At 34.2% G+C, this 72,089-nt stretch overlaps 1 non-coding gene and 1 pseudogene across 1 annotated transcript; one reads left to right on the plus strand and one right to left on the minus strand.

The window, feature by feature from the left end:
- The first annotated feature begins 8,598 nt into the window (after positions 1-8,598).
- LOC121440181 lies at positions 8,599-8,722 on the plus strand. Its single transcript, XR_005973334.1, has one exon. It is a non-coding gene; the product is annotated as a U6atac minor spliceosomal RNA (small nuclear RNA).
- Positions 8,723-41,526: 32,804 nt separating this feature from the next.
- LOC121440177 lies at positions 41,527-41,619 on the minus strand (annotated as a pseudogene).
- Between the last annotated feature and the right edge of the window lie 30,470 nt (positions 41,620-72,089).

Raw genomic sequence — 72,089 nt, forward strand, 5'->3', positions numbered from 1 at the left:
TTTTTTTCTTTTCAATCTAGCGAGAGTAACTTTACCTTAATGCAGTGATTAGAAAGTCAATGATGTTAAAGATTTTAAATCACACTCCAATATCAAGTCACTTTCCTTTTTATCATTTTAAGATTATATTACTTTATAGATACCTAATAGACTTTACAGGCTGAGGAAGACAAAGCTATATATATAAAGGCAGCATGTTTTTACTTGTTCAGTGTACTGTGACAACATTTTATGAATTTAGAATGGGTAGGTATTTAATTTGGAACCTAAAATTATATGTATTTTAAACACATATGTAATTATTTAATTAACTCATTTTTATTGATTTCATTGAGCTCTACATTTTTCTTTGCTCCCCTCCCTGCCTCTCCCCTCCCTTTAACCTTCCCCATGGTCCCCATGCTCCCAATTTACTCAGGACATCTTATCTTTTTCTATTTCCCATGTAGATTAGATCCATGTATACCTTTCTTAGGGTCCTCATTGTTTCCTGGGTTCTTTGGGATTTTGATTTCTATGCTGGTTTTCTTTGTTTTAAAAATCACTTATGAGTGAGTACATATGATAATTGTCTTTCTGGGTCTGCTTTACCTCACTCAATATGATGTTTCCTAGCTCCATCCATTTGCCTACAAAATTCAAAATGTTATTTTTTTTCTGTCGTATAGTACTCCATCACGTAAATGTACCACATTTTCCTTATCCATTCTTCAGTCAAGGAGCAGTTAGGTTCTTTCCAGGTTCTGGCTATGACAAACAATGCTTCTATGAACATGATTGAGCACATATCCTTGTGGCACAATTGAACATCCTTTGGATATATACCCCAAAGTGGTATTGATAGTTCTTGAGGATAGTTGCTTCTTAATTTTTTGAGACATCACCATACTGATATCCAAAGGGGCTGTAGCAGCTTGCATTCCCATCAGCAATGCAGAAGTGTTCCCTTTACCCTACCACCTCTCCAACATAAGTTGTCATCAGTGTTTTTAACTTGACTATTATTACAGTTGTAAGATGGAATCTCAGAGTTGTTTTAATTTACATTTCTCTGGTGACTAAGGATGTTGAGCGTTTTCTTAAGTGTCATTCAGTCATGTTAGATTCCTCTGTTGAGAATTCTCTGTTTAGGTCTGTAATCTAATTTTTATTGTATTATTTGTACTTCTGATGACTAATTTCTTGAGTTATTTGTATATTTGGAGATCAGACCTCTGTCTGATTTGGGGTTGGTGAAGATTTTTTTTTCTCATTCTATTGTCATTTTGTCTTCTTGGCCATGTCCTTTGGTTTACAGAAGCTTTAAGTTTCAGGAGGTCCCATTTATTAATTGTTTCTCTCAGTGTCTGTGCTACTGGTATATTTAGGAAGTGATCTTCTTGCCAATGCATTCAAGTGTATTTCCCACTTTCTCTTCTATGAGGTTAAAGTGTGGTTGGCTTTATGTTGAGGCCTTTGATCCATTTGGACTTGAGTTTTCTGCATGGTGATAGATATGGATCTATTTTCATTCTTCTACATGTTGATATCCAGTTATGCCATCACCATTTGTTAAATATGCTTTCTTTTTGCATTTTCTATTTTTTGCTTCTTTGTCAAAAACAAGGTGTTCAAATGTGTGTGAATTAATATCCAGGTCTTCAATTTGGTTCCATTGGCCCTCCTGTCTGTTTTGATGCCAATACCAGACTGTTTTCAGTACTGTCGCTCTGCAGTAAAGTTTTAAGTCCAGGACTGCAATGCCTCCAGAAGTATGTACAGTAAATGCTACAGTATATGCTAGAGAAAAAAATCAATTCTTTTGTTCTCCAAATACATTGCAATAAACTTTGTGAAAAATGCAGGTTATTTCAGCTTTATAGTTCTTGTATGTGTGTGTGTGTGTGTGTTTATGCATAGTGTAGGAAATATCTTTTTAGAAGTAATTTTATTTAAAATATTTTCAACAATGTGTCCTATATCTTAAGTTTTTATTTAAACAAGTATCACAAATAAACTGTATTTCCTAATCTTCTGCATTCATGCTTTAAATTCTGGACCCCATTTTTTTCCAGGCAGTTTGACAATAACTGCTGAAGCAAGGTCTAACTTGCTAAAGTCTAGAAGGATCAGGGGAATGTGAGGAGAATGCTATGTCAAGGTGAGATGGATGAAGAAATCAGAAGTATACGGGCAAATAATTACCTCACTGAGCTTGTACTACAAAGTAATGCTACCTAAAGCCACTTAATTAATTATTTGCCTTATGCCACATAGAAATAATAGCAAAAACTGTTTGGCAAATTTTAAAATGGATGTATGAGAAGTTATTTTTTTTTACCAGAAATAACAATCATTCCACACAAGACTTGCCCTTTGGCTTTGTTTATAATACAGAATTAATAAAATTTGTATTTAAAAACTTTAAAAATTATAACCAAGAAGCCTTACTTCAGATCTTTACCCCTCTTTTAATTTTCTACATCCAACCCCACAGTCTTATCTACACCTCTGAAGCAAAACACCTGTGACAGCCTTCTCTGCCCTCTCCCTTATCTCCTGTGGCTCCTACAGATATTTCCCTTCCAACCTTCCTTTGACACTTCTTGACTTGTCCTAGTCCCCAAACCTCTTGGTAACTCAGTGGCCACTCCTGCCTTTACATCTCTTTCTGCTCATCCTGATCTAATACCCCTACCTTCTCTGCAGCACAGTACCTGCCATATTTTCCCTTTCCTCTCTGACCCCATCATGAATTGATCACAAGATTTCCTCCTCCAACCCTTCTTCCTCCAACCCATCCCATTATACAAGCCTGCAATACCAGCAGGTATGTCCTGGGAGGCACCAACTTAGCTGCTCAGAGAAAAACATCTGGAAAAAAATCTCATACTAGACAACACATAACCCTCACATTTCCCTAAAATCCAGGGAGAAAGCAGAAACCAAGAAACAAAACACCCACCCAACAGACACAAAATGAGATATCTGCACTTAGACCTATAATCATCCCAGTTACAGATGTCAAGATGCTAGTGTAAAAACATAATCAAAAGAGCTAGGGAAATATGTCTCCATTGAAGCCCAGAAACCCCATCACACAGTAGGCCCTGAATATCTCAACATATTTGAAGACCTAGGGAAAAAACATTAAACAGTCCATATGAAGATGACAGAGATTCTTAGATAGAAAATTAATAAATCAGTCAAGGAAACATTAAAGAGCAAACAAACTGACAGTAGAAGGATATGAACAAAACTGCTCAAGATCTGAAAATGAAATAGAATCAATAAAGAAAACACAAACTGTGAGGATTCCGGAAATGGAAAATTTAGGAATTTGAACAGGAATTACAGAGGCAAGTTTCAAAAACAGAATACTGGAGATGGAGGAGAGAATCTCAGGCACTGAAGACATGATAGAAGAAGGGAATACATTAATCAAAGAAATGTTAAATCTAAAGAATTTCTGAAATAAAACACCCAGGAAAATTGAGAAACTATGAAAAGACCTAACCTAAGTGTAATAGGAATAAAAGAAGGAGAAGAATTCCAAGTCAATGTCCCAGAAAATATTTTCAAAGAAATAATAGGGAAATATTTTCTTTCTATTTTTGTAGAAAATTAATAAGATGAAAAATCCTTGTCCAAATTAACTAAAAGGCAAAGAGAGAATATCCAGAGTAGCAAAATCAGAAATGAAGAGGGGTGGTGGTGGAATAATAATAGACACCAAGAAATTCAGAGAATTGTAAAGACATACTTTAAAAACCTGTATTCCACCAAATTCTAAAATATAAAAGAAATGGTTACTACTTACCAAAATTAAATCAAGATCAAATAAACAACTAGGTAGACTTAAAATCCCATGTAAAATAGAAGCAGTCATTAATAGTCTCCTAACAACAAAACCAACCAAACAAAAAAAAAAAAAAAAACAGGACCAGATGGTTTTATCACAGAGTTCTATCACACTTAATGTCACTACTCTTTAAATTATTCCAGAAAATAGAAATAGAAATAATATTGTCCAATTCATTTTTAAGGCCATAATTATCCTGATAACAAAACTGCATAAATACCCAACAAAGAAAGAGAATTTCAGACCAATTTCCTTATGTACGCAGACCCAAAAGTACTAAATAAAATACTTGCAAACCAAATCCAAGAATACATAAAAAGGTCATACACCATGCTCATGTATGCTTCACCCTAGAGATGCAGGGATGGTTCAAAAATCAATAAATGTAATTCAGCTTATAAACAAACTGAAAGGAAAAGAACACTTGATCATTTCAGTAGATAAAGAAAAGGCCTTTGAAAAAATCCAATATCCTTCATAATAAAAGTCCAGAAAAGTTAGTGATACAAAAATAATAAAGACAATTTACACTGAGCCTATAACCAACATCAAATTTAATAGAGAGAAAAATCAATGAAATTTCACTAAAATAAAGAATAAGAACAGGCCGTCTACTGTTTCTATACCTATACAGTTTAGAACATGGAATTTTAGCTCGAGCAATAAGACAACTGAAAGAAATCAAGTGGATACAAACTGAAAAGGAAAAAGTCAAAGTATCTTTATTAGTAGATGATATAATAGTAGATATGAATTACAGGAAAAATTCCACACAGAAGAATTACAACTGATAAGCACTTTCAGCAAAGTAATTGGATACAAGATAAACTTACAAATATAATTTAAAAAATAACCATCATATATACAATGTCAAATGAACTGAGAAAGAAATCAAGGAAACAACACCTTTCACAACAGCCTCAAAAATCTTGGGGAAACTCTAACCAAGCAAGAGAAAAATATGTACAGTGAAAAAATGTTAAGTGTTTCAGGAAAGGAATTGAAGAAGATATCAGAATGTGAAAAGATCTCCCATACTCACAGATTGGTAGGCTTAACATAGTAGAAGTGGTCAAAAGCAATCTACAGATTCAAAGCAATTCCCATCAAATTCCAACAATTTTTCACAGACCTTTAAAGGACAATTCTCAACTTCATATGGAAAAACAAAATCTCAATACAGTTCAAACAACCATGAACAATTAAAGAACTGCTGGAGGCCTCACTATTCTCAATTTCTAGTTATAATGCAGTGCTATAGTAATAAAAATGGTATAGTATTGATACAAATACAGATTGATAAATGGAATCAAACTGAAGACTCAGACATAAATTTATTTACCTATGGACACCTGATAATGATAATGACACTGGATTTTGATTCTACTGCATGTACTGGCTTTTGGGGAGCCTAGTCTGTTTGGATGCACACCTTCCTAGACCTGGAGGAGGGGGGCCTTCGACTTCCCACAAGGCAGGGCACCCTGACTTTTCTTAGGACTGGAGAGTGAGGGGGAGGAATAATGGGGGGAGTGGGAGGGAAATGGGAGGATGGGAGGAGGTGGAAATTAAAAAAAAATCCCTCAAGATTTTCTCTAAAACAACTCTTTTCAGGTCTAGTAGTACTTAGTACCATGTTCTGGATCCATTGATATTACTTACTCACTTGGCCAAAAATATACTGGTGCTTTCTCTCTTGAAGTGTTTAACAATTGAAGATTAATTGCAAAGTAAAATACAAATTACTTTATTCCAAATCCCATGTATTAATTAAAAATACGGTTCACATTTTAGAATGACTGGTTAAACAAGTTGCATGGACATTTTTTCCATATTAGTGCCTTGAACAAATTCTAATCATTTAGGTTAAAGTCCAGAAATATTACAGGCAATTAATTTATTATGTCAAGATGTTTGTGGTTATGGGAGAAAACAAATTCCCACTAATCATAGTTTTCAATCCCTCGGTTGGTTGTAGGTTCTGCCTTTCTTTCATTTAGCATCCCTCAGATTGCAGGTCAGTCTGTAGGAAAGTTGATATTATTCATGAATTTTCAGAGATGGGGTAGTTAGTTGACTAAAAAGGAAATGTCTTGTGCCACCAAATTCTTCTCATATACTTTGAAACCTCATAATATTTCAAATAATATTTACTTATTCAACAAACAAAACTTAATAAATGAATTATTTCTAGTATTATTACAATTAATATGAGTAAACCTTTTAAAGTAAGTTTCTATATATGATATGAGTTTTTATTACAATAGCTTTCTTGTCAGGATATAGTAAAAAAGATATTATAAATGTTGTGGCATATTAGTTAAAGATGTGTTACATTATTTTATGCTGTGGAATATTTGTTTAATGATGGAAAGATGTGCTGCATTTCTCATGTTGCTTTTGTTTAACTTTGTAAAGCTGTGTTATTTTGAATGCCTAAAACACCTGACTGGTCTAATAAAGATCCAAATGACCAATATAGAATAAATAAAGATAAAAGCCCAGAGGTAAAGGCAGATGGGATAATTTAAGAAAAGTTGGCTAGAAACAAGTCAAGTTAAGGTCGGGCCTTGATAAGTAAGAATAAGTCTCTGTGTATTTATCTGGGAACTGGGTGACAGACCTCCAAAAAGTAAAAAATACATCTACAAATAAAAATTTTAGGTGTTGGTAAATTATACATCAAAAACGTTAGAGAAATTTTCATCATTATTGAGGAGTGTGGGCATGTGTTCTGCTTCTTAATGAATGTAGTTATATGTTTTACATTTTTAAATCATTGTATTCTCACTTTCCTGCTTTTTCTTCGTTTCTGTGTGTCCTTATCTTGGATTCTGGTTTTCTTCCTATTAATTTTATAAATACTTCATATGATATTACTATTATTTGGTGGTCTTACCACTTCTTTATTTTCTTCTATATTATTCTGCCTATCTCAAACAAATAAAAATGGAAATGGTTCAGAAATTGGAACTGTAAAACTCAGTAGACAACTTTATTTATTTTATCTAAATTATTTATTTCTGCAGATGTATGAGTGAAGGAAATAGCTGTATTTTTCAAGAGAATTTACTCTGTGCAGAACCATTTTCATATACCAGAAGTGCAGAAAACTTGTCCAAACCTGATTTACCCTATGAAATTAAGAATTAAAAACACCACCAAAAAGCATTTTCTCTGAACATTTGTAACATTGTGCAATTACATTTCTATGAGTGCAGGCCTAGGGAATACTGAAGACTTTTTAAATAAAAAAAAAACATTATTTAGCGGAGTTTGTCTGGCTTAAGAAAAACTGTGTAGGAGTAATGCATTTCCCACTGGGCATGAGTCAGTCAGTGCACTTTTTTTTACCCCATGGAGGTCTGAGAAATGACAAAAGAACTTGGGATATCATCCACAATTTTGATAACAGTTAATGCTTTAGCTGAACAGTTGCTTATTCTCTGGAGGCAGAAAATACTTCTTCAATACTAAATTATATTTGTTACTTATTGTTTAATTTAATATTAATAGCTGTATTTTCAGTTCCTTAGAAACAAATATCAGAAAGTCAGGTTGTTTTTAATGAAAATAAGAATATACTGTTTATGGTCAAAGAATTTTGTTGTTTGTAGGTGGTGATGCATATATAATAGAGATGGGTTAAGTTAAGATGTAAGAGTTAGCCAGAAATATGCTTAATCTGTTGCCCAAACAGTATTTCACAATTTAGTTTCTGTGTGATTATTTCGGGTCTGAGCAGCCAGGCAGTTGGTGAATGAACAAGCAGCCTCCTACAACATGTATATCTTGCATATATAGCTATAAATTAGTAATTTTGAAGTAAAACAATTTTAAAAAGTCTCATTTTTTTAGTTTAAATGCATGCATTAATCACCAATTACACCTACAAACAGCAAAATTGAATGAAGTAAGAAAAATTAGCACATACAACTCAGTCCACAAAGATAGAAACAGAGATTATTTGCCTCATAGTCATTACCAGTATCTAGGCATGAGCTAGTGACGTAGTTTCAGATTTTCAAAATTTCTTTAGTGGGTAGATGTGTTGGGTATCCTTATACCCAAATGATGCAGACACATACCTCAAGGACATTTGGTCAACTATGCTCATAGCAGCATTATTTGTAATAGCCAGAACCTGGAAACAACCTAGATGCCCCTCAACTGAAAAATGGATATAAAAAATGTGGTTCATTTACACAATGGAGTACCACTCAGTGGTAAAAAAAAAAAAAATGACATCTTCAAATTTGCTGGCAAATGGATGAAACTGGGAAATATAAAGAACCATCTTGAATGAAATAACCCAGAACGAGAAAGACAAACGTGGTATGTACTCACTTATAAATGATTATAAACATAAAGCCAAGGATAACCAACCTACAGTTCTTTTTATTTTTAATGTGACTAGTCCTTGAATTTTTTACAATTGTTTAATGGGTGCTTAAATATTTCTAGGTATTTTTGATTTTAGTCTTTCATTTTTTTCTTTTGAATTTCCATAGAATTTAAGAGATACCACCTGAAGTTTCTTGTTTTGCATTCTTTTAATAAATTTGTATTTTATCAGTGAATCTTATTTCTTTCAAGGTTGTAAAACCTATATTTAAGCTAAAATAAATGCAGATATCTATTCTATGGTATAACTTATTAGGATGAAATAACTCATTTTTTTAAAAACATGCCTATATATGTATATATTATACATATATATATATATATTAAATAAGACACTTAAGATGATGAAATCAGTATTGTATTAAAAGACAGAGGTTAGCACTCCCCTTAACAAAAATGGAAGAGGCCCTTGGGCTAAAAACACACATAAGGTTAAGGCATTGTCAACTGCTTCGTGACATTCAACCACTGTTTTTAGTTGACCAGTTAGTGGTGTCACACACCTTTACTCTCAGCACTCAGGAGGCAGAGGCAGGTAGTTCTCTGTGAGTTCCAGGCCAAGCTGGTCTACAAAGTGAGTTTCAGTACAGCCAGGACTATTAGGACTGTTATGCAGAGAAACCCTGTCTTGAAAAACAAAAACAACCAAAACAAACAAATAAAAAGATGGCAAGATCAAATATTGATAGATAGGCAAGCAATTTCCCATCAGAAGACTCCATTTTTTTAAAGATACAAGAACTTAATTGATAATAAAATTCATAATAAAATCAGGTTTCTAGTAAAAGGAACCTGAGCCAGTTTTACAATAAGGAAACTGTTGACTTATTGAATCCTTATTAAGAAAGAAATCACGTTACCAGGCAAGAAACTTAGGCAGGCAGGAGGTGGGGTGGCATTCAGCCACATGATGTATATCTATGGAAGGAAGATTGCAAGTGGTATCTGTCTTGTTCCAATTACGACTTATCATAAAAGGGGCTTGAGGCAATAGTGGAAATGCAGAATCATGCTTGTTTAACTTTTGAAAAACATGGTTGTCGTTACTTTGATTTGGAAGTCAGTTAATTTTACAAACCAAGAAAGAGAAAAAGATTACTCATAAGTTCAGTCTGTCTCTGAAGTGCTGGGTCCAAAAGTAATTAAAAGTCTAAACTGTGAAGTAGGGAAGGAATTGCCAATAGGACAGATGTTATCCTTGAATGCCCTCCTCTCTGATTTTGAATAGCATATTCATGCTTATAAAGTAATGAAAAATATAACAATAATATGCATAGTCTTCACAAATTAAGTATACACACAAACTAATATGCATGGAATACAAACAAGTATTCAAAGCCTTTGTATGCATAGTTAACATATGTGGTATAATAACTACTAGAAAAAAGAATAATGCTGTTTGTATGTAGATACCATGATAAAATTCATTGCTTTGTATATTACCTTAAACTTTTAATAAAATTAACAACATAAATAGTACAAACTCACTGCAGTGTGTTCTATTTTCATGGGCATTGTAGTTTACAAAAATTTATTTCTTAAATAAAAATTGCATAGTATAAATTATGTGGTCTTTGTGTTCAGGAATATCTAAATTTGGATTCACAAATCTCCTTAGCTATGAAAGTGAAGAAGTGTATTTAGACATTTAATCAATAGGAAAAATAAGTAAGCCTGAGAAATTTTTCAATAACTAACAGCCAATGTGATACCTTAAGTTTTCATTTTATAGATACATTTTTAAACTTACAACCCTTAAAAATTTATCCAGAGACCAATTAAATAAGTATTAAAAGGTTTATTATGATACCAAGTGCTTACTCCAACAATAAACGTTGTACATATGTGACAATAAAAGTTTATTTGTGGTCTTAGATGACAAGAGCATGGAAATATATAGACAGGAAATGTAGCATATGCCTGTTCCACCTGGATATTGTGAGGTGGCACCTTAGACACCCTCCTAATTTCATTACTGAACATGAAATTGGAAGACATATGGTATTTTCTACTTTAGTTGTACTTTTCCATCCTAGATTCTATCGATGGCTATCTTCTATTAATCTTCTTACAGTTGTAAAATTGTTCTGTTCAGCAGGATAGTCTTTGGCATTAAGCATGACCTTCTTTTACTGGAATCAACTTTTATCAGGGATTTTATAATCTATGGCTTGTTTTCCCTTTAGAGAAAATCTGATTAGAATAATTATTAGGGTTTTTTTTTAGTATGAATGAAACTTTTTTTAAAAAAAGTGATTTGATTCTGCAAACATGGTCCATGCATGATTATACTGAAAGTCCTTTTTACAACCGTTTTATTCCAATGTAGACCTTTTATAAAACTTTCAGAAAATGTCATGTTGTTTTATTTGGAAAAGTTCCAGGGATCTTTGGATGTATTAAGAGCTAGCTTAAGGGGACAACAACATGATTATCAGGTTAATCAGGCTAAGGTATTCTTCCCAAGGTTGATTTCCAAGTCCTATATGGTTAGATGGCTAGATGAGAAAAGTTTTTATCTGATCTCCATATGCATGTTGCCTGGTGGCTTGTACACACACCACCACCAACAACAACAACAATACCATCCCAAGACCTTCTTAAACTTCAGTATCCATTTCAGTCAGCAGCAGTACATGAGAAGGAAAGGAACACATTAGATTGGCCATGTTTTCTGAAGGGGCTCAGCATTAACAAGTAAAAGTGGCAAATCCTCTCTTTCTTATTTAATTGCTAGAGTCAGGGAATACAATTTTCTGTTTCCAGCAGTTTGATTGGGAGTCTAATGACAATGGGACAGAGGGTGAAGACTTAAAGGGGAAAGAAGGGAAAAGGACCAGATTAGAAAATCCAAGCATTCCTGGGACATAGAAAGGCAAGCACTCCTGATAAGTTTCCCTTCCCACTTACAATCAAAACTGTAGAATTTAGCCGAGGGCTTCAAATGGCCCCAGGACCAGGCTGATGCAACTAATAATGAAGAAGGCAGGCTTACTTCTGATTTCTGAAACATGAGTTGTGTTTATTTTAGTTTATTTTAGTGTAGTGTATTTTAGTTTTCCTTGAGGCAGGAAATTACTATGTAATTCAATGAGGCTTGAAGCTCAGTTTTCTGTTCTTTAAAACTTCAAATACTAGGATTCCAGAATGTGCTACACTGCCAATTAACAATTCTTATTAGCACTTCCTGAGTATGAGAAACTAACAGTCGTTACATCCAAACAACTTTCTGATACAGAATTTAATTCAGATATACTATTTGGATATAGACACTTTTATATATGTGGTTATTTATTAAATACAACAGATTTCTAAAAAAAGATTAAATTCATTTTGAGTGACAGATTAGTGGTTTGTATCTGATCATTCCCAACTTAAGTTTCAGATGAGTCTAAGATCAGCCGACATAAAACCTTATGAAAATGGAAGAAATGTTTTTCCATTTTTGTTGTTGTTGGAGGTATTTCTTGGGACAGAATGACATTCTGAAAATAAAAGTGCAGTTTCTGAAAATAAAAATTGTAGAAGATAAAAAAAAAGACCATGTAAAAGAAATAACTGCAGACCTTAGCTAACAAAACCTCCATCAAATGAAATCTTGACAATTGTTTCTGGAGAAACAACCTTTATTTATCCACTTGAATCAATGAGAGTTCAGGCAAAATAAAGCACAACAGCAATTTGAATAAGGAAAATTTAATATAAAAATATTTTTGCTAGTGAAAAGTGGTTATTTAATTAAGTAAAAAAACAATAACACTTCAAATGCTAAACAGGGTAGTGGGAGAAATTCACAGCAAATTCACAGTATGGTAGCTTTTAATAAGTTACTGAGAAACCAAATGTTGGAGTTTGAATAGATATGCCCTAGAAGAGGACCCATATGCTGGAGGATTAATGTCCAGATGGGGGCACTGCTGAGTAGTGGTTGGTATGTGAATTTGCTAACCTCATTAATGAGTTCATATTTTATAAGATACTAGGATCTGAGGTCTACTTGGAGAAAGCGCTTGGGGGGATTTTTGAAGTTTACCTTTTGTCTCTGACCCTTTCCTGAGTCGATTAGCTTCCAGATGAATAAGAAGTGAGGAATTTTGCTCTACCACAACCTTCCATTATATCTCCCTCCTACAAAGCAGACAAGATAGCTCTCTAGAGATTGAAACATCTTCAAATGTTATGTTACCAAAGATCAACTCATGTTCTTTGATGTGGTTTATTCTATAATTTTGTAAAAGCAATGACAAACTGAATGAAAAGTCCTATATCAAAAGACAATGTAATTGCTATGAAAGAATATCACTGATAATTCACAGATATGAATGAGGACTGCCCATTTCTTCAGGATCATTAAGAGACCCTTCCAACCACATTGGAAAGGAGCAGAGAAAAAAAGAGAAAGAAAAAGATGTGCACTCAGATCCCGACTCTCCCGGATATCCTTGAAGAAGAAGCTTACCAAGAGTAACCAGGCTAAGGGAAATAGATGGGATCTAAGAGTTGAAAACATAAACTTCTGGGCTAAGGAGGAAAGGAAAATCCTAACTGATAAATGGAGTGTGACAAGCGTAAGTTGCTTTAAATGAAAACAATGATTTAGAGTGTATTATTGTCTCTACTTGGTTGGTGATTGGTACAATGCTATATTGCTCTGTAAAATTTGTTCTTCCAGTTTTCTCATAATTTAACCCATTACACATTCTGGTGTGCTAGATATATGTATGTATGTATACATACATACACACACGCGGAGACATATATATATATATATGCGTATATATATATATATATATATATATATTTGATGTGGAATACCCCTTTATATGCTATGAATATCTTTTATTAACATTGGCTATTTAAGAAGCTGTGTTTTGGCCAATGGCTTAGTAAAGCAAAACCAGGCAGGGAATCCAAACAGAGATATAGAGAGAAAGTACGCAGAGTCAGGGAGACACCATGTAGTTGCTGAAGGAGACAGATGCCCCAGAACATTTACCAGTAGGACACAGCCTCGTGGTGATACACAGATTAACAGAAATGGGTTAATTTAAGATGTGAGAGTTAGTTAATAAGAAGCTTGAGCTAATAGGCAAAAAAGTGTTCCATTTAATATAGTTTCTGTGTAATTATTCAGGTTTGGGCAGCTGGGAAATGAATGAACTGTCTCTGCCTACATGTGTGTGTGTGTGTCAGCTAAATTCAGATAGAAAACTTCAAAAATATTTCCTACAATTCAATTCTCAAAATTAGGGCACAATCATCCCAATGACTATATTAGTAACCATGGTACTTCTATCATAAGGATGTTAATATTATCATGGCACATCTACCATAGGAATGTTACTATTATGGTGTTTGCACAACAACAATTGTGATGATTTGAATGACAAATGTCCTCCATAGATTCAGGCATTTGAACATTAGTTCCCTAGATGGTAGTACCTTTGGGGAGGTTTAAGTGATACAACATTAATAGAGAAAGTATACCACTAGGGATACAATTCAAGAGTTCATAATCTCAACCCACTTCCAATTTTTTTCCCTCTGCTTCTTACTTGAGTTTGAAGATGTGACTCCACTCCCTGATCATAGCACCACACTTGTGCTTGTTTAAAGGTCTCCCTGCTATGATGGGTGTTGGGGGAGATTCAATCTGTTCAATCATTCTTGGCTGCCCTGACCCGAAATTATCACACAGAAATTATACTATTTAAATCACTGTTTGGACAATCATTTAAGCATATTGCCAGCTAGCTCTTATATGTTTGGTTAACTCATTTCTATTATTTTATATTTTACCACGATACTCATGGCCTACCATCAAGGTTCCAGCTGGCAGCTTGTGTCTTTCCCCTCTGGTGGCTACATGGCATCTCACTGATTCTGCCCTCTTTCTCCCAGCATTCACTTTAATTTTCTCCACCTAGCTCTATTCTGCCCTATCACAAGCAGCTTCTTTATTCATTAACCAATAAAAGCAACACATGTACAGAAAGACTGGCCACACCATTTATACAGAAGGACTTCCCACACCAGATGGACTCTGTCCCTCTGGAAATATAAGCCCAAACAAAGTCTTGTATAAATTGTTTTGTTCTTTTATCACAACAGAACAGTAATTATCAAAGGAATGCGTTGTTTAATGTTTTACTCTTTTGGCTTTTTGAGGAGCCACCACCCAGCTCTCAAATCACACATGGAGGCTTACTCTTAGTTATGAATGCCCATCCTTAGCTTGGCTTGTTGCTGGCCGTTTCTTACATTCAATTATCTCAACTACCTTTTGCCTCTGGTCTTTTATCTTTCTCTATTTCTGTATACTGTTCTTTACTTCTTTCTTCATAGTTTTCTGTTTAGCTGAATGGCTGGCCTCTAGTATCCTTTCTTTTTGTTTGTTTGCTCCTCCTTTTATTCATATTCTTTGCCTGCCTTCCCTGCCTGCTTTGCTCCTGTCTTATTATTGGCCAGTCAGCTCTTAATTAGGACCATCAGGTGTTTTAAACAGGCAAAAAAAATCACAGCTTCACAGTTAATCAAATCAACATAAACAAAAGCAACACACCTTATAATAATATTTTCCAACAGGGATTTTACTATTATCATGGTACTTTAGATGCCAGTAAGATTCCTCAAACTCAATTTGTCCTAAATAGTTGAAATTTTAGAACAATTGTAGACAATCCAGTCCCTGTGAAGCAGAATGTTCAGCTACTAGAATTCTTACTTCTACAATGCACAGACCAAGGGAGCAATCTTATCACTATGAATTCTCAGACTGCATCTCAAACTGAATCATCAGAATGCATCCAATCTCTATGAATCATCAGACTGCCTTGAGCTTCTTTCTCCTCCCACCTTACATTCCTCTCTCTGCCCAGCCCAGCCATATCACTCTTATTTCTACCTCCCTTGTGTTGGGATTAAAGACATATTAGGATTCTAAGTGCTGGGATCACTTTTGTGTGAGTTTTATTTCCTTTTAGACACATTCAATCTCATATAGCCCAGGGTGGCCTTGAATTCACAGAGATCCATCTGCCTCTGTCTCTTGAGTGGTGGAATTAAAGGTGTGTACCACCACTGCCTGGTCTCTTTGGCTAACTAGTGGCTTAGTTCTGAACTGTGATCTTCAGGCAAGCTTTATATTTGTTAGATCACAATTAAACTGTCACTACAGACTTAAGAGCTGTAAAACAGGAGGGAAATGATGCCTGAAACCTAACCAATTTCTCAGGGAGACTATGTCCATAGTGAAAGTGTTTTCGAGCACGATAGTATCTTAGCAACCAGGAGCAAAGAAATACCACAAAGTCACAAAACACAATAAACCTCACACAAGAAGTTTATTTGTCGGCAATGGCAGGAAGGATGGATATGGGGGCAGGAAGGATGGATATGGGAGCAGGGAAGAAGATATCTTAATTAAGGGAGCAATTTTGGGGTTGGTAAGAGGCTTGGTTCTAGAGGGGTTCCCAGGTGTTCACGGGTATGTCCCCAGCTAGGACTCTGGGCAGTGGAGGAGAGATTTATAGGTAAACATTAACTGGAGGCGAACATGCCCCCTAAGGGGCGGGACTTATCCCTACATCTTCCCCTTTTGTCTAAATAAGACAGAACTAAACCAAATACAACTATATACAATAATACCAAATAATAAATATAACAAACAATATTGAGAACAAAAGTTTTGCTAAACATTCTATCTCAAGAAGTCTAAATAATGTGGAGAGTAACTACAATTATATAATCTTCAACTCCGTCAAAGATCTGAGAAGGGAATAAATATTACTTAACAAACGAGATATATCCAAAATGTGCAACAATTGACAGAGACAACTGACTACCTAGGCAATCACCCAAAGTCTCGTTTGCAATGTTGAGCCAACCAATTTTGGCTAAGGCCTAACATAACTGACATACCATTATTAAAGGCAAAGAACTTTTCAAAACTATCTTACCCTGTCTTGGCAGGATATGACAGTCCTGTTTTATCCATTGATGCACACTCTGTATCTCTGTCAGTGGTTGAGGTATGGACATTTCTTTGCCCAAAGGCCAGTTCTGCCAAAAAGAAAGGCTCCAGGTGGAGTGTCTTTGGTGCTCAACATTCTCTTGGGAATAGAGCGGTGTTGCCAGGAGCAATTGTGTGTCACTATCACGAAACTCTGTTTTAGATTAAAGGCCATTTTCTACAGCTCTTTGAAGAGGTTGAAGATTATCTATCTATACCGAGTATAATCTCTATATATCTAGAGAACCTGATCAGTCTAATTATAAATGACAAACTTAGATGACTATTTATCTATATAATTCTCAATATCTATCTAACTTAAAGACTAAGACAATAAACAACTGTGTAACAAATGAGGATAATGACCTCCAAATATAAACACTGTACAAATTTACATTGCAATATGGTAAATATATATCAATACACAAACATTATATAAGTATCTTAATCAGAGGTAGAAATGTATACTGCAATATGGTAAATATATATATATATATATATCAATACAATATATGTCAATACATAAAAATGTTTTAAACAGAGATAGAAACATGCATGCATACAATAGTCAATATAATTTAACTGAACTGGCCTTGGCCCGTAGTCAGACTGATGACTATCTTGAATATCACCAATATCACCATTTGTCCGGCGACAGATGGAGATAGAGACAGAGACACACATTGGAGCACTGGATTGAGCTCCCAAGGTCCAGTTGAAGAGCAGAAGGAGGAAGAACATGAGCAAGGAAGTCAGGACCACGAGGGGTTGGTTGGTCCACCCAAAGAGACAGTGTGCCTGAGCTAATGGGAGCTCACCAAATCCAGCTGGACTGGGACTGAATGAGCATGGGATCAAACTGGACCCTGAATGTGGCTGACAATTGGGGCAGACTGAGAAGCCAACGATAATGGCCCTGGGATTTGTCTCTACTGCATGTACTGGCTTTTTGGGATCCTATTCTATTTGGATGCATACCTTCCTAAGCCTGGATGGAGTGGGGGAGGGCCTTGGACTTCCCACAGGGCAGGGTACCCTGCCCTCTCTTAGGACTGAAGGGAGATGGGGAGTGTGAGAGAAGTGGGAGGAGGGGAGAAAGTGGAAATTGTGATTGGTATTATTAAAATTTATTAAAAAATGATTAGAGTACTGCTCAGCTCTAAAGAGAAAATAAAGTTAAAAGTTTTATGAAAAGGAAAAAAAAAGAAATTTATTTGTAAGAAACACAGAATGCCAACTGCCTCTGAATAGGAACAAAGGCAGAAGCCAACTGGGAGGAGAGAGCAAGCATTATTGGGTTTTTGAAGCATGTGCAGGGAGCTAGTGGAAAAGTATAGTGGGGTCAGAAGTATTGCTTAGTCTTTCATCTAGAGTCATGTGGTTCGGGGATAGACCAGGGTCAGGGTGATTTCCTAGTGAACTGTTACCCTGCTCATAAATCTTAGAAGAGAAGCTCCTATTGCCACTTTACTAGGCCTGTATAACTAGCAACTGCATTTTAAAACATTTCCTTATACTCTAGGACAACTGGAGCACCCACCTCTCATCAAAAGAGTTTTCTCTTTGCAACAGATGGAGACCATTTGTTGTTTTGCATGTTCCTCTGAATTGTTACATTTTCCTGAAATTGAAATATTTCCTCCAGGAGGGAGGAGAAGGTTAGGAGCCTTTGTGGTTAAACAGGAGGTAAATAAAAGGTCACAAGTCTAAGAGAACAAAATCTTGGAAAGTTCTTGCAAGTCCTACCAACAGTATAAAAAAGTAATATTTGCTGGGAATAGAGATTCTGGTGAGTCACATTGCAAGCAAGAGGGATGTTTAGACTCTGGAGCTGCTTGAAAGTTGTACACAGAGCTACAGTGTTACAGTTTTCAGGAGTCATCATTCATGTGCCACTGGGTTTTCTCATGATGGAGCTTCTTTTTATTTATCCCTGTTCCTTGTAAGTAACTCCTTATTCATGCTATTATTAGTAACTGCAAAACAAACAAACAAAAACTCTCAATGTTTTATCAAATTGAACATTGGTGTAATTGTTATATAGGTTTGTCCTGGAATCCTTCACTGGAGGGAGTTGAGGTGTGTATATGTCATCTATGAAATATTTCATTTATGACAAAAATCTGTGATAAAACAATATTACAGAAACAATATTATAATATTGTCAAAATGCAGAGATCAAATGACACACTTACACCACAAATACTTTATATAATGTCCTCAAAACATGACAATACAACTGACAGAAACATTGTAAGAACCAGAGGACAAAAAAAAATCTGCTGTGATATTGTGTCTCCTAGAAATGACACGGGTGATTTCATGATACCTTAATAAATGATTGCATAAATAATGCCTGAATGATAACACGCTCAATAGACATGCTAGCACAGAAAGGGAAAGTCTCACAGGGCCTTACCCCTAGACAAAGAACTATAAGTAAGGACTGTGGAGAGGAGAATTAGTCTTTCCCTGGGATGAGCTCCCTAATTAGTTACCCAATGCCAGGTGGTCAATCCTAAAATCTTATACACACAAGCAACACTAAATGTACTCAGCAGGCTTCATTTATGTATTTGTGTGTGTGTGTGCGTGTGTGTGTTAATAATCAAAGAAAAAGAGGCCATGAATATGAGAAGGAGTAAGAGAGAAATATGAGAAAAATTCAAGGGGAAGAACTTAGGAAAGCTGAGAAAAAAAAGCAATAGGGGAATAATATAATTATATTTGGGGGGAAAAGAGGTCTTTTGACATAGATTTTTTCCCCATTCACTCAGGCATTATTTGATAGCTTTCCATTCTCAAAATTTCTACAGAAAATAGTGGTTTCTTCTTATTTTGAAATTTCACTATATTTTTCATTCTACTGGTCTTCTTCTATAAATATTTCCTATCTGCATAATCAGCATTGTAAAGACCAAGGTATGGGCATCAGGTTTGGACAAGTACATACAGATTTCCTTCAGTAAGAGAAATGGAGGTAATCACCTAAAATAAGAAGTGGTTATTTATTAACTGTACAAGAAAACTGAAAACGTTTAAATTAATATGTCCTAATCAACATTATATATAATATATTCTCTAAACTTCATTATCATCAAGCATATCTATAAACTAGACAACTTTTTCTTGAAATGAATTTAAGTTGCCATTTACTTAACATGTTTTTTCAAAGTATATGAGCATTCCTCCACTTAATTTGAATTAATTTGTGATAATAAATCTAGTACAATGCATGTATATATACCATTCAGTACTTTCAGATATAATAAATGTCAGTTAAGTAGTTAATATTGACACCTACATAACTAAGACATGTACTATCTCGGTCATTCAAGAATATCTCCATATGAAGAAATTTAAAATAAAATTGTTTCCTTGCTTTATACTGGATAAAATGAAGGACTATTCATTCCCACAAATATTGCTAAACACCCACTACATTTGTGTTTTCACATTTTTTCTTAAGACTGCAGAATGATTAATGTAGAAACATAAGAGGATTACAGTAAGTGATGACTCAGAGGAAGGACTAGGGGTGCTACGAAAAGCTAAATGAAAAATAGAGCACATATATTTACACACTGGTTCCTATGGAAAGTGTAGGGAAAAGAAGGGAAGTAATTTTGGCCAAGTCAATCTTCAAACATGGAGGTTCCAATGAGAAGCTTACATGTACCGTTATCATTCATAGAAAGGAGAGAAAATGCGATGCTTTTTCTGAGCCTGCATGAAGCATTAGAAGTGTGGGAAGATGAGCCAATGTTTTTTGCAAAATAATAATAACAATTATTATTATTATTAATAATACAATTCTGACATCATGTAACATGTCTTAATAGAAGAATACAGAATAACTTTCTGCAGATGTTATCAACTAATCCAAGAGACATGGGAAGTATAATAGAAATATTCTGTATTCCTACCACCATTCTCAGAGGTATCTTACACATATTGAGGAACTACTTATGAAAGAAAAATGAACATAAAATGGTTTCTGAGAAATTTTCTGCTCATGGCCACATCTTTTGAGATCACCAGCACAGCTGATGTGTGCTTTCTATCACAAACTGTACAGACATGTTTCAGCTCAGACTGCCAAAACTCATTTTTCCTAACTTCATACTAAATCCCAATTTTTAATGGGGTTAGCATAGTCAGAGGAGCTGAGCCTACTTTTTTTTTTTTACTTGTACCTGTGTGGTATCCAGAGATGGAAAGTCTGATCTGGATTGGACCTTGTTAACGAGCTCTGTATTTGGTTCTTCCCTCTCATGAGCAGCTCCAGCCCTGGCCACACTTCAAAGTCAAGCATCAACCATAAAGTTTGGCCTTTAACTCCTGACTCTTCTGTCTTTTCAAACTGCTCTTCTGTTTTCCCCGTACACTGTATCACAACATCCCTTTGCCCCTCCTTCATTCTACCATCTTTTCAGGAGAATAAAAAAAGTGAACTTTATGAAATTGTGTTTGCTCCAACATGGGATGAATAATCTTATAACTATTTCTACACTTTGTATTTTCAGTGCTTTTGTCATTATCCTTAATATGCTTTTACTTTCTAATGTTTCCCATCAAAACTGTGGAGAGCTTTAAAAACTCAGTTCTGTTATCCATTTTGGCATTCTCAATGAAACTGTGGTTCCTTTGACAAAATCTTTTTACATGCAAAATATTATGAGTTGAAATTTAATGTAACTGAATAATCTTTCAAACCATTCTTTAGTAATGTCAAAACTGTCCCAGAACTCTGCACTTTTTATACAACTATTTGACATGGAGACATTTATTCCCTTGTTAAATGGCAACAATTTTCCTTAGCTTACTAATATAATGTTTTAATGCACTATTATAATTGATTTAATCTACTTATTATTTTTATATTTTGTAAGACCAGGAACTGTCCAGGAACTGAAGAATAAACACAGCCAGAGTCTTGAGTGCTCTTTGCTGTACAGCAGCCAAAGACCTGTGACTACACGCTGGCTTGATACAATCTCAATTCCTTTATCTACAAGTCAGATATGGATGTGATCCCTGGGAGTCTTGTCTGAAACTGAAGCAGAATATATGTAAACATGTTATTTAAAATACATGATATGAATTTAGGCAGCATTTCTTGATTTGCAACTAAATACTCTAAAACAGCATAAATATACTAGCAAAATGTCTCAAAATGATGTCATAAAAAGAGAATCTATTTATTTGTTTGTCTTTTTGTGTCACTTTTTATCATATTAGTAAAATGTAGACAATAATTTTATTCTGAATTTTTTATATGCAAATATTGACTATTCTAACAATTTATGCTTACAGAATACTTAAATAGCATTTCTAAGTAAATTTTCTTTATTACTACAATCAAGTTTATTTAGTTTTTAAATGTTTTTGTCCATTCAAAATTTTCTGATAGAGATGATCTGGATTATTTTAAACTAAGCTTCTATTATTTGTGTTTCTTTTAAGTTCCTGGAAAATACAATAATGATGTTACAACAATCAGGTGGCTGAACCAGACAGCAGCTAATAGGCGGAGGCCTTTGAGTCACTAATGAATAAGAGTCAGCAGGAAGCCAAAATTTGAGATATTTATCTGCAGTAGAATATCATATATTCTTTCATGTACTTTAAGTGCATATATAAACAAACATTGCTATACTGATAAAAATATTTTATTTTTAACTATGTGAGGGAGTTCAGGGATGTACATGTGTGCATGTATATGTGTTTTTTTGCATTTGAGTGCGGTACCTTTAGAGACTGAGGAGGTGTCTAATTCCAGGAATTGGAGTTACAGGCAATGCTGATTTCGCCTGATGTGGGTCCTGGGAAATGAACTCAGGTCCTCTGAAGGAGCAGAATGTGTTATTTAACACTGATCCACCTCACCAGCATCTGTTTAAAAATCTTTGATAATTATGTCCACGTTGCTTACTCTGGCTGATAGAGATAGAAAAGACAAGCACAGGCTACCATGGAAATATGAGAACAATTTTTGCTGGCATGTACCAAAATAAAAAGCTTTGCTGTTAGGAGCAGTAGAATTATGTCTCACCAAATGACCTCATTGCCAATTATACGATGTAGCATGGGAGATGGAATATGAAGTGACGCTTTTATGACTTATAGCTGAATTTCTGATAAAAGCTGCAGGGAGTCATTATGCAATCCCATTCCTAAAGTGTGTTTATAGCAGAAATGAGTTTCCAAGCCTCTTTCTGTATAGACAATTCTCTGGAGACAACTCGACAGTTTATTTGTTCCATCAGTGTAGCATTTTTAGTAGAATTTCCTAGTTTAAACAATTGTTTCCTTGTATAGTCACTGGAGATCATTACAGTGCACAAAGAATTCAGTAGATCTGCTTACTTGGAGAAATTTCTAAAGACTTCATGAATTTCTCCCAAGACCAGGAACAGTCGATTTATAATTCTCTGAATGAGGCTGTTTGTGATAAGAACACTTTCCTTTTTTGGAAAATATTAGGATTGCCTGAATTTTAAATAACAATAAATATTCAATTACAGTTTAGCAGGCACTTGAGTGTATTACTGGTGTGCAAAAGTCATTAGTTTGTCATTTTCAATGTATTTTTCTCAGTTTGTCATAAAATGAATTGATTAGACTGTTGTTTTTCAAATTATCCTTTTACCTTTAAGCATACAGTAGGCATATGGAGTTTTCATAAATGACAATCTATGTATTTTTCATGGAGGGAAGAAAATAGAGTTGATTAAAAGTAAGACAGAAGTGTTTCTTCATGAACATCCAAATGAGAAAAAAAAATCTCATCATTAGCTGGAACTCTTCCCTAAAGAGCTGTTTCTGCTTTTATCGTATCTTTATTTCCTTGTTTTAATTATGAATTTCTGCGAAGATAAGGACGTATTCAAATTAAAGAAACAGTTGATTAAAAGACACATTTCCCTACTACCATGTGTGCTTGCATATTTTTTTTACCTTAGTTCTCATACAGACATGATGAGTAAATTCATTTCTCTCTATTGCAGTTTTGCATACAGTTTTTATATATGGATGTGTCCATAAATAGTACTCACATAAAGGTTATGTCATCACCTGACTTTTCCTTAGATTGTTCTTCAATCCTTTGAAATTTTGTATTTGTTAATTGTTTTTGATATAACATATCATTCACTTAATTTGGTTTAGTCTCTTTTTTTAAATATAATAAATAGTCTATTTACAGAGACAGATCAAGATGTTTTCACACACAGCTTATTAATAATAAATTCTTATTAGGAATCTTTGTGGAGTTCAAAGACATGAATATGGTATGCATTAAATTATTACAGATTTATTTGGACAAACATAATCACTGTTTCTAAATACAATGATTAACAACAATTTTAAATTTGCAATTTTTTTCTATTCCATTACAAATAAATAAATAAATAATCATTCTTATTATTAACGAGAGAGTGATATTAGAGAGTCTAATTGAAAGCACTGTACCATACGATCACCATGATTACTTCTTCTGTAAGGTATCCTTTTCTGATTTGTGAACAAATAAAAGGCAGTGAGACTTTTTGAAAAGTAATTAATCCAGCCTGGAAGCTGGATAATGACAATTTCATTGCCATTAAAAATATCAAAGCTTCTAATATTCTGTAACACGCACCTCTTATAAGAGATAAGCAGTGTAGTAAATAATCTTACAGAAATGCTTCACTGGCACCAGCTCATGTATGCAAAATTAAAAATCATGGAAAAGGAAATTGCCATTTCTAATACTTCTAGTGTTTTCACTAATGAGAAAACATCTGGGTCTTTTTTTGGGTTTCAAGAAGTTTCAGTTTTAAGATACTCATGTAAGTTATATTTAATATATACAATGAGTAATATTGTAAGCTAAAATATTTTCAAATATAAAAATTAGGTAAGTGATAACAAAATTAAATGTTTTTGAATTGATAAACCTATCCTACCCTCTCTCAAAAAAACATATACTTGGTTATCATATCATTTATTTAACCAACTATATATAGAAACTATTTTAAAATAATTTCATGATTTCTACATGTATAGGTAACCTTTTCTTCTCATTATTTTCTAAATAATGGAGCAATTGTTAGAGAACATTCACATTGCATCAGCTATTGTAAGCAAGTTAAGTGTGTGGAAGGATATCCGTAGGCTACATGGCAATTCCCATACAAAATACACTCTAAGGAAATTGACCATTTTCTATTTTGGTATCAATGAATGGTCTGAAAACTATCCCTCATAGGTAACAGAGAGCAGTTTGATTCTAAAGCTATGATCAATTTAACATCCCCTTTGCCTATTTGTATGTATTGTCATCATAGCCATTATTGAAAGTGTTGAGGAGGGAATATATGAGCAAGGAAAAATTCTACAAGACAACTGAACCTAGTTTGTGGAAACTCAGAAGCATTTGACTGAGAGCTGTGGAGCCTCCATGATACCAAACTAGGAGACTGATGTGGGAAGTCCTTCCGTATATGTGTTGCCTTTATTGGTTAATGAATAAATTAACTTTTTTTTGGTCAATGCTGATTCTCCATGGGAGCCCTTAGTCATTGGGAGGAGTGGATAGGAGGATGGATTGGGGGAACTGGGGGGCATCAGTAATTGGGGGTGGAAACTATGGGTGGAAGATAAAATGAAATTACAAAATAAATTAAAATAAAAAAGGGAATAATGGGGAACTATGAATACATTTTAAAAAATATTTATTTGTTTATTTTACATCCTGACCAGTTTCCCTTCCTGCCTTTCCTCCCAGCCCATCCCCACCCCCTCTGCATTCTCCCCAATCCACTCCTCCTTCATTTCTATTCAAAAAAGGGCGGGCCACCAATGGATATCAACAAAACATAGCATATCAAGTTGCAGTAAGACTAAGCACCTCCTGTTAAGGCTGAGTAAAGCTAGCCAGCATGAAGAATTGGGCCCTAAAAGCCAGCAAAATAGGCATGGGCAGCTCCTACTACACAGTTAGGACTCCCATGATAATACCAAAGCTATTCAACTATTCCACATATTCAGAGGGCCAGGGTTGGTACAATGCAGCCCCCCCTGGTTGTCAGTTCAGTTTCCATGAGCTCCTATGAACCCAGGGATGTTGATTCCATAGCTTTTATTGTGATGTCCTTGTCTCTTCTGGCTCCTACATTTCTCCCCTCTCTTCAGCAAGAATCCCCAAAGGATGCTCAATCATATTACAAAGACACTTGCTCAACTCTATTTATAGCAGTTTTATTCATAACAGCCAGAACCTGGAAATGACCTACATGCCCCATGACTGAAGAATGGATAAAGAAAATGTGGTACATTTACATTACGGAGTATTACTCAGCTATTAAAAACAAGAACACCGTGAAATTTGAAGGAAAATGGATGTAACTAGAAATGAAATCATCTTGAGTGAGGTAACCCAACCAAGAAAGACAAACATGGCATGCATTATCTATAAAGTAAAGGATAACCTTGTCATGGCTCACTGTTCCAGAGAGGTTAGGTAACAAGGAGGGCTCAAGGGAGGACACTAGGATCTCCCTGGGAAGGGGAAATAGAAGAAATTTTGTGATTTTTTTGGAGGGACTAATATCAGGTAGGGTTGGGAACATGAGGGATAAGGTGAGGAGGTGGAGGGAGAGAGTACTGAAAGAGAAGACTGGACAGCGGGGCATTTCAGAGTCAGATAGAAACCTGGTGCAAGGGAAACTCCAAGAAATATACAAGATTAACCCCAGTTTCTTTATATTCTTAATCAGAGTCATATAAAAATTAGAATCTGATAATTCCAACATTGTGATCACTGGGTTGATTTTTTCACTGATTACTATTCTGTGTATAGATCTGTTCGTGATGCTCATGTGATTTGTGTATATCATACCTACATTACCAAATGCAATATATTGTACCCACTGAACCCCAAACCATAACAAACACAATCAAATCATAAAGAGAGAAACACTTTTTCCTACATCAGGCAATAAAACCAGAGGAGTATGCTTCTAAAATAAAAAAGACATGGGGACTTTATTCAAGAATTCTAAACACAGGAGTTTTTTTTTTTTTTTTTTTTTTTTTTTTTGAGGTAGGGACATTTTTTAGCATGTTTGTCTCAATATATTTCTGAGTAAGCCCAGTTTAAGGCACAGGAAAAAGATGAGACATAATTTGAAACAAGAGTTGGCATGTGAAGTTGCCAGCCTATGGTACTGGCTGGCACATATGTTGCCATGTTTCATATGCATAGTTTTTGTTTTGAATTATATAATTAGTATTTCTATTGACACATTTGAAGACTGAAGAAACTTACTTTATTATGAAGGAAATTCTTAAAATTTTTATTTAAGTGTCTAGAGAGATGGCTCAGAGGTTAAAAGCATAGGCCACTCTTCCAGGTGTCCTGAGTTCAAGTCCCAGCAACCACATGGTGGCTTACAGTCATTTATAATAAGGTCTGGTACCTCTTCCTAGAATGCAGGCATACATGGTGGCAGAATATTGTATACATAATAAATGAATAAATCTTTAAAAATTTATTTAAATTCTGAATAAATAGACAGGGTGCAGCCTGTGAAGCCTCAGTCCTACACAAAGACTACAGGCAGCTATTTAAAGCAGAGAGTGAGAGAAATATTTTTTTCCTAGGGAATTGCACACCAACTTAATTTTTTAAAATTTCTATCTGATTTCTAAATATCCTTTACAGAACACCCTGGAGCTGAACCTCATTCTCACTTCCGTAAAGATTCAGATTTTCTGCATGTTGGATTTTATCCACATTAAACAGGAGATATATGAAGAAACCTTGATTTTCTACTAAGCAGGAAGCCTTCTACTAAATTAAAAAATTATATTTATTAAACAGATAATTTTAGCTATTGTCTTTCACTTCTCACATCTCTTGTAACCAAGTTCTAAGAGAGAAGAAAATATAGTTGCTAATAAACAAGTAAAAATTTCAGCTCTTTACAGGAATATTATGTGTTTGAAATTACTAATTAATATTACCTCGGTCGTGGTTATGTCAATCCCTATTCAGTCTCTCAAACACTGAGAGTGTACAGACTCTCCAATCTGTAATTATAAAGTCAAAGTATAGTTTTAACCTGATCTTGAAAACTCTAATATACAGATACTTACTCAATTCTGCTTTACTGAAGAATCCCTGGCTGATTTCAGTGACTAGAACAATGCTCTTAGAATGTACCGGGATTCAAGGTTGAGGTTGAGCTTGAGACACTATTGGTTATTTATAGCACAAATAATAAAAACCTAGAGACAGATATTGGGGTTCAACATGAAGATCAGGAAAGCAAAACAGTGACATCACTAGAGAGCTCTTCAGACTTGAAAAGAGCAAGTTCCTGTCTCATTCCATTTTACATTCCTCTCTAGTGCTGGGATTAAAGGCATGAACCGCCAGCACCCAGTATCTATGGCTATCAACTGCTGCTGCTGGAATTAAGGCGTGTGCCACCACTACCTGGCCTGTATGACTGACTAGTGTGGCTGCTTTGCATTCTGATCTTCAGGCAAGCTTTATTTATTAAAATACAAATGAAATTTCACTACAGTTATTGCCTTCACTGCAAGTATTATGGACTTAATACTTGTGCATCTCCAAATTGAGTAAGATAAAACCCCAAACAAATAATGTTGAAGGACACTTTTATGCATTAAAACAACAGACCAATCCTCAATTAAATTATGATTTACTGATATAAACTACTGTTATTTTTTCCATCCTACCACTTCTCAGTTATTTCCCAGCCAGTTTGATATGTAGAATTAGCAGTAAAATCACTTATGAAAATTTAAGCTTATTTCAGATATTTTATATTTTCTCTATCTTGCTATTGTTAATGCTTCAATCAAGTGTTCATTAACCAGTTTGAATGTATCTCCTTTACTAAGGATTATTTTCCCTCTGATTGCTTTGATGTGTAAATAACAGGAACACATCATACTGTTGCAAAAAAAAAATTTAAAAGATAAAGGTATTAATGTACTTTGAACAATATGTAATCTATGAAACTTTATTTCCTTTTGAGTATATTGAATGTTAACTATTTCTATTAGATTATTATTGTTATTTACTCACCTAAATGGTTATGTCATTGTTCATATTTATCAAAATTGCATTTATGTTGATAAATTTGTCCTTCAGAAAATGCAGGTAAGGTACTATGTACTGTGTAATAATTTCGACCTTTGTAATGTAGTCATGTTAATTGCTAGTTAATGAAAACCATTTATTTTGCCTAAATAAGCTCCTCAGCAGGAACTTTACTTACTAATTAATAGTGACATGTTATATGAACTTCATCTGGTATTTTAACCTAATTCAAGATAGTTTTAAGGATTAATAATCCACAGTTTAGTTCAATATGTCTCTGCCAACTGTGATAATAAATGTGCTGAAGAATATTACATAAATAGACAGCACCTAGTAATGACTTCAAGTAATTTCATTTTCTTATAAATAGTAAAATTAAGTTGAAGATATAGGAATTTTTTGCCTCAAAATTTGATATGAGGACTTTGATTTATTGCATAAGCATTACTTTACTCCTTAACTGTATTACTCTCAACAGTTTAAACATTAGAATATAATATTGACCTATTTTAAAGGTAGACGTATTTCTGATCAAAAACATAACAAAAGTGTGAATACTTCTTCTTTTTACACAAATGGATTTAATATGTTTTGCCTGTTTGTTCTCTGGTACTACAGTAGAATCTTCCTTACCTGTTTTCTTTTTTCATATGTGCCCAAATTTCTTATTCTTTGCATCTTTTCTCTCTTTTACAACTCAATGTTTAGATAATGTTGCAACTCTTGGTATTAGTCTTCTTTCTGGCATTTTCTTCATCTATTCAAACATATAGATTCTACTAGACTATTTGAATAAAGCTGGCATCTTGTGTGACCTCCTCAGAGCTTAACCAAGGGGCCTCTCCCTTGGATAGTTTGTGAGATTTCCACTTCTGACACTTTTCATCTGCCTCTGGCATTACGCAATGGAACCCATCCACCAGTTGACTGCCACTAATTGCCAGCATATTTCTTCACAGTTTTCAGTTTTCCATTGTGTATGTATACACACACACACACACACACACACACACAAACACACACACACACAGAGGAGGGATTTTTCCTTCCCTTATCCTCCTTACTTTGGCATGCAACCAAATCCACACTAATTCTTTCTATTCTTTATACTTAGAAAACAATCAGAAAACCCAAAATAAAAAATAAACAAACAAATTAGATTTTTTTAAAAAAAATAACAAAGTGCACAAGAAAAAACACGCAAGAAACACATATACAAAGAAACACACTGACATATAACAAACAAACAAAACCCATAAAAACACAAAATGAGAAATCAAAATATACAAACAAAAGACCAGTAAAACAAAAATGTCCAAGCAAAGACATATGAGACAAAAACTCTACAAAATACGCTGAACTTAATTTGTGTTTACCTTCTACTGCTAGGCTTGAGGCCTAAAATAAGAGCAGTTAATATCCCCAGGGTGTTTGCCTTGAAAAAACACTAATCTTTCCTTTGCAAGCATATATCAATTGGGGATCGCTTGTTGGTTAGGGTTTGGGACCCCATATGTGCAGTCCTTGTCCATGATGCCACAGTCCCATTCCAGGAACTGAAGGTTTTATTCTGTGGTGAGAAATGTCTTATTGTGGCTCTCTCTCATTATTTGGTAACTCCATTTAGGTTTCCATAAGATAAGAGATCTTTTTGTTTTCTGGTGTTTTTCTTAATGTTTTTCATCAAAAATCAAAGTCTTAAAGGTTTTATTATAGAAGTCTTTCATTCACTTGGTTAAAGTTAGCCTAATTTACCCAAAATACACACACACACACACACACACACACACACACACACACACACAAGGCTATTGTAAAAGATATTGTATCCCTAATTTCTTTCTCAGACTGATTAACACTTGTATATAGGAAAGCAACTGATTTTTCTGTGTTAATTTTATATCCTGATATTTTGCTGAAAGTGTTTATCATTTTAAGATGTTTCCTGGTGAATTTTTTAGAGTAACTTATATATACTATCTTTTCATCTGCAAATAAATACATTTGACTTTTCTTTCTTTATATCCCCTTGATCTCCTTCATTTGTATTATTGTTCTAGCTAAGACTTCCAGTACTATTTTGAACAGAACAGGTATGGAGTTAGTGGACCTCTTTGTCTTGTTCCTGATTTGATTCCTGCAAATCTTTGAGATTCTCTCAATTTAGAATGATGTGGACTTACTATAAATTGCCTTTATTATGTTCCTGTATCTCCGGTTTATACCTTGTTTCTCAAGGACTTCTATCATGATGGGATGTTGGATTTTTCTCAAATGCCTTTTCTACATTTAATAAGATGATATGATTTTTGTCTATAAGTTTATGTATATGGCAAATTATGCTTATTGATGTACATCTTTTTGATATGCTTTGGACTTGGATTGTACGCATTTTTATTGGAAACATTTTTCTCACATAATATATTCTGAGTATGGTGTGCCTTCCTTTTACTCCTCCCATTTCCTCTCTACTTTCCTCCCATCCTGATCCACCCCCTTTCTTTCTCTCACTAGAAAACAGACTTCTAAGTGATTATAATAAAATAAACAAAATAAAGACAAAGCAAAAGCTAACACCCTGGAATTGAAGAAAAATAACACAAGAGAAAGTACAAGAAACAGTGACCAACTCTTTCACACACCCAGGAATTCATAAAAAAAAAAACTAAACTGGAAATGGTAATATATATTATCTTGCCGGTAAGCCACAGTCATGTGGCGATACACAAATTAATGGAGATGGGTTGGTTTAGGATATAGGAGTTAGCCAGAAAGATGCATAAGTGATTGGCCAAGAAGTTATTTAAATAATATAGTTTCTGTGTCAGGACAGTTGAGAAATGAACGCATGACCTCCCCCAACACTGCTTTGTCTTCTTAGGAGTTCCTGAGCCTTGAGAGGAGGGATATGAAGGAGATATCCAGTTTAGGGCTGAGTGTTTCAAGGTATTCTGCATAATATCTGTCTGTAGATCTCTGTGTTTATTCCCAACTTCTGCAGGAAGAAGCCTCTCTGATGATGGTTGAGCAAGGAACTGATCTGTGAGTATAGCAGAATGTTAGTAGGATAGGAGCTACTTTATTGTAGTTTTTCTTTGTGTTTGATATTTTAGAATAGTAGTATGTGGTTTTATCTAGTCTCAGATTTTCTTGGTATCCAAAACAGTGTCAGGTATGGATCTCATCTCATGGAGTAGACATTAGTCAAATCAGATTTTGTTAGTCATTTCTACAAGCTTTGTTCCATGATTGCACTAGAATCTCATAGTAGGACATCATTTTAGATGAAAGGATCTGTGGTTGAGCTGACGTTTCTGTTTCTGCTTTGGTAGCACACAGAGTACAATCCTTTACCAAAGATGCTAGAAGTAGGGAATGAAGGTTCTGTGTAGGCACCAGCTTGATTTCTAGATTCAGTGACTTGTGTGGAACATTTCCGTAGGTGTTTCTCAGGCATTTGATTTTCTATTTTGAGAATGCTCTGTTTAAATCTGTACCCCATTTTTAAATTGGGTTATTTGTTTTCTTTGTATATTATTTTTAAGTTCTTTACATATTTTGGATACTAGCTGCCTATTGGATGTGTAGTTTGTAAAAATCTTTCCCCATTTTTGACTCTTCCTTTTTTGTTTATTGGAATTTCCTTCCACAATTTTGTTAAAAATATTTTCTGTGGTTTCTTCTCCATTCTCTATTCCTAATATGCATAGATTTGATCTTTTCTTACTGCCACAGATTTTCTGATTTTTTTGCCTGAAATTTTTTATAATTAACATTGCTTTGAATGAGGCACCCATTTATTCCATCTTGTCTCCAATGCCCGAGTCTCTCTCCCATGTCTTGTGTTGTGCTGAAATGGCTAATTATTGAGTTTTTTTTTTGTTAGACTTTCTGAATTTTTCTTTTCCAGCTTTACATCACTTTGGGTTTTCTCCAGTGATTCTGTTTTGTTGTTGTTGTCAAATTCTACTTTTATCTAATGAATTGCTTTTACTATTTCTTTTAACTGTCTTTGTTTCACAAACTTCATTAGGGAATTTATTAATATCTACTTTAAGATCCTTGAGTATTTCATGATTACTGTTATGAAGTCCTTGTCTTTTCTTCATTGGTGCTACATTTCTCAATAGTAGAATTAATGGATTCTAGTGAAAGAAAGACACCTGAAAATTCTTAGAGTGGGGAAGATAAAAATGAAGAACAGAAAGATATTTTCATGAAGCAAGTGCCCTATTCTTGATCACTTACCAACAAAATCTCAGTTTTTTTTTTCTCAGTTGTTTTTATGTCATATACAATATGTTGGAAGAATCTCCAAATCTGGTGAAGAAGCAATTGTCCATTTTAAGCCAGTTTTAGCCTTAAGAAGCAAGGAAATGGATTGAGTTTTACCTGAATTCACTGTTCTCTCTGAATTAAGGTGCAAAGAAGTAAATCACACAAATGTTATGGACCTCATTTTGCTTTCACATTTGTATTTAATGAAATTATTTTATACCAACTAAAATTCAATGCCAAAGCTGATAAAACTAAAAAATAATGTTTAGTAAACTTTTTTTATTTTAATGAAAATTACTTATGGATTTGACCTAGAATTAAAGTTAATATTATTCTTAGAAATTTATATTAATAAAAATATAGGATAAATTATTATTATTTAAGCTAATGATCATTAGATATATAAAACATATGATATGAACAGATTATAAGATGAAAATTAAATATAGTAAGGTCATATAAATTGATCTATATTTAATATCATCCCACACATTATAATTACAAAAATGAATCTTATAATGGATTTCCTGAAGACTGACCATTATTAAATCCATCTCATGAGAAACAATACAAATACAAATGAAGCAATTCATTTTGATCTATAACTACTTGCTTGTAAAATGTGCATCAATAAAATCAGTAAAGCTAAATAAAAATTTTTATAGTGCAGTAGTACACTGTAATAACAATGAATACACTACACATATATAAAACATCAAATAACATTCCTACCTTTAAATAGAAAATATTAGACATAATAAGATATAAAATTTAATTTGCATTGAGTTCACAGAAAGGTTCTTTGACATTAACTTTCTGCTATTTACCTTTATGTTACCCAAAATCCAACCTTTTGAGATTTTTCTAACGTTCTTTCTAGTTCCTGGATGCACATGTGTGTGTGTTGATACTGAATAAAAATTTATTTTTATTAATTTGTTATATTTTGGTGTTGGAGATTGAACCCAGGATTTTGTGCATAAAACTCATTCTCCAGTGATTTTTCTCTGATATCCATTTTATTTCAAATTTCACTGTAAGTTGAGCAAAACTAAGTTTGTATTGTAATAGAATAAAATCCAAAAGAATTTGTAGGAAATGAGAAAATATATAATAACAGTCATGCACAAGTGTCTGTCATTAAAAATGAGAATATATTAATGTAATAAATTTAAATTTTATTTTTTAAGTTTCATAATCTATTTTAAACGTGTTATTATTAACAGATGTATAATTTGCTGCTAGTAGATGCTGTGGATATCTTCAAATCACAATAGTTGTCTCTAGGCTAGTGGGATATATTTTTACATCTATTCTTCATTCAGTGTGAGTAAACTTAATATTAAATCATGCTATGCAATTAAATGGGGTATGAGAAAATTATAACCTCTTGTGATTTTTTCATATGTTATTTATTCTATTCATATATAATAAATTTATTTGTGTTATTATGGATTTTATGCTATGGGAATAATATTCCAAACTTTACATAGTCATAAAATGACACTGGTTGATGAGTTTGACAACTGACAATTTCTTTCACTAGTTTCTTTTCACCTAAACAAAGCAGAAAAACAATACATCAAATTTCATTTCTTTTGCTTTTGGTATCTACTTTTTTTTTAGAAGAAATTAATCAGCTATTTATTAAAAGTTAGTATAATTAGGTAGGAAACAAATGAAAACCCTTTGTTTAAAAATAATATAAATAAAATAAAGACAAAAACTGTTCAATTAGTAAGGGATATGTTTAGTATTGGATTGTTGGCTAGACATTTCTCTTCCCTTATAACCATTAGCTTGGGAGACAAGGAATTGAAAATATAAACTCTGGTTGATTCTCAAAGTAATGATATTGGAGTGAAACTGTATAACTGGCTGTGAGGAGACATCTGATTTTCCTTAATTACCTGGACAGTTGTAAGATTATTATCCAGCCAGCAGTTCTTAAGAGTTAATCTCAAGAGGCCTGTAAATCTCTTCCGGGCAGAAACAGAAACAGTTTCTCCTGGAAATGTCCACATAAAGAATGCAAGAAAAATTATAATGCCAACTGACATGCTAGGCAGATTTCTACTACTGTGTTCTAGCCAATAGACTTATGTAGCTCAGTGTGGACTCAAACTTGCACTCTTTTTCCTCTGTCTCCAAAGTTCCTGGATTACAGGATATGCCATCATTACCTACTTAGCACAAATTTTAATATGTGACAAAAGAGACACTTCTAGAATGTTTTCATTTTGATCAATTATGATTGAGGTGTTCCAAAGTAAACAACATGCTTTAGGTAGATGTCATAAAACTTTATCACCTTGTGGGTCTCCCTAAAGATAATTACAAAATTCCACACTGGCTATCAGAACACAAAGGTCTTGACAACCACACTCCTTGCAATTCTACTTTTTAGCTTTATCACCCCCACTGCTTTTCATCATCGTTGCAGCTAAAATAGCTGCAATTTCTTTGAAAGGAATGTCTTTAAGAAGTTTTTATATATAGCAATTTTGGAAAATTTTCTCTTTGGCTCAGCTACTCGTAAAAGTTTGTTGGCAGAAAAGAAACTTTAATCACTGCATATCCTACTAATTAATCTTACAATTGGCAAGCTCACATTAAAGCAAAACAAAGCAAAGAGCCCCAAGTTAGCAGGTTTTGCAGATGAGGATAAATTTATGCATGATTTGTTGTTGATCTAAAAACAAATCATTCTGATTTGTTTATTTTTCTGATTCCTATCTCTCTTTGCCAAATCATAATAATACAATAATTGGAATTATTTCAATGTGCTCTCTTGATATTTTTTCTTGTAATTTAAGCTAAATATATATTTAATTAGAATCCTATAAAATAGATGATTGTGCATATCAAAAGCTTAAATATAGAAGACTCATAAAGTATTCAAAAAAATAGGACACTCAACTGTTACCACAGTTAAGTGTGACATTTGTGATATAACAGTGTACTTACTACATTGTATAGGTATGCAGTCCTCACTTGAGTCCCCAAAGCAAGGTAGGACATGTTTTTTTTCCATAGCTAAACTTCTTGCTATGCCAGGGTCCTCTGAGAAAAAGTTGCCAAAACAGCCACACATAATCTTGTAATTAGACCCCTAAGTTGTTTTTATGTTCTGTTGATATTGCCTTGAAATCCTTCAGATTTTTTCAAGAGTCCTGATGTTTCTGTTGAGCCCCCAAAGTTTAACAATTAGCCTTGCTCTCACTATCCCTGCTGAAGGCATTGTTGATAGTTTCTTTAACTGCATTTGTAATTAAAGTTAAATTATGTGAAGAAAATTTTGCTCACATGTTTCAAATAAGGTTATTTTCAAAATTTCTTTTCCTATCTCAGTGGTAATTTCTCCTTTAGTGTTATCTCTTTACTGCTCTTATTTCCTCTAGGCCCCTTGGAACTTACTTATCTTGTGTTTCTATTGATAACTTTTATCATGAGAAATCCACTTTCCTGATTTGCATAATCCCAGGTCCTATTATATTTTATTTTTCCCAATCTCTGTCTTAAAATTCAGAGGAGTGAAGATGAGATGCAACGTAGAGAGTACTTTCTTTATAGCATTTGGAAACCCAAGTGCCCAATTCCCACCACCACACAAAAATATTAAGCTCACTGAAGAACATAGATGTTGAAAGAGAAGTGTACTTGTGTAATAATTTCTGATAAAAACTAGATGGGGTTATTATAGTAGTTGTACTCCAAATTAAAAACTTTCTTAACTTTACCTCGTCATGGATTACCAGATTATATGTCCCACCCACAGATTCAAATAAATAGTGCAAGTGATATGTCGTTGCCTTGTGAAGACCACCTGAGGGTGGTGGTAGAGTGTAGTGAATTATCTAGGCTGCACTTGCAAGATATGGCAATTTGACTGAATATACATAATAGCAGGCATTAGTATTTATTAAAATAGTCAACATTCAGTTTCTAGTAACACAAGAAAAGAGTTTAGAAATCTCCATTTTCCCCAATAAGCAAAATATGGATCCTACTAAAATAAAATAGCAAAGGGCAACAATTCAACATTGAGAGCCAGACTGGGAAATACAAATGAAGTTCTGAGCAAATAATTCTGAAATGAAAGCTCTAGGGACCCAGTCACAGATTACACCTTTTCTGAGTTATACTTCCAGGACCCTGAAAACATTCTTACATAAAAGTCATAAAATAACTGATATTTATCTTATTGAAATATGTTCTAGCATTCTTTTTTAAATGTTGGTCTGACTCATTCTTCACAGTAATTAACTCAAAATGGACCAAAGACATAAATATAATAATACAAACCTAGAAACTCCCAAAGAATCCCACAGGGAAAAACCTTGATGGCCTTGCATATGGCAATTACTTTCTTTATAGCAATAAAGGCACAATTACATATATGGGAGAAGTTGACATTCTACAATTGCTCTAAGAAAAAGAAATGCCAAGAAATGCCTTAAGGAAAAATAATATTTGAAAATGATTCTTCTAATAAAGGATAGTTTTCTTCTTTATGAAAAATATTTTTATAACAAGAAGGCAATCTGGATAAAAACAGAGCCTATCATTAGTGGTGTATCCAGTGATAAGTTGACCTTACTCAGTAAATAATACTTCACCACGCTCATAAAAGCAACCCTAATTATATACTAGAAAATGGAAAGACCTCCCATGCTTGTTAATTTCTAGAATTAATAGATTAAAAATGGTCATCCTATCAAAAGAAATCTCTGTCAACCTTCTAACACATTTCTTCATAGTTATTGAAAAGAAAATTTCAGCTTAATGTGTAAACACACACAAAAACAGGATAGCTAAAACAATTATGAATAATGTAAAACAAACAAGCAAAAACTAAACAAACTAAATTGCTGGCGGAATTACCATCCCCTATCTCAAGTTATACTAGAAAGATATAGCAGGAAAAACAACACGTTATTGGCACAAACATAGGCATATTTATCAATGGAATAGAACTGAAAATCCACCTATAGGGCCACACAATTATGGTCACCTGAGTTTTAATAAAGAAGCCAAATATATTCATTGAGGGAAAAACAGCATCTTTACCAAATGATGCTAAAGACAACACTGTATGTCTACAAGTATAAGAGGGCAAATATCCAAACTTATCACCTAGCTTAACTCAAAATGGATAAAAACCTCAATACAAGCCCAGACACACTAAATCTGATAGAAAAGATAATGAGGAATAGTCTTGAACTCATTGAAACAAGAAAAAACAACCTGAACAGAACATTAGCAGGCACTGATATGAGTAATCAAAATTGAACCTCTTCATGTTGGGAAGGATGCAGAGTAAAGGGAATACTTATCTAATGCTGGTGAAACTGAACACTAGTACAGTCACTATGAAAATTAGTGTGCCAGCTCCTTAGGAAGCTGGGAATATACTTCAGGAATCATTAATACCATTCTTGGGCACATACCTAAAGGGCACTTTATCCTACAACAAAGCACATTCTAAACCATGTTTGCTGCTGGTCTAGTCATTATAAACAAATATTGGAAATATATTAAACATCCGCTAATGGATGGATAAATAAAATGTGGCACATTTATACAATTGCCTATTACTCACCCATTAAAAAGGTATAATCATTAAATTCACAGGTAAATGGATGTTAACTGTAATCAAGAAGTATATTCCCACATCTCCTATAGCTCCTATTTTGGTCACCCTGGGTACTTTCGTCATATATTCCCTGGCTACTTGTAGGTTTTTATATAAGCTCCACAAGTCCCATGTTTTACTCTTAAATGTAGGTGTGATATGGGACTCTTAATTTCCCACTTTTCATTTGTATCGTCTGTTGCCACTCAGTGAAGACTCTGTCTTTCCCTGATGACTTAGAGTGAATTATTATTGTGAAACCTGTGTTTTATTTTTCTTTTTTCATGCAGGCACTTCAATTTTTGATCAATATAATGATGATGTGGTTAGATAACTGGTAGAACAATTACTCCTCTATTGAAAGAGAAATACACCCAGAAGATTAATTGAAAATTGAGTAGCTTCCCTTGGGTTTTAGAAGGTTAATAGCAAAAATTGCTCTTAAGACAGCTGAGAAAATAGGACACCTTCAGCTTATGAAGAAAAATTTTTATAAATAAAATTGAGATATCTTGAAACAATGTTTTAAAGTATATTTAAAATTCCTGAAAATTCTAAGCCAGTCTAACTTGAATTATATAATCATTGCTTGGTTGTGGAATTAGTAATTCATTAGTCCATAAAATTTCTCATATAATTCAAAACAAATAGTAAGTGTACCTATGCACATTTACAACAAAACTCAATTTCAAATGGTTAAAGATATCAACACTCAACCTCATAGAAGCGAGCCTAAAGGAGGAGTATCCTTTAACTAATTGACACAATAAATGACATTCTAAACAGAACATATGCTAGCACAGGCACTAAGATTAATAATAAATAGAACCCTATGAAAGAGAAAAGAGGAAAAATACAGAGAATTATAACTGATAAAAATAAAGAATTATGGAGTTCAGTCACAATGGATACATGTACAAAACAACTCCTGTGCACTTAAGGTTCAGGGTACATGGTGGAAGAGTGGGCAGAAAAATTTTAACAGCTAGAGCTCCAAGGATATTTGTTGTAAAATTGTATCTCTCCTATAAATGTTAGAAGCCTCATCCATAAAGTTTCACCAACATGATTTCCTAAATGAGTTGATCAAGGACAACTCCAATGAACATGCCAAAATGGACACGGGAAAGACAAGACCACAACCCCACACAAAAAAATATAGGAACTAAGAAATGCTGGGAGCAGGAAACATCTTTATCAGGGAAAGTATACCCATTTGTTATCTAACACTAAATGGTCATCACTGAAAACATACAAAACGGTTATGTTATGAAGACTAATTAGGTTATATTTAGGAACATATGCATACATATATTAATGTAAAAACAATGACTGACAAATAGAGGCTATGAATTTGAAAGAGACCAAAGAATTATATATGGCTGGCTTTAGATGAGGAAGGAAAAAGAAGGGATAAATAATGATGCAATTTTATTGTATTTTTTAAAATAGAAGAAAAATAGTTAAAAAGTATTGCTCTCAGACACACAGAAGAAAAGGTATAAATTAGTTATAACATAAATAATTTTCTTGACCTCAATATTAAATACTCAAAAACATTTTTCATATTTTTCACAAAATTACACTTTAAAATTCTTTGGATATTTAGTATCTTCACAGCATGGACAGAAAAAAAATCTTTATACACTAAATTCATGCATAATTCATTTACTTTAAAGAAAAGACTTTGAAAACCATTTACCAAATAAATAGAGCATGTTATAATGGGAAATAGAAATGCTTAGTTTATAAATGATAAAGTTGTGTTTTTATAATTTTTTGAATTGCTCATTTTAAGCAAACTACTTACAGTGCCAATCTTTAAGGAGATGCTTTCCTGGTTTTTAATCTGAAATTGTTGCCTCTAATATCCTGAACTGCCTTTAAAATTTCATCATTTAGAAGAAAATTGTCACTTTATTTTTTTATAACTTTTAAAAAGTCAAGTTCTAATCTTGTTTTGTTTTGTTTTAGTTTACTGTCTGGGTTCTTGAGACAAACAAACAAGTAAGCAAAGTCCTCCTGATGACTCAAAGCAGTGCTAGGATTTCATCGAGTGGAGACAAGCACAGGACGCTCCTCCTGTGCTTAAGAATCTTGCTTTCCACACTTGGCTCTGAACCAACTGTTCTGTTTAATTTTCTTTCCTTTTTCTTTCAGGGGCTCCATCTACATTTCTAGACAAAGAATGAAACTTTTTCTCTCACATAAGGTTTTCCTCACATGATTTGCTTCATTTGTAGTGACCTCTTTGTTCTCTAAGTCTAGCTCTCATTGTCTACCACAAATTTGGAAATGCAATTTGCACTCTGATAATTGAAGTATATCTTATGTATCTTGTTACATGTCCCTGAACTGAGGAGCTATGTCCAATATTATCTCCCATCTTCCACTTTTTCAAATACAATAGCTTAGATAGAAAAACAAATCCTCTTACTTCTTAACTACTTTGTTTAAATATAGGTGATAAGGCTTGGTGCTCCAATTATATATACTCAATTGTGTATTTCCTGATATAGATTTTGGAGTCCTCAAATATGAAAAAAGAGATTACCTTCCTCATGTTGTCTGAAACCACAATGTCTACAAGGTTACATTTTAGGAGCTATTAATTGTCCAAGGAAAGGTTTAACCTTTTGCTATGACTAGTTTTTGAATCAATATAATGTATAAAATAAATATCTATTAAATGAAATCATGATACTGCAACATATTTCTTCTTATCTCTTTATCTACAAGGCACAAATCTGTAAAATAAAACCAAATCAATCAGAAAACTTTCCCCCTAATTTTAGAAAAGAAATTTGTTCTTTTCTATATTTTAACTTACAAAGCATTCTTCTGAAAATACCCTCAGACAAAACAAAATCTATAGCATATAGTAACACGTCATAATGTGAAATACAGACTAATGTAAACTATAAAAGTATTAGAGAGTATTGCACGGAGGTTCTTATTCCCTATAAATCTTTTTCTCAAGTTTAAGTTACAAACATAATGTTCTTCACATAGTTGGAGCAACATATTCTTTACAAACAAAATAATAATCTTAAAATGTTCATTCTGTATTCTTACCACAGGTCACTTGATATTCTTGGGTGACATATGAATTGAGAGATCTTAGAAAATAGTTCAAGTGATCTTCTAAAAATAAGAAAACAGTGTGCAAATAACAGAAATTATCACTTTTAGTATCACATAAAGCGATTAACCGATTCAGATAACAGGGTTTTTTTAAAAAAAATATGAAACACTTCACGAATTGTGCAGGGGCCATGCTAATCTTCTCTGTATCATTCCACGTTTAGTATCTGTGCTGCCAAAGCGAGCACAACAGAGGGTTTGTTAACCAATATTCAGTGATGTAAAATGAAAACAGCTTACCATTTACTACTTCTGAAACATGATGTAAAATAAAATCGTACATTTATATTAACTTGTCTTATAGGTATATTCATTCATCTGAATTGAATGAATTGAAGGTATTAGTTACCCTTCTCATTTCATTGAGCAAATTAAGTATATGACAAGAAGCAATCTAAGAGAGAATGGTTTATTTCAGTTTATGGTTTGAACACACAGTATATCATGTATGGGAAGGCATGATGAGCACTCAAGGAGGAACAAGCACACTGCTCCCATATCACATACAAATAAATAAATGGATAATTATATAATAATAATTAATAAAAGTTGCAACTCCCACATATATATTGTGAACTCATGTTAAGCAACAAAAATTTTTGCAAAAATAACATTTAAAAATATGAATATTTAAATGTTTTATATTTATATTTAATAAGAACTTTTTTATGGTATATCTTCTCAGAAAAAAAAGTTTTCATTCAAAAGGTACAGAAAGAAACACTCAATTGATTTCCTCCATACAGTAAAAATCCTTATTGCATGCTAGGTTCAGATCATATTTCTTTTCATTGTTCATAAGCATTTTTATCTTTCTATTCTCATGAAAAAGAAGTCACTTATACTAGTTCATGGCTGATTAGTACACTTAACAATTGCATGCTAGTTAATCTATTAGGCTAAGTTACATTGTAAGGAGCAGGTGTGGAGAATAAAATCTCAGTTTAATGACTGTAAGGGATTGCCTAAAACTGTAGCAAATTCAGACACTAAGGTAAAGTGAAGGAAGTAAAAATGGACTTAGAAGCTGATACTGTCCTTTGGCCCAATCTCTTCATTTAAATTTGCACTAATTTTTACTATATATAAGGAAATAACAAAGGTACAATTCTATTAAATCTAAGGCCTTCCACTTTCCTGGCCACAGTTCTGATCAGAATGATTTGGTGAGAGATGGGGCCTCCACTCCCCACATTTCCACAGCAAACCCTGCACTGTTTCCGCAAAGGACAATGGCACGGGGTTTTGATCCTGCTTACTGTGCTGGCTTGGTGGGAGCCTAGCCAGTTAGTTCACCTTCCTAGATATGGACGGAGGGGGAAGGACCTAGGACTTACCACAGGGCAGAAAACCCTGACTGCTCTTTGGACTGGAGAGGGAAGGGGAAAAGAGTGGGGGGAGGGGGAGAAGGGTGGGAGGAGGGGGAGAAGGGTGGGAGGAGGGGGAGGGAAATGGGAGGCTGGGAGGAGGTGTAAACTTGTTTTTTTTCTCCTTTTCTCAATAAAAATAAATAAATAAATAAATAAATTGCAGACCTGCTTTGCTTTCAGGCTTATAAGGACTCAATAAGACAGGTGCAAATGGTCTTTTTTGTGTTCTGACAGCTGCTCCTGTCAAAGAGAGAGCAGTCTTTCCAGTACACACAGCCAAAAACCTGTGTCACCTAAGCAGATGGCTGGACTGACAGTCTTTGGATAAAGGGAAGGCGTCCATGACTGATTCATGACTGATGAAAGCAAGTAAGGGGTAAAAATACGGAAAACACATCCATCAGTCACATGGAATGAGGATACTTCATATTTATAGACAGCAGAAGCCTTGTCTATCAGGAGTGGCAGTATAAACATAAAGTAGGCTTTCCCTTACTAATCAACTAAACAATAGGGAATTTGTTATTTGTTGCAAAAAAGAAATTTCTTTACAGTTGAATGAGATTTAAAATCTGAACACATTCAGTTAATGAAGAGATTTTTAAAGTGAAAATCGACAGATTGAAAAAATATTTAACTGAAAGTAGGTTTAAGAGCAGCTAGTATTTTGTATACACACATATATGTATGTATAATCTACATAGAACTCTGGTGATATTCTGCTTTCTGCTCCTAATTCATTGAAACATTGTAATTACATGTTGCTCTTCATCATTGTACAGTATGAACAGTTTCATTATGATGTCATTGTATATTCTTAACTTGGACTTGCAAATGGAGACTGCATATTGATTTCCTAGCCATCCAGACCTGAATAATTACACAAAACTATATTAATGACAACAGTGTTTGGTTGGTAGCTCAGGCATATTTCTAGCTAGCTCTTACATCTTAAATTAACCCATTTCTATTAATCTATGAGTTGCCATAAGGCTGTGGACTACTGGTAAGGTTCTGGCATCTTTCTCCTTTAGCAGCCACATGACTCTTTCTCCCTGCATTCAGTTTAGTTTTTCTGTCTAGCTCTATTCCATCCTGCCATAGGCCAAAGCAACATCTTTGTTAACCAATGGTAATAAAACATATTCACAGCATTCTTGAGGCATCCCACATCATGGACTTGAGTCAAGTTCAAGCCACTGTTCTTTTAGCACACCCTTTCTTCTGATTACCTTCCTCTTTTTATTTTTATTAACTATTGCAATTCTACTTTTGTGACTCCTTTGTGATAATATTAGAAGTTCAAAAGGGTCACAACTATGATTTTATCTTCAAATTTAATAACCACATATTTTAAATTTGTTTGGCATTTTCCTTAGCTGGAAACGACTAGAATAACATCTCTATAAAAACTAGTTTTCATGGTGCAAGAAGGCACCATGCAATCTTGCAAAGGATGGATAAAACTAATAGTCTTACTCAGTTATGACATTTATGAACAACAACTAGCCCAATAATTCTAAGGGTGCAGTAGTGGCAAATTTATTTTAGCAGTAACCAAAGTTCTCTAATTGGACTAAGACCCTCTCGACAAGAAGGAGACCACACCTGGTACTTAAAACCCACCCAAGCAATCAGTGCTAGTAATTTCATGGATATTAGATAAGCTGAAATTGATACTTTACTAAACCAGCATAATCTCTAACATTATACCTAGAGATAAATATAGTCCCTTACATCTCATCAAAGAAACATCTCTTTACAACATAGCAACCACTACAGAAAATCACAGCCTACCAAAATCAAGTCATGGAACCCAACATCTAATAGGTACATCTACAAACCAACTCCCATATCTAAGATTTAAGGAACATTATGGAACAGGAGCAAAAAAAAAAAATATCAGGCAGAGAATCAGGGAGTTCACTGTGAAACTGTGTCTCCTAGAAATATCATAAACTAGACAGATCATTGTCACCACTATGACTGTCTAAACAAGAGCTGTACAGGGACAACAATAGACATGCCAAGTAGACACAGGAAAACTCACAAGACCTCTGGGGTACACAAAATACTATAGGTAACCAGTGAATTCTGAAAGTAGATGAATCGTCTTTTCCACGAAAGAGTGCAAGAGTAGAAGATAAATTCACTACCAAATGATCAGCTCTGAAAACATGCAAAAAATAAAATACAGACTGTTCAAGTTATATTTAGAATATGTATATATTTATATACATTATATAACAATAATTAATGAAAATGGTCAATGAGTTTGTAAAAGAGCAAGGAAGAGTATTTAGAAAGGTATGGAGTAAGTAAATGACAGAGGAATAATATAATTATATTATAATCTCAAAATAAGATAAAAGCAATTAAAAAGTAAAAAAAGAAGGAGGAGGAGAAGGAGAAGAAGAAGGAGCATGTATTTTTTTTATGTTCAATGGATCCTAGTCTCCAGAACAGTTAAACTTTGTTCTCACTATCCCATCATCTCACAGATATATATATTCCCCTCACCTTTTTCTTATAATAAAACAGTAATATATCTAGCTATGTCTTCTTTATGTTACTAATATCTAAATTAAAACTAGGTATATAATTCTTAATCCTCTCTTCATGTGCTTACCTACTAAGTACCCAAGTGGGACTGACTTTTGTTCTTCTGCTTCCTTTGCATTATTTTAGGTAGAACAAGATTAAAGAATGTAACACTTTCTCTTATACAGTGTTGAAATGGACACACAAATTCTTTAGTAGAGCTCTTCTGATTTATTTGTGGAAGAAAAATCAACTCTATTAAATGCAGAGGTTTCCAAGCATTCTTTCCCAAAACATTTAACATCTTGGTATGATGTGGGAGTGATTTCTTATTAATAAAGAAACTGCCTAGACCCATTTGATAGGCCAACCCTTAGGTAGGCGGAGTAAATAGAAACGGAAGGCTGGGAGAAAGAAGCTGAGTCAGGGAGTCGCCATGGTTCTCCCACTCCAGACAGATGCAGGTTAAGATCATTCCTGGTAAGCCAGCTCGTGGGCTACACAGATTAATAGAAATGGGTTAGATCAATATGTAAAAGCTAGCCAATAAGAAACTGAAACTAATGGGTCAGGCAGTGTTTAAAAGAATACAGTTTCCGTGTAATTATTTTGGGTAAAGCTAGCCGGGTGGCGGGACACAGCCCGCCGATCCGTATTTCAACATTGGTAAACATAGCCGCCAGGTCAGGACAAGAAGAAAGCTTTCTTCTGAGATAATTGAGTAAAGGCATTACTGTTGTTTTCCTAGATCATGTTGTGAATAGCAAAGATAGCTGCTATCAACAAGGTACAAACATAAGGTAACATACAGGCTCCCCAATAAAAAAATAAATAAAATAATAACCAAAGCCTTTCTTTGTTTTCACAAGTTCAAATCTCTTTAGCCCTTTTAATTCCCAAGCATTCTTTAGCTTAGGTAAGTCAATATTTCAGTTTAAAAGAATACTGAATTGTCTATCAAATCTGAGATGGATATATTCCAATAGTGTATGTCTGCTATTTGTGAAATTTGGATAAATAAATAGCTTTTGAGTAGTTAGAATAAATTATGTCTAACACTACTAAAGCTTATTAGATGGACAAATAAACAATTTTCCAATTCAGGTAAAATTAAGAGAGAAAGATGAAAAATGCTCGTGAAAAGTTTGGGCATTACGATACTGACTTGTAATCAGAGTGATTTGAAGATTCAGCAAAAAGAATGTGAATTAGGAGCTCAAGGCTTGTCTATTCCACATAGTGAGTTCAAAGCCATCCTGGTCAACACATCAATATCTAGATCCTATCACAAAAGCTAACGTTTAAGGAAAGAAAAAGTGGAGAATGGGAGAAATAATTAAGTGGTGTTGCTTGTCCTGTATGTGTGAGAGAGGCCATAAGTTAATACACAGTATGGAAAAAAGATAATAAAGAGATACACCATTTGAGAAAAGTACTGAATTTAAAGTTGTAAAGAGAAATGTGGGTATCAGCAAATATTTAGTGAAAAATCAGGGTTTCACTCTATTTCACTGAAGAAATGGATAACTAATACCCAGATCTTTGGCTCTTAGACTAGAGAAGAAGAAAAATGGGGTTTTGTCTTAATGTTTTGTCTTTTTTCTCATGATCACAGTGAAAAAAGTATTAAATATTTCCAGAATCTCTGTACAAGAAGAATGCTGTAGGAACTTTTTCAGCCAGTAGCCTTTAAGTTATGAGTACACTTGGCATGGCCTCTTATACAAAAAGTGTGTATGCTCTCTCTCTCTTCCAGCTGATAGATTCGGTTCCTGTTTCCCCATGTGTGCAGAGGTCTGTGATCTATGAGTCTACCCCTAAATAAATAAGCCTTTATTATACTAAATTCTGAGCTAATGTGGATTTCTTTTTAACATTGATCTTCATCTGGTACCCCATGTTGATCTCAATTTCACACCTACTTGATAGACTGCACTAAAAAGCTCAAAAGATCAAAGACCAAAACTAAGAGTACATGTAAATTTAATCCTGCATGTCAGGCAGCTATGGAAACATCAAATTGAGCTATAATGGATACATCAAATAAACAGAAAAGAATGGAAATACCCCCAGAAATTGATTGAATAATACTTTATTAACCTTGAATTTTCTTAATGCTACTGAGAAAAGAGCAACAGCAGCAGCAGAGCGACATTGGATAATAGAAAAACTTCTAAATTAAATCAGCTGTTGTAATTAATCGATATGTTTACCTCACAATGTAAATCAGGTGATATGCTATGTTGGGGAAGGGATTTTGCTCTTGTTTCCACAGGAGAGGAAAAGCTATGGATACCATCAAAATTGATGAAGATTCATTTTGAAAAAGAGAAACATCTTGAGAAAGAGAAATGACAGCTCACCCACAGAGGTGACAACTATACAGGTGGTAAGGAAACTTCATAGTGGTGGGGACAGTGTTCTGTACTTGTCTTTGCAGAAAAATACTCATCGTCAAAAAGTCAAGAGACCCTGGAATCTAGATGCCTAAAGAGGAAAAGATAATTACCCAGATAGGATCACCACGCAAGGAGAATTATGACTTATGATGACAGGTATGTGGGGGTAAGGATCACTGAATACACACACACACACACACACACACACACACACACACACACACACATATATGCTGCCTACTATAATAATAGTTATGACTCCCTTAAAAAAATCAAAGCTGACTTTGGAGTTGAACAATGGCTCTGTCCTTCTCTAAGTCCAAGCATGTTATTAAAAGAAAAATTCAGAGTTTCTGTCTCATGTAAGGAGCCATTTGGTATGGGACAGCAAAAGGAAAAAAATTATGAGAAATTTTAGTTTTCTTCATATTTATTTATGTCTCTAGAATACCTTTCATTGAATATATGTCTATATTCAATAATGTTTAACTTTTAATAATTAAAAGTTAAGTTAAATAATGTTTAACTTTTCCACAATGAATGATGAATTTTCTTGCATTAGTCTTTGAAGTGTCCAAGAAGAAGATGGGGCTCCACAACAACTCCACCTGGGTGATATGACTCTATGATGCTGACAGCACTACTATAAGACCTGTTTTGGGTGCCAGCTGCTCAAGATTTTTTCCAACCTGGTTAGCTGAAATGGTGCAACTTTTTAGAATGTTCTGGTCAGAATTTAAAATAGGATCCTCAGAAAAATCCTACCAAATACTCAGAAACTATTTGCAAATATACCAGACAGTAATCTTGGAACTTAATCATTATTTTACTTTCATGGGATACCATAAAAAGAACATCAACCCCATGAGAGTTGGAAGTAATTTTAGAAGATGACATCCCTCTCCCAACAAAGTTTGTCTTCAGGGTTAGGGACATCAGTTAGGGGCTGATTATAATTATTATATGGTTAAAGATTGGTGTGGAAATTTCCTAGACTCAGGAATCATCTTTGAAAAAAAGAGAGAAATTGAATGGAATAATGGATAAATTAGTGTGAACTTACACTAATTATATTAGTGAGTAATAGAGTGAAAACTTGTGAGCTATTATTTATAGCAATTTACATTGGTATAGTATCTTGTATATTGATACAAATTCAGATTATATTGAATATGTTCCTATGTTTGTCTACAATATTTGTACACCTAGGCAAAGTTATTTCATACTATTATATGCATGCATGCTTCTACCTCTTCTTAAGACATTTTGTTTATTGATACAATTTAGTATATGTTTATTATATTGCATTATGCATTTTGAACTCTGATCAAGATAGTTATACATTGTTTACATTTTGAGGTCAGTGTCCTCATTTGTTGCACAGTTGTTTAAAGATTTTCTAGTATAATAATATGAAGTCTTAGTCTTTAAGTTATATAGGTATTAAGAATTATAGGTCAATAGTCATCCATATTTGTCATAGTTAGACTAATCAGGTGCTTTAGATACATAGAGATTATATTCTGCATAGATAGGTAATCATCAACCACTTCAAAGAACTGTAGAATAGGGTATTTAAATAACTTAGAGTTCTGTTGAGATGAGGCACGATTGCTCCTGGCACCACAGATCTACTCCTAAGAGAATGTTGAGCACTGAAGACACTCTACTTGGAGCTTGTTTTCTTCTAGGTAAAACTGGCCTTTGGGCAAGGAGCTGCCCATGCATCAACCTCTGACAAAATACATGATATTCAGACAGGACAAGCAAGACACAAGAAAAAGACTGTCAAATCTTGCCGAGACGGGGTAAGACAGTTTTGAAAAATTTCCTGGTCTGTCAGATACTCTAGGCCTTAGCCAAAGTTGGTTGCTCTAATGTTGCAAATGAGAATTTGGGTGATTGCCCAGCTAGCCAGTTGTCTGTGTCATTTTTTGCACATTTTAGAAGCTATTTGAATATACTTCCTGCTTACTCAAGTAATATTAATTCCCTTCTCAGGTCTTTGATTGGGTTGAAGATTAGATGACTTGGCCAAGTTATTTATAATACAAGACTTAGATACTCTAGGATAGGATAATTATTGAAACATTTGTCATATGTTTCTTACTTGATATTGCTTATGCTGCTTGTATTCTTACTTTTATACTTGACGTTTGTTCTTATGCTGTATCATTTTGTATTAGGCTTAGAACTTTGCAATGTAAACAAAAGGGGAGGTGCTGTAGGAACTCCTTCAGCCAATAGCCTTTAGTATACCAGCCCGCTTGGGCGTGACCTCGTTCTTTAAATGCTGATTAACATGTGCTCTCTCTCTTATGTTGCTGCATTTGTTTCCTGTTTTTCCATTCATTCAGAGGACTGTGATCTGTGAGTCTACCTCTAAATAAATAACCCTTTACTGTACTCAATTCTGAGCTAATGTGATATTTCTTTTTAACGTCTGCCTTCACATGAATATGTTAAATATGACCTATTGGCAGTGTTCCTACAACAGATGTGGGGACCCCACAAAACCAAAAGCAGTTGGAGGAGGGGTATCAAACCACAGAATTTGTCAACACTTCCTAGACACACAAAATTTCTCATTTTTCCTAACCCATAGGAACTAAATAAATCTAGAACAACAGCTTCCTTCCAATTTAGGCGTGTGTAATGATTATTTATTCAATGTTAAATCATGTAAGTAAGTTCAATAATATTTACTTTTATGAGAGCAGAAAGGAATTACTTGTTAAATCAAGAGGATGATTTCTAGAGAAAAATGATAGCAGCTTCCTTATATTAGATTTTCTATTTGCTGAGCAGAACTTTAATTACGTATTTTTAGTCAATAGTCAGCATTCTTTCATCCAGATTTTTAAGCACAGTTTAGAGATAACAGATGGCTTATCTAGTGGTGGCATTTTGGGACTAGATTTATGTGCAAAGAGTTTTCAGTAAAAACCATGAGGAATGTAGTTCATCCTGATCCAAAGGGCATTTGCTCATCAATAGAAATGTTACATTGGCCTGAAGGATTTGTTATAAGCCTACATTCTAAGTGAAATAATAAAAGGAATATGTTGCTATACATGAAAATGATTACTCATTTGTTTTTATAATGTTATTTAGTACATGTATGTATATGTCTGTCTGTCTTTGTGTATGCAGTGATACATGTACTTATTGGGAAGACAGGTTGAAGTCCAGAGGAAACCCTTGGCTATGATTCTTATTTTTCAAACAGATTATATAACTGGTCTACAGGTCTAGAAATTACCAAGTATGATATGCTGGGTGGCTATCAGGAATCTGCTTAGCTCTGTTTCTCAGTGTTGAGGATTATGAAAACACACCACCACCATCAGATTTTTCTTAAACACAGATCCTGGGGCTTGAGCTCAGATCCAAGTCCCCATGTTTGAAGGAAAGCACTTTATTGATCAAACTGTCTCCCAGTCTGATATTTCTAACTTTAACTTACATTAATTCCTTTGAATATTGAAGCTTGGAGACTTTGAAGAAACTTACTGAAGAAAACAAGTCCTGCTAATGTAAACTTTTAAGTCATTTACATTAATGACTTGCTTACAAAATAACAGAATTGCTAATAAAATGAAAATGCTGAATCAGCCTAAGACAAATGACACAAAAGACTGCTGATATCAATACATTGAACTTATTCATGAGAAGACTGTTGGGTATACAGGGAACAGAGACAAAGAATGAAAAATGTTGACATTTATTCAAAGAGGGAAAGAAAAAGCTGTTTGGTTAGATGAAATCTTTAGCACTGTGACTGAAATATGTAACATTTATTTCTATAACACGGAAGACAGAGACATAATGGCAGATGCTTCAGAGATATACTCAAAAAAGAGCATATTGTAAATGATTGGAAAAAAAGTAATTTCATGTGGACACATTCACACAGCATGAGAGGATCAACATGGAGACAGGAGGGAAAGAGTCCTGTGTTGAGAATGAAGTACTTCTGGAACCTGAATGAAAGTGTGATGCCAAGCACATGCTGTCTAGAAGAGAAACAAGCCAGACGTGCAGCTGAGCCTTGGTTAAGAGGGCATGGATTGCCTCATGCTCTGTGGTCAGAGGCACTTCCAGAAGACTGGATGCAGGAAGACATACACTTAAGACTAATCTCCCTAGATGAACTGTGTTGGAAACAAGATACAGTGCAAAACAATGACTAAAAGTAGAAGTATTGAAACTTGTTTTTCAAATATTTTTAAACTTCTTGTTGGCAGGATTCTCTGAAGATTGAACACTGTCTTGATAGTGCATAGCCACTTCTGTTTTTTAATTAATGAAGCCATATTAATAACTGGAATCACACATTGTTAGATATAGAAAAAACTGGAAAGAGCATATGAAACAGAAACCAATCTTTAATTGGGACACACTGCCTTAGTGTTTCATTTAAGGAAAATAGATTGCACTGTGACCCAAACTACAAAATTTTATTTAGCCATATGAGAGGAGAAGGCTTAACATGGTACTTAAATACATACATATAAACATGTATAAATAAGGAAGCAAGTTTTTAGATGGAGATTTGGCAACAGAGCTTTGGTACGTGTAAGTGCAGCATAGTGAAAAAGAGAACAGGGTTTCTGCACATGTCCTGTTTTTCAGAAGCAATGAATGCTTAGATAAATTTTCTATAATGTCAACAGCATTAATTTTAATGCAAAGTCATCAATTATATCTCATTTTTTTCTCTTAACACTGTCATTTCTACACTGTACAAGAATTGATTTTCTTGACTTTCTGCCTGTCTTCTCTAGTAGAATGTTAATCTTTTGATGCTAGAAACTGTGCTTTGAACGTTTTGATTTTTTCTGTTTTTTTATTTTCAATATGTACCAGAGTTCAAATTATCTTTTTAAAGAATAGAGACATAGTAGAATACAAAAGCCAGGCTAATAATGATGTAAAGTTTAGGACACAAGATAGAATAGGATATGAGAGTATTTAAATATAAGTAGTATAGACAACTATAAGACTTGAAAAACAGTAATACCAATGGACATGTTAAGATAAAAGGGGGAAGTTTCAAAGGGTCTTACCCTCAGACAAAAAACTACAGGCTGTAAAGGCTAAAAGACAGGTTCCAGTCCCTACCAAATGTCCTAAAGGAGAAATGTTTCTCAGAAGTGAAGAGTATTTAGAGGATTTCTATAATAACTAGAGGATTTCTACAATAATTTCACCAAGACAGGCTAGTGCTCTTCAAGTGCTCTTTATTGTTCTGTTTCTACTCTAATAATCCTATTATACTTTTAACTTGTCCATGTTTCTTCTTCTATTCTAAAAACTCCTCCCCAACAGAAGCAATAATTAAAAAACTCCTCCCCCATTAAAGCAATAATAAGCTGAGCCACTTGCCATGGCAACACAAAGGGTGGAAATGAGCTACATCTTGATACCATCAGCAGCCGGAAGTGAACTGAAATGCTCAGAATAGCTTGAGCATACATGAGATCTCAAAGCCCACCCCACAGTAATGCACTTCCTCCAACACATACATACCTACTCTAACAAAGCCACACCTCCTAACAGTGTCAACACCTGATGGGCTTATGAGGGCCAATTACATTCAAACTACCATGGAGAACAACAATCAGAATATATTCTATGAAAAAACTAAACTATTTTTTTAAAAAGAGGGGAAGCAAACTAACACTAAAAGTGGCTTGTGGGGCTGCAGATATAGCTCAGTGGGTAAAATACTTGCCATTCCAGTGTGTGATCAGAAGTCTAAGTCTTCAGAATCTACACAAAATAAGATATTCTGTGGTGAGCACCTGTAATCTCAGCACTAGGGAGACAGAGAAGCATGATTCTTGGACAAGCTAAATAGTTAGTTAGCTGAATAGTTAGATTAGCAACAGGGGAAAAGGTCCGTGTTCAATTAGGAAGCCCTGTCTCTACAAGCAAAGTTTACATTGATCTAGACAGACATCTCATATCAGTTTTGGGTCACATGTACACACACACACACACAAATACGCATACATACATGAATATATAATAAACATATGAAAATAAAAAGAAAGAAACCAGAGAGAATCCCAAATTTTAAGGTTTCCTTCTACTTTGAAAGGGTTGTCAGTAGTACTGAATGTTGGTGGAGATTCCCTGATCTTCCCACATGCTCATTGTCAGGACAAAGGCGTTGGGTAACATAAGGTAAAGGGAGAGACCTGGTCCCTAAGTTTGACATGGGATTTGCAGATATGGTTGAAGCCATTGTGAAAATTTGACAATAGCAATAATTAGAACATACTGAACTCCAGTCTTTCTGTCTATTGTGTTGTATTAGTATTAAGCTCTCTCAGAGCAGCAATCTTGACTTAGTGAATGCTACTTGTTGGCTCACAGTCCAGGACTACTCAGCCAGGGAATATTGCTAACTGATATTAATACTTAATATTCAACTAATAATTAAGACAGTCCCCACAGACATACTCCCAGGTCACTCTGAACCTGGGAATGCTTTGTTTTAAGTCCCTTTTCAAAAAACTCTAGAATTTGTCAAGTTGAGAGTTAAAAGCAACTGAAACAAAATCTGGAGGCATACACCTTTAATATCAACACCTGGGAGGCAGACACAACAGATTTCTATGATCTTTAGATCAGACCAAGGTTATGTTTCAAACAAAACAAATACAAAAGCAAGTTAAAATGAGTTACATAACAAAGTAACTATTGAACCATGAACAAATCTAACAATAGTTAGTATTTCTATTGGGTCAGTACATATGCAAGGTAGCAGAGCATCATAGGTGTATCTAGTTCTTTTCATCAAGGACCACTTGGATCGCCTAATCATCTCTCTTCTGATAGTTTATGATGCATTTTATTGTGAGCTTGACTGATTTTAGTATAGACTCAATAGACTGGCCCCTGACTACTTCAGGTTCTTATCACTTTTGGTGATTATTATTGTATTCATACTAGCCCCAAAGCAGTAATTTGACCAGAGTAGAATTAAGGGTGCTTTCCTATCAGTCATCTGTACAAGCTTCTAGCTTCCTACTATACTTATTGCTGATAAATATCTCCACTCCCTTTGATTTCCACCTGTAGCTTTCTATTTATAAATACTTAGCTAGTGCTTTTCTTGGCTGCAGATGTAAGGAGATTTAAATTCTGCTTCTTTGGCAGATTGGGGTGGAATTACATTGGAGGAATTAGAGGAAGGGAAGCTTTTTATTTACAGTACATTCTAAAAACAGATCCCTCATTACAAAGAAATGCGGCCAATTTCACTCTTCTTATATCCCATCTTTAATGCACTGTGTACCTTTTTATTTGTAGAAGCTAATGGGTTTTCCAAGTCAAATTAATCACCACACTGGCATCCTGCAATACAGCACACTAGCATGTCATTGCTGAACTTCGTGTGGCACTAGAAAAGTACCTAAGTTTGCATTCCTTGTAGGCTACCATACTTCCTTGATCTATTTCTGTATTGAACTAATTTTAGTTTTCATTTGAATTCTTGGATTGATATAATTCAATTTTTTCTTACATTAATATATCTTTCCAGTCAATGATATAAATAATGAACTTGTTTTAGGTTTTGTTTGTTTCTTGGTAATTTCTCTTTCCTTTTATCTAAGGATTATTTTCTCTCTGTGGTTTCAGAACAAAGCACTTGTTCACCTCCTTTACCATGAATATTGTTTTTAATCTCATTTATTTTATTATTCTCTATTCTCATTATATTCTCAGAATGTATTTCTCTTTCAGGATATGTGACTCTTTTTTTTTTAAATTGACTTTTATTGAGTCCTACATTTTTCTCTGCTCCACTCCCCTCCTCTTCTCTCCCTCCTCTAACCCTCCCCCAAAGTCCCCATGCTCCCAATTTACTCAGGAGATCTTGTCTTTTTCTACTTCCCACTTCCCATATAGATTAGATCTAAGTCTCTCTTAATGTCTTCATTGTTGTCTAAGTTCTCTGGGATTGTGGGATATGTAACTCTTTTTTTTTTTTTTTTGGTTTTTCAAGACAGGGTTTCTCTGTGGCTTTGAAGCCTGTCCTGGAACTAGCTCTGTAGACCAGGCTGGTCTCGAACTCACAGAGATCCGCCTGCCTCTGCCTCCCGAGTGCTGGGATTAAAGGCGTGCGCCACCATCGCCCTGCCAGGGATATGTAACTCTTAACCTACCATTGTAATTCTTCCATTTAGAAATTTATAGTACTTATTTTATTAAGATGTTTAAGACTACATGGTTATTTTGGTATAGAAAGTTTCAGTGTTTGGCCATGAAATTCATTCATATTTTGAGTTTTTGTTTACTAATGTGTGTATGTATATGGATATTAGTATGCATTTATATAGGAGGAGGGACTGTTTGTTTATCCCGGCTACCCAGCTAGTTTAGACCCAAAATGATCACACAGAAACCATATTATTTAAATCACTGCTTGGCCCATTAGCTCTAGCTTTATTATTGGCTAATTCTTATAAATTAATTTAACCCATTTCTATAAATCTGTGTATCACCATGTGGCAGTGGCTTACTGACAAAATTTGGCATGTCTGACTCTGGCAACTCAGTGGTGTCTCTCTGACTCTGCCTTCCTCCTTCCATGATCTAGGCCAAGGCAGTTCTTTATTCATTAACAAATAAAATTAACACATTCAGAAAGGCCTCCCACACCATTTCCCTTTTTCTGTTTAAAGAAAAAGGAAGGCTTTAACATAGACTGTGTGTATGTGGCAGTCCAAAGGCAACTTTCATGGTCAGATCTTGTCTTCCATTCTGTTATAGTTAGTATTTCTACTGTTTTTGGTTGTTTTTTTTTTTTCATTTTTGATGAATATATCAGACTATCTGGCTAATGAGTCTCTGAAGATTATTTGTTTTCTGTGTCCCATATCACCAGACTACTGGGATGACAAACATAACATTAGGTGTTCAGCTTTTATGTGTATTCTGCAGATTCAAATTCTAGTCTTCAGGATTTGAGTATAACTACTTTTAGTAATGGAACTATGTCTCCAGCCTTAGAAGTTTTTTCAAAGAAAGAACAGACTGTACCAGAATCTACCTCAAATACTGGGGATCAATCTAGGAACATAACCAAAAAGATGGTATTTCTTAGTGTAACCTGCTTTCCCTACCTTGCACTACCATTTTACAGGCAGACTGAGAAAGATATCTGAAGTCTATGCCATTTACAAAATTTCAAATGAATTACATAAACTATTTGTAGATTGAGGATACATGTCCTTTAACTCTCAAAGGCCAGATTATTCCTTGATTGATAACTGATGAGATTATGATAAAACAGCTGTGTTGAAGCAGACATTCCTCTTGTTTCTTCAATGTCTCTTCTACATGATTACGTATGCCTGCAGGAATACCAGGTGGTTTTCTATCTGAGTCAAACTGAATCCTCAGTTACTTGAACTCTCATCATGGCCACATTTCAAAATGGTGTTACACCTTTATACATAAATTTTTATTTAATATATATTATTAAATATGTATATATTATAACATACATACACACATACAGATTTATTCTTTTGTTCTTCTTTGTCTTCATCTTCTCTGAGATACTCCTGGAGTCAAGAAATTTTAAATTAGTTTGTGTGAGATCCAGTCTAAAATTTACCTAAAAACAATGGGGAAGATAGCTTGTTGTCTAAGACAATTATTTTGGCTAACAGGAAAACACTTTCTTTATATTTCTGTTTTGTTGATGAATAAATGTTATATTAGCTAATAGTCTTCCCACACAGTTGCCTAACAAATGAGAAATTTGGTACCAGAAAGGCGAAAAATTACTTTCTCGTACACTGCTAGTGCATAGTACATCATAAAAAGTGTTAAGACAGATATTAAAGGCAGTGGAGTTAAATTGGTAAACTAAATTGCATTTGGCTTTCAGATTTTAAAATTTCAGCTGATTTCTCCCAGAGCTACTGGTTTTCTTTTGATACATATGGGAGTCAAAGTAGTGCATTTTGAGGTCATTTTTGAATGGGGACTGTGCACTAGAAGTAACATGAGAAGTTAGGTATTATGATGATTTATTTATAATATTATATGATTCTGTGTAAGTGATAACACTTGTTGGCTGTTAACTAAACCCTCAGCATTGAGCACATCACCATAGTTGGCTCCTCTATCAGTCTATATTGCCTTGGACTTAAACATGATGGTGACCAAGAAAGTCATAGTCTCTCTGAAGCGTCACAAATCCAAGCATCACTTATATTGCATACTATTTTTCATCTTAGTGATAAAATTCCTACTTAAAATAACTTAAGGCAAGAAATACTTATTTTGCTTTTGGTTTAAGAGGACATGGTTCAATGATGATTGGAAAGTGTAACCATGTGTATAGCTCATTGTTGGGAGTCACCTTGAAAATCAAGAAACAGATGATCAAAGAAAATGCTAATAACTGACTGGCTTCCTCATTCTCCTATCCACTTAGCACAAGAACCTAGACCCTGAGGCTGGAGCCACTAACATTCATAGAATGTCTTCTTTCATCTCCATCTAATCTTTTCATTATGTTTACAGACACACCAGAAAGTATGCTCATTAAATGTTCCTTAATACCATCAGATAGACAATGAAAAATAACCACCACAGAACTCAAGACACTCCATGGGTGTTTAATAGATGAATAAACAAACTAAATATAAATGAAACAAATCCAATACACAGAGCCAAACATGTCATAGAAGCAATTTAGATTGATTCCAAACAAGGATGTAGAAAAGAGAGTAAAACAAGTAAATGATCCTGATATTCACCTTGATGATTTTCAGTTGATGTAGTACCCTAGTGCTTTCTGCTGCTATGATAAATGATAAATAGCAATTTAAGGGTGAGAGGGTTTATTTGGTTCATATGTCCCAATCACAGTCCTTTACTGAAGGGAGGCAAAGAAGGAACCCAGAGACAGAAACTGAAGGAGATATCATGAAGGAATGCTGCTTACTGGCTTGCTCTCCTGACTTAATCAGTTAAATTTTCTTATATAATAGGATGATGCCTCCTGTGGTTGTACCACTCACAGTGGACTGGGCCCTTCTAACATCAGTCATTAATCAATACATTGACCTACATATTCACATGTAGGCCAAACTGATGGTGGCATTTTCTCAACTAAGATTGCATATACCCAGATAATCCAGGTTTGTACCAAGCTGCCAAAAACTTTAACCATGATATGTGCACAGGCACATTGCATTATTGAGTTATCTTAGGAAAACTGAGCTATAATGTCAACTTTAATAAGTCAAAACATTTAAAAATGCAATTATGATCATATTATCTTAATAGGTACAGTCATTTTATGAAATGATTATAAAATGTATTAATTAAATATATTTAATGACATAATATATATAGCAAAACTATTTAATTGATCTAGAAAAACAGAATCTTTCAAATATCCTAATAGTTGGCTTGAGCTGAGGTCATATTTATAATTTATAATATAAACAAATGCTGTTATGAATAACCATGTATAGCTTTTCTCCTTGATTTGTTATGAAAGCATGTGTGCAGTAAATTTCACCAATAATAAATTCCCTATATTATCCAAAGCTTGGTTGTCACTTATTCTTTTAGATAGTTACTTAAAGTACCAATTTTCAAAAGTCGTTCATCTTTTTTGCCTTTTGATGTCTAGCCTAAGCAGTCACAAAAAAGAACCCTTTACCTTCTTTAAAATAATTGAAATGCCTTTTTTATCTAATTGCATTGTCAAATATACCTTTAAGTATTCTTATTACCTTTATCTACAGCTTAATGCCTAGTTAAAAAAGCATAGAGGTTAGCCTTTGTGTATATTATTCTCACAGTTTTTAGTTCTTAATATGATTAGTATACATAATTATCTAAATAAGAATGTAGAATAATTGATATTACCATTGTGAGGCCAACTTATTATATATTATAACTAACATTGAAGAAAAAAAACATGAACCAAGATTCCTGAAATTTTGAAGCTCCCTGAAAAAAAATATATAAATGATGAATAAAACTGTCATAATTTTGTGGAAAAATCTGACTTTCCATCATAGATTAAAGATATTTTATGGGAAAAATACAGATTGCCTGTTTTACTATTGGTCACAGTCTCTTGCTGGTTCTCATCATTGATTTCTTCAAAAGTAAGTCTGCATTCATCAATGTAACTTTTGTTGTATGTGGAGACCTGCAAGCTCTCTTGACAACCATGCAGTTTGTGTAATCTTAACATGGGTTCAATTTCAAAGAAGCATGCACTAATTAGTAGTGTTTTACATGCGTAGAATACAACAGAGGTTGATAATGAGAAAATATGATTCTAGTTCCCTGGGGAATTTTTTCAGTCTACTTACATATAATAGTGGAATAATTGATTTGACCTATGGAAATGACTTAGGGGTAAATGCTTGACACAAGCTTGAGGTTCTGCATTTGGATCCTGTTTTAGTAAGGGTTTCTAATGCTGTGAAGAGACAGGATGACCATGGCAACTTTTAAAATAAAACATTTAATAAAATGGCTTACAATTAAATCCATTACCATTGTGAAACCATGTTGGCATGCAGATCAAAATAGAGCTGGGGAAAGCGCTGAGAGTTCTACATATTGCAGGCAACAGGTAGTGATTTATTTTACTGTAGATGGCTTGAGCATTTATGAGACCCAAAGCCCACCTCCACAGTACACATGTACTCCAACAAGGCTATGCCTCCTAATAGAGCCACTCTGTTTGCTGGCCAATTTCTTTCAAACTACAACAAATCCTGAGAACCCATGAAAACAGTCCTGCACAGCATGCACCCTTGATTGGTTAGAACCCTAACACTGAGAAGTCAATGATGAAAAGGTCCATAGATCCCGTTGATTAGGTCACCTAGTCAATTGTTGAGGTTTAGTTACAGTGAAGTACCTGTCTCAAAAATAAGAAAGAGATGTTTGAGGAAGACACCTGATGACTTCATGTATACGTAGACAAATGTGCGCATGTGATGGAGGAAGGTCATTGGTTAAATAAAAAGAAACTGCTTGGCCCTCATTGTTTAGAAGATAGCTGGATCCAGCCGTCAAAGCCACGGCTTTAGTCCTACTGAGATTGCTTGGTAAATTAAATTTCTTTCAAACCACAACAAATCCCGAGAACCCATGACTCATGTGGTCAGAACAAGAGAGATATACAGTAAAGAGAGATTCAAAGACAAAGAAAATTTTTAAATGGTTTACAGGTATTAAAAATATATGCAGACTAAAAGTTGAAGTTCTTAAAGTAAAAAACAAAACAAAAAAAAGGAAGAGAGTTGTGTGTGTGGTAGTACACACCTTTAATCCCAACACTTGGAAGGCAGAGGGAGATTGACCTCTGTGACTTCAAGGTGTGGTAGCACATGCCTTTAATCCCAGTGCCTAGAAGGCAGAGACAAACAGATCTCTGTGAGTTCAAGGTGTAGTAGTGTACACCTTTAATCCCAATGCCTGGAAGGCAGAGACAGGCGGATCTCTGAGAGTTCAAAGACAGCCCGGTCTACAGAGTTATTCCAGGTCAAAGATACAGAGAACCTGTCTCTAAAAGCAAAAAATAAAAGTAAAATTAAACAAAATAGAGTTAAAATAAAGCCGCACGATGATGGAAAATACACAGAGACTTTTGATACTGTATGCTATTATGCTCTCTTTGAATTGTTTGAATGCTGAGGAAAGAGCAAAAGCTACTAAAAGATATTTGTTTATAAATGCTGCTGAACTAATCCAACATCGATATTTTGAATTTGGATCTAAGAATATGATACTTTGGAAAAGAGATTCTTCTTCTGTTTTCACAGAGGATCAGACCTTGTGGATTGCATTTATCCTGATATGGTATGATGGACCACGCCCTCCTGAAGGGTTGATGTGAACATCTTCAGAAAATTGCTTCGCTCAACTGCCAACTGAGATGAAACTAGCACACAGGTTATACCATGAAAGACCTAATTAACGACGCCCCCAATTCAGCAGGAAGCAGTTTGGAGAGAAATAACTGCGCCCATATTCCCAAAAAATGTTTATAAATGTTCTTTTACATTTAAAGGGGGATATGATATAGATATGAATAATTTACATTAGTATAGATTTTGCTTTATTGATAGAGATTTAAGGTCAATTTTGTTATATGTATAAGTGTTTCTGATTTTGATTAAGGTATTGTGATTGTGTAGTTCATTTAAATATGTACTGTATAATTAAGAAATATAGGTTGTTAATGGATAATCATCAATAATAGTAAAGCTTGTAGTCATGTTAGTTAGATTTTCTAGATATATAGAGATATATTTTAGATAGACATTCTTCGTGTCTTTCAAAGATTACAGAATAGGACATTTAATGTTTTAATAACTTAGGGTTTTTCATGACAATGAGACACTCTGCTCTTGGCAGCACCAATCTACTTCAGGAAGAAGATGGGCATCGAAGAGGATCTTTATGGAATTTGATAGCCATTTGGGCAAGAAACTGCTCTTGCCTGGACTATTGCATAAACTGGACACAGAGAACCCTCAGAGAGAGGACTACTGAACTTGCCTAAGGTGAGATGATCTTTCGGGATTCCTGATTCATGAAAGAGTCTGCGAGACATTCTGCAGGACACAACAGATAGTGACTGAACTGACTTTGAATTTTCTTGCTTTATGGAAATGTCTGCTGGATACCATGGGCCTGAAGGCTGAAGATGGATGCCCCAACGGTACAGAGGAACTTTGGGTGACTGTCTAGGCAGCGAGATGTCTCTGTCATTTCTAGAGTTTTAAAAGTTGCTTTTTTCTTGTTTGCTTAGGTAGTATTGTATCTTTCTGGAGTCTTTGATGGAGTTAAGAATAGTTAGTTATAGTTTTTCTTAGTTATGATAAAGATTATTGTAACTTTTACTTGATAACAGTTTTGTTATATGTAATTTTGCTATGTTAAAGTTAAAGCCTTTTTTTTTTGTTTAAACCGAAAAAGGGGAAATGATGGAGGAAGGTCATTGGTTAAATAAAAAGAAACTGCTTGGCCCTCATTGGTTAGAAGATAGGTGGGAGGAGTAAACAGAACAGAACACTGGGAGGAAGAGGAAGTGAGCTCAGACTCCACAGCTCTTCTCTCGGGAGCAGACGCCTGAGAGAGATGCCATGCTCTGCTCTCCCGGGCAGACGCATGCGATGTAGCAAGCCGCCAGGTTAGACATGCTGAACCTTTCCCGGTAAGACCGGTGCTCACAGATTATTAGAGATGGGTTGATCGGGATGTGAGAATTAGCCTGTAAGGGCTAGAGCTAAAGGACCAAGCAGTGTTTAAATGAATACAGTTTGTGTGTTGTTATTTCGGAGCATAAGCTAGCCATGTGGGCAGCCGGGGTGCTGGGGACACAGCCCCGATGCTCCTTATTACTACACGTATGAACACACCCAGAGATACAAATGCTCTGATGCACTAATGTATACATGGGCATGTGTGCACATATAAATACACAAACACACACACACACACATGCAGAAATGCAAATACCCTGAAGCACTGATATTTATATAGGTACAATTGCACATCTGAACACACACACACACACATGTAAATGTCCTGAGGTTTTTCTCAAAGGATAACAACAGAGACTTCACCAAGCCAACCCTAAGAGATATCAGGGAGGATACCTGGAATGTGTCTTTAGGGATAAAGATGGTATGAAGTAATAGTTAAAGAAAGTATTTTATTTGAAACAACATTAAATATAAACCTGAAAATAAATCAACAAATGAGCATTCCATTCAGAAAAGAATGCTTAATAAAACAATAAAATATAAGATCAGGATTCCAGTTTGTTCTTTTTCTGCTCTCTGTCTATGCCATGCTCCTACAATCACATGTAGAGACACAACACATTTACTTCTCTTTAATAAACTAGATCATTCAGAAAACATGAAACAAAAGAAGTTATTCCTATTGTTTCTGTCAGGTCTGAGTTTACAGTGATGGGAAATCAACTAACACAGGCTATCTCTCTATCACCAACCACCTTTTATCAGATATTCACACTTTGAGTAATGTACAGTTTCTAGGTACAGAAAGATCAACATTAGTCAGAGTCAGTGTTTAATTGTGAACACCAAGATGTTTAACAGTGTTTTGCTCTCACATGATCATTTACAAAGTAAATGCTATTATTATACTCACTTTATATCTAAGGTAGCCAAGGAAAAGGAAGTTCAAGTTCCTGTATAGCAAAGGTGATTTTCTCCATCTGATATATATTATAAAATCCAAGTCACATCACTGGTGTTCAGGTTTTATTTCCATGTACCACAATAAAGTCTAGATCCTAGCCCACAATAAGGTAAGCAAATGAAGTACAGAACAGTAACTAAGAAAATACGTGATTCAGGAATCCATTTCCCAAGACTGAATATAAAACTCATAGCTAAGGAAATGAACATGGTAAGTATGACTAGTTCATGTGCCCCCCCCCACACACACAAAGAAAGTAAAAGAACCCTGATCAGAATTCCAGATGTAGTCAAGCCTAGTGGTCTCACTACTAGCAGAGAGTAGAGTTTACTTGGTACTGCCAGCCCATAGTCATCAGTGTTCATGAATGGCTTGCTTCTTTGTCTTTCAAAGCAAGGGGCTAACTACATCTTTGAGTTTTTCATTGATACCTGACAACTTCCAACGTTAAAGTTGTGTTGATCCTATTTTCTGTCATTCCCTTCTTGTACAAGTAACCAAAAGAGTTTATAAAAATATTTTTTAAATTTGGTTTTAATGTATTTCCTAGAAAAATTATATTTATTTTATTTTCTTAAATTTAAAAATAATACTTTTGTTTATAAAGTAAAAACAGAGTAGTTATATGTTCAAGAAGACACTTTTCACCTTCTGATCATGTGCCCAACCAAGGAATAGAAATCAGCCGGCCCAGACTTAGTTTCCTCAGACTATTCATGAAACCAGTAACTCATGCATTGATTGTCATGATATGAACCCAATCATATGCCATTTTCTTAAGGCACACTGATCCTCAAAATATAGAATAATTAATTCACTGGATGACAAGGTAAAAAGATATATTCCTATGTTAAAGATGCAAAAATTTTATGTGTCATATTTCTTAGAATATAGTAAACCTTTCTAAAAATTAAGAGCTCTATCAACTTCATAGTAATATGAAATCATAAGCCTGCTAGGCATGGAAGTATAAAGATAACAGAATGAACTTTTTGTCTTTACTGAAGATCGATCTTGATGGATTTAGTTATAGCGTAATTATCTAATGCCGAGAATATGTTGTTCTTAAAGAGATATATAAAAGATATATAAAAGTCTTTTATATCTACTGCAAAATCTTCATTTGTTGTATTGCAAATCCCCAAATATTTTATTGCTATAGTATATTTGATCCCAATACCAACTCAGAATTCTATAGCTTCAATGCACAACATAAACTATTGTTTGTGGAAATATGTTGTTAATTAGATATATTATAAACTGCAGCTATCTATGAAAAATAATTTTGTAAGTTCAGAATCATAATTCTTATTAAAATTGTATAACATCAAAGGCATCTAGAAAAAACTCATGGTAAGACAATTTATGTCTCTAATTTGGATGGCTTTGTTTCAAGTATACTTGAACTGCTCATGGACCATATCTTAATTTAGAGCACAGACTACTACTGTTCACTTTTGTTAGCATTGGAAGTCGGGACAAATTTGGCAAGCAATCAAGGAAAACAGGGAGATGGATAAAATGAATTATAAAAATGTATTTCCCACTTTTCAACTATCTGAACCTGAACTCTTAAAATATGGGGAAATTGTGTCTCAAAAATTGAAAACCCTCTTGCTCTCTTGACAGTCTTGCTTCTCTTTGTATCTTATGGCTTTATTTTTCTGTGCCAACTTCTTCAGCATAATTCTGACAGTATTATTTAATTCTATACAATTTGACTAACAATTAGCAATCCACTTTTAAATTTTCCAGATTATAATTATCTCAATGATGATTTTATCAGTCAAACTTGTGACTTCCATGGATGCCTGAAGACTCTGGCTCATATCAGTGAACTGAGAGTGACTTTTTCTTTTGGCCAACACAAAAGAAACAACATCGAGAGTATTGTGGTAGGAATCAGGGATAGAAATGAGTTTCGTGAATGCAAGCTAGAGAAAGAAGAATTTACCATAAGCTAAATCCGGTATATTTCATTCAACTTCGACATATTTATCAGCTCAGCTCCTACTTTGAAAAAGTATAAAATTTTGGAATTCTATAAAGGTATTCTGGATCAACAACTCCTCTTGCTGGTAAAATCTGAGCCGATGTTTTCAGATAATATGCCACTTATATATTAGAAGTTGACCTCAAGGCTTTTCTGCTTAATTAGAATTCTGAAAACCCACAGTGACTTCATGCCTTTTAATGGCTCTTTTAAATTCTAAAAATAGAAAAGCCTTATTTCCTCCAAAAATACAGAAAATCAGTAAATTAATCATGAAATAAGTAGTGCAAAGTATTCCTCAATTATAGGAACTTAAAGTTCAATATTTCTGTCTTTCATTTTTTAGTTCATTTCCTCAGGTGAACGAATAACATTATTACTTTAAAAAATTAAGTTAAGTCTTAATATACGCTAATATACATAAATATAGCTGAAAATCTGTATTTGGATCCTACACAATTAAGACTTTCTATACTATGAAAATCCTGTGCTAGTAAGTGACATACCTATTATTGAAAGGACTGACTGAGTTTTATCTTCATTCTCCAGTACAGACCTTTACAAGTCTATTTAGTCACAATTTTCCTTTCTAAGAATCAGTTTTGTTTATTATTATCTTGTAATAAAACTAGGAAAATGCTTTCTAATTAATTAAACCATAATGCATGCTTTCTCATTTTCAAAATGGAGGACTTACAACAGTTCATTTTAAAGTTCCATTCTAGAATTAGAATCCCATGATCACGTGAAACTGTGATATTGTTGCATACACACACTCTTTTTAAATTATGGATCAGAACTGTAGCACAATTTTCAGTTAATTGGAAAGGTAACTTTTATTACTAGGGGTATATCAAAACTTTCTCCAATTTCATGGACTTTATCTGGGACTCACAGAGGTGTTGTTCTTTTCTATAACTGCTTTCCTTCAGAGATAAACATCTGTAAGTAAAGTCTAAAACATGAAAGCCTTCAAGATACTAGACAATTAAGTAGCAAAGGAAAAATTTCATGACATGATGCTCAGTCTGTCAGTTGTCACATCTTATCTTCTGACTCCTTCTGGGCAAAATTGAAGGTTCTGAGAATTTAATGGGCTCTGTAAACAGATTTTGTCTGTTGTTCAAGTTATATCACTTGAGTTAAAGAACTCAAATATTTGTTTCATTGATGGTTCAATATGCTGCTGATTCATATAATCTTTATGAAAGACTAGAGGGATACAAAAAACCTAGCAATTGTGGTGCTGCATATGACTTTTTAAACATAGAATAGAATTTATCAAATCATAGGTCTGTTTTATTAATACATTTTTAGTTTAACATAATCACAGGTACATCCTTTTGAATTATTTAAGACTTTGTTTGCAATCTTGTAGCTGCCCATAGCCTTGGCATATTACCTTGAAATATCATTTCCTTTTTAAAAACGATTATCTCTAGTAATACAACTAAAATGATAATTATGAAGATACAAAGCATTCCCAGTCTCTAGTTTTCTTAGTTAGAATGCTTATATGACAATTTTAAAGATTTCATGATATGATACATTGGTCAATTAAGTTTTACTGTTAATTGATCAAGCTATGTGACTAAATGTATTTAATAGTTTAGAGTTCTGGTGTTTTTTTTAATAGCAAACACATTAGCGTGTTTGTCAGGAATGCCTACCAATTATGTATAAATGAATTTGACAAAAGCATGGTTTTGAATCTCTGGAAAGAAAAAAAAATGTTTCCACCTTGTCTATTGTTGATAATATAATTGATAATTTTTAATAATTGTCCATCTCGGTAAGATAAAATTCAGTATTGTCTGGATCAAACTGAGGCATGATCATAATAGACAATGTTAAGAACATTGCAGTAAAGTTATTATACAGATGAAGAACAGAAAAATATGAAAATTTGCTAAAGAACAATATTCTCTCCAGTAACAAAAACCCACCTGTAAAACATAAACACTAAATACTCAGTCATTAAGTCTCCCAAAATGAAGATGTCATGATTGTAAGATATTAGATGAAATCAAACCCCATTTCTTTTCATGTGAGTTCGAGGCCAGACTGGTCTACAACAACTAGTTCCAGGACAGGATTCAAAGCTATTCTCGAAAAACCAAAAAAAAGAAAAAAAAAGGAGAAGAAGACATTTATTCCATTTTATGAGGTAGAACTGGGTGTATGGTCACTCTGAATCTTCTTCTACATATATATATATATATATATATATATATATATATATATATATATGAAAACAGTTATATTGCCACAATCTACCTTTTCTATAATGTCAGCCATGAAAAACGAGCTACACTACTTACTCCGCCACTCAAGCACAGGTAAACAACTATACCGTATATACACTGAGTTGTGCTGTTAAGCCACGATTCTCTGCCAGTTAGGGGTGATTAATGCATTTTAGACTGAAGACATTTTCAGTTCATAATGGGTTTTTCAGGATCTACATAGAGGAACAGCTGTATCACTATGATGCAAAGCTGAAATTTGCTTTTTTATGTTAATAGTGCTAAATGTTTGCATCTTATTTATCTACTCTAAGCAAATCTGATACAAAAAAAATCCATGGATCTAACCATGTCTTTTAATGCTGAAAATTGCATATGGATTCCCCACTGCTAGCTATATATAACTTATGCTGTGTGCATAAACAATATATACTTGAACACACAGAATGAATACATAAATCCACTATGGATGCTGTATAAAACAAATAGGTATTTGTGTGAAAATGAAGAACCATATTTTTAGTGATAAGGTATAAGTTTTGCAGAGGGCAGTCTCCTTCTGAACAAAGAATAAATTCTTATGGAAGCAGTGAATGTTGGTTAGAAAGAGGCAATTGTAATGATACATACAAATATTTATCAAGATAAGATCTGAGGCTATTTATTATCACAAATCATTGTGAGCTTCAAAAATGAACATTTTAGTTTTAGTTGTGATTATATCCCTGGAATCATTTTGATGCCTGTCTTGGACCTAATCACTGACGTTCAATTTCAGCAGCTATAGTTGAGATTGTGATTAAAATGACAAAAATCTCCAAGTCATACTATTTTAAATGTAACAAGCTATAGAGAAAAAATTGAGACACAGTAAGATAAACAATGTATTATCAGTGAGAAAAGTGTGTATGGAAAGGTACAAGTGAAAGCTTCAAAGCAATTTAAAACAAAAGAAACAGGAGAACTGTATCACATTGTCCCAGATTTCACATCATATTACATATTCATAGAGAACTAGCAGGTAGCAAATTATTATCCATTTCATATGACTCATTTCATTTCTGCAAAATATCATTGATGAAGTTTAAATAATATAGTGATTTTTAATTGTAATTTATCTCTATTTAACTTACAATTAAATGTACACATTTTGCTTGATATGATTATATCCATAAACACTTACTACTTACATTACTTAATTCAATGCTTTCTTCTGGTTTTCACATTTACAAGATGAAGAATCACTTTGGAGACTGAGCATGACTTTGAAAGACTATCTAGATCAGATTAAATCAAATAGTCTACCCTACATATTGGCAGCAACATTCTTTAGCAAGAAGACCAGAAGTGAATAAAAAGGAGATGAAAAGAACAGCATCTTTTTTCCCTAACTTGTTTTGTCTGAATTTTTTTTTTCATTTAACAAAGCATGGTTCCCCTTCCTTCCCCTTCTTTGGCTTCCCCTTTACCTATCCCTCACCAAGTCCCCCATCCACTCCAATATGCCACCAGTATCTCTATGGTACAAAGTGGATTACATACATGAGTAATTGATAAAATTTAAAACAGTCCCCCATCATGTTAGCTTTAATAGTATTGTCTCATGGTTTCAGTAACATTTAGTTTTATACAGATATGACAAACTCCTTTGGTTCTGTTTAGTAATACCAAAGAATTAAAACAAGTGCTCTGAATACAAGGTAAAGAATTTCATAACAAAAATGTTTATTTACTTAATTTATTTAAAAAATTTTATTTACAGAAACAAAGGAGCAAAACTTCACAGCTCAGAAGTAATGGCCTTAGTAGCTGTAGTACAAGCTTCTGTATATTAACATTAATGTAACTAGTAGCTACTTATATACCTAAAACAGAAACAGAAAACAAAGTTCACAAAAAGCCCACCTGTTATTTCTAGACTTTAAACAGATTGTCAGCCAGTACTCTTCCTACAAACTTTAAGAGGGACCAGTGAACAAATAATTCCTTTTTCCCACTCTGGATCACTTCAGATACCCACATAATTTCCTTTGTTCTCAAGCCAAGAGTGTTTCCACCACTCTGCATCAATAGACAGCTTAGCCCGGCAAGGATCATAGTGACCTGAGACATTAAACTCTATACTCTCACTAAAATAACTAGAACGTCTTAAGGTAGCAAATGTTGAATACGAGAACCTAGAGCGCAAAAACAGAAACTTTCTGTATGTAAATCTAGATCTTGAGGATGAATGGCTGAAAAAAGTTGTATTGAAAATGTAGTAATCAAGGCATAAAAACAAATTAAGAAATGCAGTTATAAACAACCATTTTTCAATATTCAAAGTGCTTTTTATTTTCAACAAGAATTTGTTGCCTCCAACATAACTTAAAAGCACCATCATTCACAAAGACATCAACTTACTGAATTTGGAGGATGCACTTGGAAGAGCTTGGATTCCACAAAGGGACCTTTGAAAGCCTCTTACAGCATTGGGGGTCTTAACAGAGTAGTGGTCAGAGAGAGTTTAACAGAGAGGTATTAGCAGTTATGATGGGAGTTCAAGGAAAACATGGGGATGGTGCGTGATCACTAGGCTGGTGCTACATAGGTGTTGGAGCACAGGTACCAAAAACAACAACAATTAAAAAAAAAGCAAATAGGTTACCAAGGACCACCATAATCTGATGACAATTGAAAAAAATTGAGAAAGCAAGTGACACCATATTTCTCTGTGTTCCTTTCCTTGACCACCTTCTAGAGTGTCCATTGAAATGAAATAAAAGTTTCCATGTTGTTAAATAACTTATATGAAAAAGAACACAACAAAATAGGACATGTTCAGTGACTTACTTTTTGAAACAAGGCTCTAAATAATATGTGCAAATATGTAATAAATATCCAATGTCCTTCATTAAATTTACAATAAATTTTATTTAAAGTTAAAAGGATGCCTGTGTGTATGAGAGAGAATAGAAAACAACCAGAGACAGAGTACCTGTTTTAGTTTTTTATTTCTGTGAAAAGATACTATGACAAGGCAACTTATAAAAGAAAGAGTTTATTGGGGTCTTGAAGTAATAGGGGCGGCAGGGCTGCGTTCTCAGCTCCCCCGGCCGCCTGCCAGGCTAGCTTATGCCCAAAATAATTACACAGACACTGTATTCTTTTAATCACTGCTTGGCCCTTTAGCCCTAGCCCTTACTGGCTAATCCTGTTATCCCGATCAACCCATCTCTAATAATCTGTGAGAACCGGTCTTACCGGGAAGATTCTAGCCTAGTCCATCCTGGGTCGGAGCTTCATGCCGGGAGCGGGGCATGGCGTCTCTCTCAGGTGTCTGCTCCTGAGAGGAAAGCTGTCGAGACTCTGAGCTCACTTCCTCTTCCTCCCAGCGTTCTGTTTGTTTACTCCTCCCACCTATCCTCTAACCAATAAAATGGGCCAGGGCAGTGCCTTTATTAGCCAATGACCTTCCTCCATCATTTCCCCTTTTTCGGTTTAAACAAAAAAAAGGCTTTAACATAGCAAAATTACATATAACAAAACAGTTATCAAGTAAAAGTTACAATAATCTTTATCATAACTAAGGAAAACTATAACTATAACTAACTATTCTTAACTCCATCAAAGACTCCAGAAAGATATAATATTACCTAAGTAAACAAGAACTAAGAAACTTCAAACTCTAGAAATGACAAAGACATCTCGCTGCCTGGACAGTCACCCAAAGTTCCTCTGTACCGTTGGGGCATCCATCTTCAGCCTTCAGGCCCATGGTATCCAGCAGACATTTTCATAAAGCAGGAAAATTCAAAGTCAGTTCAGTCCCTATCTGTTGTGTCCTGCAGAATGTCTCGCAGACTCTTTCAAAATGAATCAGGA

The sequence above is a fragment of the Microtus oregoni genome, unplaced genomic scaffold (genome assembly GCF_018167655.1).
Source record: "Microtus oregoni isolate MIOR12 unplaced genomic scaffold, Mior012 000065F_ref0000479, whole genome shotgun sequence".
Lineage (NCBI taxonomy): Eukaryota > Metazoa > Chordata > Mammalia > Rodentia > Cricetidae > Microtus > Microtus oregoni.